The 72089-nt window shown below is 43.5% G+C and overlaps 1 protein-coding gene across 1 annotated transcript; it reads left to right on the top strand.

Moving 5' to 3' along the window:
- The first annotated feature begins 11868 nt into the window (after window positions 1-11868).
- On the top strand, window positions 11869-70013 carry HEPHL1 (hephaestin like 1). Its single transcript, XM_050940392.1, has 20 exons — window positions 11869-12094; window positions 23227-23471; window positions 26040-26252; window positions 26365-26544; window positions 28084-28338; window positions 30346-30514; window positions 36371-36510; window positions 36691-36822; window positions 39687-39898; window positions 40656-40806; window positions 41925-42137; window positions 45582-45780; window positions 50637-50776; window positions 52943-53083; window positions 58456-58562; window positions 60523-60745; window positions 62037-62176; window positions 62776-62935; window positions 67177-67257; window positions 67341-70013. Exons 1-20 carry the CDS (start codon window positions 11925-11927, stop codon window positions 67538-67540), a joined length of 3471 nt encoding a protein of 1156 aa, XP_050796349.1. The 5' UTR covers window positions 11869-11924; the 3' UTR covers window positions 67541-70013.
- Window positions 70014-72089: the final 2076 nt, after the last annotated feature.

The following is a 72089-nucleotide window of genomic DNA, read 5'->3' as shown; positions in this document are numbered from 1 at the left end:
TCCAGAAACTTACAGGAGTCCAGACCCTTCCTAAAATACATAAAATGAGCCAGAGTTCCTTTAGGGAACTGCCCCGGCTTAGACGTCTGGTTACCCATACAGGAGGACTTCACACACCAATCACACAAGAAGGAAATTAGGGTTCGTCAGAGCGATGCCCAGTGCAACACACAAAAGGAGCCCACAGGCTACTGCCTCAATCGCCCTTGCTTTCACACTAAGGGTTTTACCCAAGGTGCGGTGCGGCTGCGAGTGTGCAGATTTCACTCACTCAGACAGCGGGGACAGGAACCCCTTGGTCGGCCGATTCCCGGACGGAGACGGCACCCAGACTCAAACACTCCACAGGGAGGATGGATAGACACAGAGACAGGACAGTCCTCAGTCCGGACAAAACACAGAAATAATTACCTGACCAGATTCCTGATGTCAGATCCTGGGATCCATACCAGAACAGAGTGGGAACCAACAGGTTCGATGGCGTAGACTTCACTGTGGTCGTGCGCCTTTCTGTTCTAGTGGAGGACCGCTTGGGCCAAGTGCTCAGGTGACGGCTGCCACGGTCGTCCTACAAAAACGGTCAGGAATCACACAGCCCCAGTGAAGACGGTTGCCATCTTGGTGGAACCTCCAAATTGTCAAAGTTAGAATCAGGACTCACAATTTGTCAGACCACTCTGTTTATTAGCGCAGCGCTCCACCAATAACATTCAGAATATGTGAGTGGCCATGCAAGGCCCAAACAGTCTTATTTATACAGATAAAAGAGTGGGAATTAGACAAAGGGACAAAGAAATCAAAACAGTAAAATTCACCTGGGGCACAGCATGCATATCCTATTTCCTTACTGTTATCGATCTAAGGCTAATGCTTCACCAATTGCCCTTAAACTGTGCAATTGTTCTGTGTTAATGTCTGTATTCCTGACAGCTGGTTGCAACATTCCAACAATTTTGCTTAAAGGTATAGACAACATTTCTTTAATCCCTTCTATGTTTACAATATAATTCATTCTAGTTTCACAATTATTACCTACAGCAAACTGAGGTCAAACAGGCTAAGCATTATGGGTGAGATTTTCAAAAGAGCCTGAAATTTGCTGTGTTCAGGGGGGTGTTTTTTCACACCCCTGAGCGAGAAAGTTGCAGCACTGTAAAGTGCTAGTGTAGACAAGGCCTTAGGAACACAAGCCTAAGTCCCCACTGAAAGTCAATGGGGCTTGTGCTCCTAAGGCCAGACTTTTAAAGGTATTTAGGTGCTTGAAGATACAGATAGGCACCTAATGGGATTGAAATCAATTGTAGTTAAATGCCTGGGCACTTTTGAAAATCCAAGTAGATGCCTATTTGCATCTTTAGCTGTGTAAATACCTTTAAAAATCTGGCCCTAAATACTTTTGAAAAGCTCACTCTATAGCTCCAGAGACTTCCTCATCAACCTCTTCCAGGCATTCACCAAGCTGGTAAGTTCAGCAAGAGCTAGCTGAGCTGAGTTGGACACCGGGATTCAGTTCCTGGCTCTGACTAGATTTCCTCATGTCACTTAATTAATAATAATCTCTCTGTGCCTCAGTTCCTTCATCTGTAAAATGGACAAAATACTCCCCTCTCTCAAAGTTCTCTTGTGAGGACAACTGTATTAATGTTTGTGAGGCACTCGGATATCACAGTGATGGGGGCCATCTGTGTATCTAGATCACAAATTCTCAAAGTTGGAGGTGAGCCACCCTGGATGGGCACAGACAGTGGTGTATTACCGCATCGGCCCATGAGGCCCATGCCTGTGGGCTCCCACAAGGTGTAACTGTCTCCATCTTCTCTGGCTTCTCCTTTCCCTCCTCCTGGGGCCCTGCTGCCCTGCTCCTCCTCTTCCCCCTGGCCAGGCCAAATGCAGGAGCTGTAAAGTAAGCATATCCCCCCTCCCCTCTGTGCGGAGCTGCCCCCACCAAACCTCTCTCTTTCCCCCCCCAAGTCTATCTCCTTTCCCCTCTCCCCTGAGCCCCTCTCCTTCCCCCTTCCTTCCCGCATGGAGCTGCCCCCCCTCCCCAGCCTCTCTCCTTTCCTCCATGTTACACATGGGTATAGTGAAACGCACAGAGGTTAAGTGAATTGCCTACATTCAAGCACAAAGTGAATCAAGCACAAAGTGAATCAAGCTAGTTAGAGAACTCAAGAGTCCTGACTGCCTATCTCCAACACTTACCAATAGACACTACTGTTTTCATAAAAAACCTCATGACTCAACTATTACAATGTTTGGCACTTAGACAGAGTTCTCTGGCATAATGCTGCATTATGTGTACAGACAGCTGCAGCTGTCCACACTTACTCACCTGAAACTACGGGCTCCAAAACTACTGTCACGAGTATCTGCGGGGTTATTCATTCAAAACCAAACAGTGTATTGACAAGAGGACAACTTTAAGTGCATTGAACCATTTATTTTTATTCATATTTATTTCTATGCTGCCTATTTTATATTAGTGTTTGATTCTTTGACATGTAAAGAGACAAGGCTCCTGCCATGAGCAACTTACAATCTAATATTTTTCCAGTAAATATGTAGTTTATATTTAGTGTTTTAGAACTGCAAGTTGCTTTATAAAAGTTAAATAATTAATCCTCACTCCCTGCCTGGAGGTAAGTAAGTAAAAATCATTTTATGATGTGGAAACTCAGACAATGCAAAGTTATGCAATGAGCAAAGATCATCTAGCGAGGAAGAGAACTCATTTTTCTGGCTCCACAACCTGTGCTCAGACCCTCTGACTACATCAGCTTCTCAGACCACTTAAAAAGGAAAATTTACATTTCATATCTAAGTTACACAGGAATAATTGGAGTATTTTAAATCATTACATGTTTTCCTTTATTAAACCAGTTGCAAGAAGATAGGCAGTTCTAACCCATTTAAAACAATCAAGGCACTAAAATAAAATGCAGCAACTGTACATGGTTCCTTTGTTGTCTTCAATAAATAGTTTGTTCCACCCATAGCTGATTTTTTAAAAAACACTTTTCCAGCCAGCCCAGTAGATAATATGTAAGTTCGCTGGGCTTTTCTCTGCTCTCCTCCCACCCTCTCCCAGATTCTTTCCTTCTCTATTTGAATGGGTATTTTAGACAGCCAAAATTTCCCATCTCCTTTAAATATATATACACATTGCTCCTTTGCTCCCTGAATTTGTAAACAGACCTTCCCGTCTAAGAGTCCCCAAAACTCCTCTTTTGCTCCTCCCTCCCAAGGACACTGCCCCCCACCAAAGCCCAGTTTTGCTAAAAAGCTTGGGAAGTCTGGGGCGGAGCTTAAAAAGGGGCTTGGCCTGGCCAAAACAGGATGTGTGGTCACCCAAGACTGTAGTAAGAGCTGCCCAGGGAGTCCAGGTAGCTGTGGGGAGCCCCGGACCCTCCACCTGCCCTGGGCGAGGAGTCAGGGTATCCGAGAGCAGCCCCTGGCCCATGTCCCTGCCCCCAGGGCACGCCATCTATAACAGGTGGAAGATCCAGGGCTCCTCACAGCAGCCCAAGCTCCCTGGGCAGTTTTTACTCATGGCCTGACTTCCAGCCAGGCTAGGAGGCAGGGTCGTGGGGGGAAGGGGAAAAGCAGTGGGCAGAGCCCCATGGTGTGTGTGTGTGTGGTGGGGGCAATGTTATTTGTGCCCAGGGCCCCAATAAAGCTTAATCCACCTATGGGGAAGGAATGTATTCTGGGAGGGCATGAGACATTTTAGAAAAAAATATTGTGACATTGCATCCCATTTTTGTCATAGTAATATTATTATGATATGATTATGGCATAATTATGATGCATTTTGTACAAGTCATGCGAGGTGTCACTGAAAAAGTTATGATTTGCTGAATATGATTATCCTATTCGTATGCATTTGTCATTTTTGTATCTGAAGTTATGAATATTGACTAAGGATCTGTATTTTAAATGGGCTTACTCTGGAAAACACTCACAGCCAGTCTTTCAGGTACAACAATGAAGAAGCCAGACTGTGCTAATGGCCCATCAACAAAGACAATGGACACTGGAAGAAATTCACCTTCCTGTGAATGTTCCAGACAGCCTGTAAGTAATGGCTGCTATGACTCAGAGAATTCCTTCTTGGGTGCTGGCTGGTGAGTCTTGCCCACATGCTCAGGGTTTAGCTGATCGCCATATTTGGGGTCGGGAAGGAATTTTCCTCCAGGGCGGATTGGCAAGGGCCCTGGAGGTTTTTCGCCTTCCCCTGCAGCGTGGGGCATGGGTCGCTTGCTGGTGGATTCTTTGCAGCTTGAGGTCTTCAAACCAATTTTGAGGATTTCAATAACTCAGTCCTGGGTTAGGAGTTGTTATAAAAGTGGATGGGTAGGGTTCTGTGGCCTGCCTTGTGCAGGAGGTCAGACTAGATGATCATATTGGTCCCTTCTGACCTATGAGTCTATGAGACTCAGCAAGGTATGCAAAGGCCTGGGACCAGGCCACATGACTCTGGATTCCATCTTATAGACTCATAGACTCATAGACTCATAGGTCAGAAGGGACCAATCTGATCATCTAGTCTGACCTCCTGCACAAGGCAGGCCACAGAACCCCACCCATCCAATTTTATACAACCCCTATCCCAGGACCGAGTTATTGAAATCCTCAAAAATGGTTTGAAGACCTCAAGCTGCAGAGACACCACCAGCAAGCGACCCGTGCCCCACGCTGCAGGGGAAGGCGAAAAACCTCCAGGGCACCTGCCAATCCGCCCTGGAGGAAAATTCCTTCCCGACCCCAAATATGGCGATCAGCTAAACCCTGAGCATGTGGGCAAGAGTCACCAGCCAGCACCCAAGAAGGAGTTCTCCGCAGCAACTCAGTACCCATCGCATGCAACATCTCCCCGCAGACCATTGAGCAGACCTGTCTGGTGGTAATTCAAGATCAATTGCCCAAATTAACGATCCTATCATAACATCCCCTCCATATACTTATCAAGCTTTGTCTTAAAGCCAGGAAAGTCTTTTGCCCCTACTACTTCCCTCGGAAGGCTATTCCAGAACTTCACTCCCCTAATGGTCAGAAACCTTCGTCTAATTTCAAGTCTAAACTTCCTAATATCCAGTTTATACCCATTCGTCCTCGTGGCTACATTAGTACTAAACTTAAATAATTCCTCTCCCTCCCTAACGTTAACCCCCTTGATATATTTATATAGGGCGAGCATATCCCCCCTCAGCCTTCTTTTGGCCAGGCTAAACAAGCCAAGCTCTTTGAGTCTCCTTTCATAAGGCAGTTTTTCCATTCCTCGGATCATCCTCGTAGCCCGTCTCTGAACCTGTTCCAGTTTGAATTCATCCTTCTTGAACATGGGACACCAGAACTGCACACAGTATTCCAGATGGGGTCTCACCAACGCCGTATACAACGGTACTAACACCTCCTTATCCTTGCAGGAAATACCCCGCCTGATGCATCCCAAAATCGCATTTGCTTTTTTAACAGCCGTATCACATTGGCGACTCATAGTCATCCTGCTATCAACCAGTACCCCAAGGTCCTTCTCTTCCTCCGTCGCTTCCAACTGATGCGCCCCCAACGTATATCCAAAATTCTTATTATTAATTCCTAAATGCATGACCTTGCACTTTTCACTATTGTATTTCATCCTATTTCTATTACTCCAGTTAACAAGGTGGTTCAGATCTTCTTGAATAGTATCCCTGTCCTTCTCCGTGTTAGCAATACCCCCCAGCTTCGTGTCATCCGCAAACTTTATTAGCACATTCCCGCTCTTTGTGCCAAGGTCAGTAATAAAAAGGTTAAATAAGATCGGTCCCAAAACCGATCCTTGAGGGACTCCACTGGTGACCTCCTTCCAGTCCGACAGTTCACCTTTCAATACGACCCTCTGGAGTCTCCCCTTTAACCAGTTCCTTATCCACCTTACAACTTTCATATTCACTCCCAGCTTTTCCAATTTAACTAACAGCTCCCCGTGCGGAACCGTGTCGAACGCCTTACTGAAATCTAGGTAAATTATATCTACCGCATTTCCTTTATCTAAGTAATCCGTCACCTTCTCAAAGAAGGAGATCAGATTGGTTTGGCACGATCTACCTTTAGTAAATCCGTGTTGCAATTCGTCCCAATTACCATTGACCTCTATGTCCTTAACTACTTTCTCCCTTAAAATTTTTTCCAAGACCTTACATACTACAGACGTCAAGCTAACAGGCCTATAATTACCCGGATCACTCTTTTTCCCTTTCTTAAAAATAGGAACTACATTAGCAATCCTCCAGTCATACGGCACAACACCCGAGATTATCGATTGCTTAAAAATTCTCGCTAACGGGCTCGCAATTTCACGCGCCAGTTCCTTTAATATCCTCGGGTGGAGATTGTCCGGGCCCTCCGACTTCGACCCATCGAGCTGTTCAAGTACGGCCTCCACCTCAGTTGCAGTAATATCCACTTCCATATCCACATTCCCGTTTATCATCCCTCCATCATCGCAAGGTTCCTCACTAGTCTTATTAAAAACTGAGGCAAAGTACTTGTTTAGATGTTGGGCCATGCCTAGGTTATCCTTAACCTCCATTCCATCCTCAGTGTATAGCGGCCCCACTTCTTCTTTCTTTGTTTTCTTCTTATTTATGTGGCTGTAGAACCTTTTACTATTGGTTTTGATTCCCTTTGCAAGTTCCAGTTCAATGCGGCTTTTAGCCTTCCTCACTTTATCCCTACATGTTCTGGCCTCAGCAAGGTAGCTTTCTTTACTGATCCTGCCTTCCTTCCACTCCCTGTAAGCTTTCTGCTTTTGTCTAATCCCCTCTCTGAGTTGCTTGCTCATCCAGTTTGGCCTGCAACTCCTGCCCATGGTTCTTTTCCCCTTTCTCGGGATGCAGGCTTCCGACAGTCTCCGCAGCTGTGACTTAAAGTAATTCCAGGCCTCCTCCACATTTAAATCCACTAATTCCTCCGTCCAATCCACTTCCCTAACTAATTTCCTTAACTCTTTAAAATTAGCCCTCGAGAAGTCAAAAACCCTAATCGCAGATCTACATTTGTTTATCCTTCCATCTAGTTTGAACTGAATCAGCTCATGATCACTCGAACCAAGGTTGTCCCCTACCACCATTTCTTCTACGAGGTCCTCACTGCTCACCAACACCAAGTCTAAAATGGCATCCCCTCTCGTAGGTGCTTCAACTACTTGATGAAGAAATCCATCCGCTATCACATCCAGAAAAATCTGACCCCTATTATTTGTGCAAGTACTCGTCCTCCAGTCTATATCCGGGAAGTTGAAGTCCCCCATAATCACACATTTCCCCTTTGTGTTTACTTCATTAAAGACATTAAAGAGGTCTCTATCCATATCCCAATCCGATCCCGGCGGTCTGTAGCACACCCCAAGCACTATCTCAGGGGAAGCTCTAGTTGCTTTTTTACCCAGCGTGATTTTTGCCCAGACGGACTCCGTCTTATCCATTCCATCGCATCTTATTTCGCTACATTTAATTTCATCATTGATGTACAAGGCTACTCCCCCACCTTTGCCTTTCTTCCTGTCTTTTCTGAACAGCACATAGCCTTCAATACCCGTGCTCCAGTCATGAGTACTATTCCACCAGGTTTTGGTAATCCCTATAATATCCGGCTTCACTTCCTGCACGAGTAACTCCAGTTCCTCCATCTTGTTACCTAGGCTCCTCACGTTAGTGTACAAACCTTTTAATTTTCGGCGTTTGGCGTCAGTGACATTCTTTCCCCCGTCGTGCACAAACTGTCTGCCACCAGCATCACCCGTTACTCTGGTTTCTACTCCACTATTCCTCCTTGGATCAAATCTTGGGGCCGCAAGGGTATCCCCGCTCACTTTGTTTACTTCCCTCTCCAGGTTATGTTCTGGCGTGGAGATCTCCCGAACATTTCCCAGCCATCTCCCCCAACTTTCTAGTTTAAAGCCCTCTTGATGAGATCGGCGAGCCTCCATCTTGGGATATCAGTGTTTTTCCACAAGCCGAGGTTTGGGACAAAGAGTTCCCACCATATGCTAAAGCTATATAAGGCAGACAGTGACATCATCATTGGTTCTTCACTCCCCACACAAGAAGACTCCTGGAAACACCTGAGGAACAAAGACTGAACTGGGGGGCGTGCTGGACCCAGGCTACAGGGATTTCTAGCCTGTGTATGAAAACCTGAGGATTCCAAGCTGTAAAGCAAGTGTAACTTGTGCTTTAAGAATCTTCAACCTGCTTGTATCATCCGCCAGGGTGAGAATTTGCTAATTCGTATCCCATCTTTCTAGTATTTTAGCCTTAGTTTGCGTTTTTGTTTATTTGCTAGGTAATCTACTTTGATTTGTTTGCTATCACTTATCATTTAAAATCTATCTTTTGTAGTTAATAAACTTGTTTTTGCTTTATCTAAACCAGTGAGTTGGAGTGAAATGCATGGGAAATCGAAGGTCAAGGGGCAAAGGCTGTTGCATATTCCTCTCCACATTTGGGGGGGGGGGTGTTGAACTCTATGAGCTTACACTGTACAAATCCCTGTGCAGCTCGAGGCGGTATAATTTTGGGTTTATGCTCCAGAGTAGGTGCGTGCCTGGGGAGCTGAAAGTTACCTTGGCTGTAGCCTTTCTACTGTTGCTTCATGCAAAGGCTGGTCAGAGAGCCTTGCATGTAACTGCAGCTGGTGTGTGAATGCTGGTGGAAGTGTAGGACTGGGAGTGGGTCTGCAGCATGTCACAGCAGCACAATAAGAGAGGGAGCCCAGGCTGATGGGTCAGAGGGCTCAGTGGCACCCCTTTCCAGGCGGCACCCCAAGGGGAACCCATCACAAATACTGTGCACATTTTACACTTGGGGAACGGACAGGACTGGGACAGGGACAGATTGGAGGGGATGGGGCAGAAGAGGTCACATTTGGGAAGAACAGACAGAAGCGTCTGTGACCCATAGAGAACACTTCACTCCCCCTCTCTCTGCCAAGCATGGAATGGAATTCATGATTCCTGAACTGCACCATTCTTCTGCTGTCAGCAATATTCTGTGAAACCCACTGTCAAAGTGCATGGTTCAGTGCTCACTATGCCGGTCCATATGGAGGATTACAACCTACTATTGCTATCAGTTATGTCATTAGCTCAAATGGTAAAGATCTGTGAGGTGCATCTAAAATGGTCCAACTCTGCTGATGAACTATTTTGGTGTCAATATGATGCTACATGATGGAATTTCTGTTTTTTCAGTTTGCTTTTTTGAAAACCTTGGAAATTATATACATGCCCCACATTAAAAGAACTCTATTAAGACTGCAAAGTCTAGCACCCAGAAGTAAGGAAATGTAAGAATTCAAGCTGCTTGTGCAATCTCAGTTTGACCCCTTTGCATGCATGCATTGTGATACAGTCTTTAATTACATGTACGGTTGGCAACAGTCTCATATTACAAGGGACAACCCTTATTTAAATAGAAAAATTGCCTGTCTTGTACTAAGTCAGCTCAGATCACGTTTATCCAGTATTTCAACAACAGGGAGCTAGTACGTATGGGTGCATCTTTCCAGGAGAGCCCTGGGGTTACCAACAGTCCCTTATTAGAAGGGATGTCCCTTATTTCTTCATCTCTGTACAACAAGATTGGGAGTTGCTGAGTGCTGCAAAAAGCAGCAAGAAATATCCCTGGCGAATACATAAGTACTGCTTACTGTTATTGTATTATTCATTCATTCATTCATTTATTCATTCATTCATTTATTATCATCATCATATTGGGGAGAGAGTTGACGCAGGGGTTTAAGAAAACAGTCCCTTATTTTTGAAATACGCTGTTGGCCACCAGAACTACATGCTCCCGTACTATATGTTGGACAGGACCCTGTCCCATTCAGATAGACCTGCTCTAGGTATGACTCAGGGTTGTGCAGTGAAGGATACCATTGTCTGGAGGACCCATGTTTAGTTTGTTGCAGAAGCTAGAACATGTGTCATGACTGAGGAAGGTGATTGCTAGGAGAAAAAGGATGATTTCATGCATAGGCGCTGACTCTGTGGGTGCTCTGGGGCTGGAGCACCCACGAGAAAAAAGTGATGGGTGCTGAGCACCCACTGGCAGCCCCACTATCAACGCCTCTCCCTCCACCCAGCACCTCCTGCCTGCTGGTGGGCCCTACCAATCAGATCCTCCCCATCCCTCCCAGTGCCTACCTCCTGCCATGGATCAGCTGTTTCGCGGCATCTGGGGGTGCTGGGGGGAGGGGAGAGAGGCGAGGGAGCAGCGTGGTTGGGGGAGGGGGCAGAATGGGGCGGGGAAGACATTTCCTAACTTGAGAGCTTGTCATTGCAATCTTAATAATGTTCTTTTAACATTGCTTGTTTGTGCTTGTATTCAAATATATTTTGCATATATAATTGGGTGTATTCTCCGATTATAGACAATTAGGCCTGGATGTTCAAAAGTGACTAATAATATTGGATTAGGGTTGCCAGAAGTCCAGAACTGCTGACCAGGCCACTAAAAGTCCAGTTAGTGGCACTGCCAGGGCAGAGGGGATGGCAGGCTGCCAGCCTGGCTCTGCGCGGCTCCTGGAAGTATCCCTTCAGCTCCTAGGCGGAGGGAGGGCCAGGGGCTCTGCATGCTGCCCCCATCCTGAGCGCTGGCTCCATTGACCAATAGGAGCTGCAGAGCCTGAGCTCAGGGTGGGAGCAGTGTGCAGAGTCCCTGTGACCATCCCTCCACCTAGGAGCTGGAGGGACCTGCCAGATGCTTCTGGGAGTCGCCTGAGGTAAGTGCTGCCTGACGCCTGCGCCCCAACTTTCTCCTGGGCCCCAACACCCTGCCCCAGTCCTGAGCCCCTTCCCACACCTAAACTCCTTCCCGGAGCCCGCACCTCCTCCTGCACCCCAACCCTGTGCCCAAGTCTGGAGCCACCTCCCGCACCCTGAACCCCTCATTTCTGGCCTCAAGCCAGAGCCTGTACCCCCTCCCACATGCCAACTCCCTACCCCAGCCCGGAGCCCATGCCCCCAGCCAGAGCCCTCACCCCCTCCCACTCGCCAACCCCGTGCCCCAGCCGATGACAACAAGTGAGTGAGCAAGGGTGGAGGAGAGAGAGCGATGAAGGGAGGGGGGACAGAGTGAGTGGGGGCGGGGCCTCATGGAAGGGGCGGGGCAGGGTGCAGGGCAAGGGTGTTTTGTTTTCTGCAATTAGAAAGTTGGCAACCTTATGCTGGATGCCTCCATTTTTTAGGGGTCCAACTTGAAAAAAATTTAAAGCGTCCTGATGTTTAGAAAGTGCTGAGCATCCACCCTATGAAAATTAGGATTGTTCTCAGCTGTGCAGTGGCTAGTAGGGTGACCAGATGTCCTGATTTACAGGGGCAGTCCTGATATTTAGGGCTTTGTCTTATATAGGCGCCTATTACCCCCTCACCCTCTGTTCTGATTTTTCACACTTGCTACCTGGTCACCCTAATTTCTAGTGACTTAAAGTTACTAAGCAAAGTCCAAGAGTCTAGATTGAAAGGTCTAAAGAAATGATGAAAAGCAAATATTTAAAAAAAAAATATGTGGATGTGATGAGGACCAAAAAAACCTGGCCTAACATTACAAACCACACTTTCTGGTAAAAGTGGAAGAAGGACTAACAAGCATCCAAACTTCCCAAAACACTAATTTGTTGTAGCCTGAAAGGCAAACAAAAATAAGCCAGTTACACATTCATTGAAGGGCTGGCAAAAGTCCTGTCACCATAGCAACCCCCTCAATGGGCCTGTTTTGCTTGCACAAGCTTTCTTGTCTATCCCAGCCCCAAACTGCTGAATAGGAGGAGCTTTGCTTTGTCCATTCCTTATTTATAACTTGTTGAGAGCTTAGGGGAGGGAGGAGTGAGCCATCTCTGCTGCACGCTGTCTGCCTGAGTTGCAATTACACCTACAAATGCCTTCTGTGTTGTGTGGTGGCTGCATGCTGCCTCTTAAATTCCTTTGGCTGTTTGTGTTAGTAGAAGCAACTACCAGGACCTATTATGTTGGGATTGTGGAGGAGAACTGGGACTATGCACCAACTGGGAAGAATCTGATTACAGGACAAAGCCTCACAGAAGATGAGTAAGTCCCTCATGTTTCTGGTAAATCAGATCTCATGATGTCTCGAAAGAAAAATCCTTAGGTCACCAATGTTGTCTTAAAATGTCTTAAGTTTGTGCCGTCACTGAACTTTAGTTAAAAAAACAACAAACTTTTGCTCGTGTGGCTGCAATATACATTTAAGGCTGGATATGACTTCTATTCAAGTCAGTGGAGAGACTCCCACTGAATTGAATGGGAGTTGGATCAGGCGTCTGCTGTTGTCTAAAATGACTTATCTCTCTTATTGCTGATAAAATAGGGGTGGGGTGCAGGCCCTGAATGCGTGCTGTGATGTTTATTGAAGGGTGAATTTCAGGTGTTGACAGTTCTCAAAAAGGATTAAAAGGGTTTTCTTATTGCAGCTTTACTTTACAAGGATTGGTGTGGGAAATCAGGTCCTGGGGAGCCAAAAAATCTTACCGTGTTATAGGTGAAACCGTAATATATCGAATTTGCTTTGAACCACCAGAGTGCACAGCCCCACCTCCCCGGAGTGCTGCTTTACCACATTATATCCAAATTTGTGTTATATTGGGTCACGTTATATTGAGGTAGAGGTGTATTTCTGTGAGCGCTGGCCCAAGGTGACGTCACAGTTTGCCACCACTAAACACAGCTTTTCCACAATGAAAACTGAAGAGAATCTTTTGTAAATTGATGAAATTTGACAGACTGGAAAAACTGGTGTGAAATCAATAAGGACAAATGCAAAGTACTGCACTTAGGAAGGAAAAAACAGATGCACAATTACAAAATGGGGAATAATTGGTTAGGTGGTAGTATTGCTGCTGCAAGGGATCCAGGGGTTATAGCAGATCACTAACTGAATATGATTCAAGAATGTGATGCGGTTGCACAGAAAGCTAATATCCTGGAGTGTATTAACAGAGATATGATAAGAAAGACACAGGAGATATTTTTCTTGCTCTGCTTGGTACTGGTGAGGCCTGAGCTGAAATACTGTGTCCAGTTGTGGGCATCACACTTTAGGAAAGATGTGGACATATTGGAGAGAGTCCAAAGGAGAGCAAGAAAAAGTTTAGGAAACCTAACCTATGAGGCCCAGGTGTAGGAGTCCACACTAGTAAACTGTGATGCCAGTTCAGAACTTTGTACTGTTGTAGAAGTTAGAGATGGAAAAGACCTCTGGGAAAGCTATCTAGGCAATGCCAAGCCAATATAGGATTGTTCCCTACACCCCTAGTGATATATTCACGCTAGTTTGAAAAGTCTCAAGCAATACAAGAAAAGTATTTTTTTTAAATAACTTTAGGTGGAAGACATATGCAATTTTACAGTTAATTACCATTAAAGTACCAAAAATGCAGTATTAGCAAATGAAAAAAAATGGACTTATCACTTTTTGTTTTAGCATGGATGTGATGGTTACGGAGAAGGAGTGAAGAAATGGCATAACACTCTATAATCACTGTTTCTGGTAAAAGAGGAATGACTAACAAATGAAAGTCTTCAAACTTTTGAAGAAAATGTTGTGCAAATTCATTCACGCTCCCAGAAATCTCTCCATTTTGCAGAATTTTGTAAAACAGTAGTTTGACTGCAAAACTATAAAACTATGTTTTCAAACAGCAACTTCACAGAAAAGTGGACTCTTTTTCACTCACAAAATTATTGACATTTTAGTGAGAAAAAAATAATAGTGCTGGGGTGATAGAACTGAAAATGGTCCCATGTTCCTGTGAGCATTTTGGGAAAACAGGACCAGTTTTGAATTAGCAACAAAATGTTCAGTACTTGAGTACTTAGAACTGTATTGCAACCATTTCACCCCAATCTAATGGGCATCCAAATGTAAGAAACACAATGAGGTTGTTTTCTACTAGTTTCACAAGAGCTTCACAGGTGTACCCATTGTTGATTGTCTGTTACATTTCACCCTGCTGTGACTGATTCATAAATAGTATGAGTCTGCTACAGTACTGAGGCAAGAAAGGGCTTTGTGTTTTTACTCAAGCGGAGAGGTTGTGCAATTAGTTCAGGAGGCCCCAGGTTTTATTGCCTAGGGTTATCAAGAGAGTCATTAAACATACCTAGACTGCATGGTGGCTGCTTGTTCTCCACACGTGAATATATTTCAGAGTTTGTTATTTGGAAGGGAGTAGGGTGGCCAAATCTTTCACTGGGAAGGCTACTGCAGTTGTGTTACATATTGGAATTTCTCACTTCCCTGCTCAAGATAGCGGAGGATTGCTTCCCTGCTCTCATTCCTAAGATGGAAGAACTCTAATGAAAGGAATTTAACTTCAGATGGGGTGCAGATATTTATAAATCTCACACACACCAGGAAGAGTTTGTATCCACCTTGCAGAATGTAATGTTAATGATATTTGTGCTCTCTGCCCTTGGGACTATTTGAATACTAACCTGTACAGTTTGCTGTTTGGAGCAGGGTGCCCATTCATGCACAGGACTCTCTGAATTTGGTTGCATGTACTTTAAAGTCAGTGACATTAATTCACATACCTATTTCAAAGACAGAGAAACTTTTTGTTAAGGATTTTAAGTTAACTCTTGGCTTATTTTTGTAGTCTAATTTTTACAGGACATTACTTCCTAAGAGTAATTGTTAAATCTTTTAAATAAGAAATTGATTGCTAAAGGTATTAAGCCTTGCAGGATAATCCAGTCCCATAAAACCTTTGGATTCATGCCATTCCAGATGACATGGACAACAGGGCAGTACTCTTTGAAAAGGTAGCGTTCTGCAAATAATAATGCTTAGTACTTACTATACACAGTCATTTTCATTTTCAAACCTTGACTGATTAATGCTCACAACAACCCTCTGATGTAGACAGGTAAGTATTCTTACCCCAGTTTTACTGATGGGGAATCTAAGACATAGAGGATGCAACCTAAACTGGGTCTCTTTAAAGGAGCTAGTGCACACAAGTTAGGGAATGTTCCTTTTGAAGCTAGCTGGTCTTCAAAGCTGGCCTGAATTCTCATCCAGTGCAGTCCTAAGAGCATAAGAATTGTCATATTGGACCAGACCAATGGTCCATCTAGCCCAATATCCTGTCTTCCAACACTGGCCAATGTCAGCTGCTTCAAAGAACGGCAATTATCAAGTGATCCATCCCCTGTGATCCAGTCCCAGCATCTGGCAGTCAGCGGCTTAGAGACACTCAGAGCATGGGGTTCCATCCCTGACCATCTTGGCTAACAGCTACTGATGGACCTATCCTCCATAAACTTATCTAAATATTTTTTAACATAGTTCTAGTTTTGGCCTTCACAGCACTCCTGGCAACAAGTTCCACAGGTTGACTTTAGGTTGTATGAAGAAGTACTTCCCTTTGTTTGTTTTTAGACCTGTTGCCTATTAATTTCATTGGTGACCCCTGGTTCTTATGTTATGTGAAGGGGTAAATAAAACTTCCTTACTCACTTTCTCTATGCCATTTGTGATTGTGTAGACCTCTATCACGTCGCCCGTTAGTCATCTCTTTTCCCAGTTGAACAGTCTCAGTCTTTTTAATATCTCCTTATATGGAAGCTGTTCCATACCCTTGATCATTTTTGTTGCCCTTCTCTGTACCTTTTCCATTTCTAATATATCTTTTTTGAGATGGGGCAATCAGAAATATATGCAGTATTGAAGGTGTGGGTGTGCTATGGATTTATATAGTTATATTATGATGTTTACTGTCTTATTATCTGTACCTTTCCTAATGGTTCCTAACATTCTGTTCGCTTTTTTGACTGCTGCTGCACATTGAGTGGATGTTTTCAGAGAACTATCTGCAATGACTCCAACATCTCTTTCCTGAGTGGTAACAACTAATTTAGACCTCATCATTTTGTACGTATAGTTGAGATTATATTTTGCCATGTTCATTACTTTACATTTATCGATAGTGAATTTCATTTGCCATTTTGTTGCCCAGTCATCCAGTTTAGTGAGGTCCCTTTGTAACTCTTTGCAGTCTACTTTGGACGTAACTATCTTGAATAATTTTGTATCATCTGAAAATTATGCCCTTGCTGTTTACCCCATTTTCCCAGATGATTTATGAATATGTTGAACAGCACTGTTCCCAGTACAGACCCCTGGGGGACACCACTATTTACCTCTCTCCATTCTGAATCTGACTATTTACACCCACCCTTTGTTTCTATCTTTTAACCAGTTACTGATCCATGAAAGGACATTCCCTCTTATCCCATGACTGCTTACTTTGCTTAAGAGCCTTTCATGAGGGACCTTGTCAAAGGCTTTCTGATGGTCCAAGTACACTATATCTGCTGAATCACCCTTGTTCACGTTTGTTGACCCCCTTAGAGAATTCTAAGAGATTGGTGAAGCCTTTACGCAGGCCATGTGACTCTTCCCCAACAAATTGTGTTGACCTGTGTGTTTGATCATTCTGTTCTTTCCTACAGTTTCATGCAGCTTGCCTGGTACTGAAGTTAGGCTAATTTAAGTTACATACCACAGTTAGTAGCTTTGCAGTTTCATTATTATTTTTTAATTTAACAGTTCATCCAAAACTTCCTATTGACACCTCAATCTGAGACAGTTCCTCAGATTTGTTACCTAAAAAGAATGGCTCAGGTGTGAGAATCTACCTCACATCCTCTGCAGTGAAGACTGAGGCAAAGAATTAATTTAGATTTTCTGCAACGGCCTAGTCTTTCTTGAGTGCTCCTTTACTGCCTCGATTGTTCAGTGGCCCCACTGATTTTTTGGCAGGCTTCCTCTTCTAATGTACTTGAAAAACTTTTTGCTGTTAATTTGAGACTTTTGCTAGTTGCGCTTCTTTTCAGCCTGCCTAATTATACTTTTGCACCTGACTTACCAGAATTTATGCTCCTTTCTATTTTCCTTAGTAGGATTTCACGTCCAATTTTAATGCCTTTTTGCCTCTAACTGACTCTTTTACTCTGTTCTTTAGCTACTGTGGCATTTTTTGGGTCCACTTACTATTTTTTTTTAATTTGGGGTATACATTTAATTTGAGACTCCGTTATGATGTTTTAAAAAACTTTCCTTGCAGCTTTCAGGCATTTCACTCTTGTGACTGTTCCATTTAACAAGCTTCCTCACTTTTGTATAGTTCCCCTTTATGAAGGGAAGTGCTGCTATGGTGGGCTTCTTTTGTATTCCTCCCACCATAAAAATGTTAAATTTAATTATATTATGGTTGCTACTTTGAGCAGTTGACCTATATTAATCTCATGGACCAGATCCTGTGCTCCACTTGGGACTAAATCAAGATTGGGCTCTGAGGCCCCGTGAGGGTAGAGGGTCCCAGAGCTTGGGCTTTAGTCCGAATTCAAACATCTATATGGCCCAAGCAGGCCCTAGCCCTGCAAGCCTGAGTCAGCTGACCCAAGCCAGCTGTGGCCATATGGATGTGCTGGGGAAAGCTCAGGATACACTCAGTGGATTGCTCTCTTGCATTATGCCTCTGAAAGAAAAAATGCCTCCAGGCATGGGTTCTTCAGTGAAACTCCTCCCCAGCCTGACCAATATCTCCGGTCCCAGACACAACCCTAGGGAACCTCCATCTTGCTGTGTCCAGTTATGCCCACTGGATGCTGCAATCTTATATGGGTTTGTCAATTTAACAAAGAGATTGATATGTTCCAGGCTTGTTATCCCAAGGGGAGTCTCTGACATGCTTCATACCAAACATACTGCTTTAGGTAGAATGAACTAACAAATTTATTAACTACAAAAGATAGATTTTAAGTGATTATAAGTCAAAGCATAACAAGTCTGATTTGGTCAGATGAAATAAAAGCAAAATGCATTCTAAGCTGATCTTAACACTTTCAATGCCCTTACAAACTTAGATTCTTCACACCACAGGCTGGCTGGTTGCCCTCAACCAGGCTCTCCCCTTTGATCGCTTGATGGTGATGTCTGTTGATGGAGGTGGAAGAGAGAGGAAGAGCATGGAAAACGGCTCTCCCTTTTATCGTGTTCTTTCTTCCCTCTTGGCTTTGCCCCCACCCCCTTCAGAGTCAGGTGAGCATTACCTCATTGTAGTCCCACACTGACCAAAGGAAGAGAGATGACTCACTCGAGAGTCCAACAGATCCTTTGTTGCTGCTTAGGTCAGTGTACTTTGTTCCTTTAAGGCTGGGCTGGGTTTTTACCATACATGCCCTGATGAGGTGTGAACTGCCCCTCTGTTCCTGGAGAGTTTTTCCTGGACTTATTTTAAGCCATGAGGACACATTTTCAGCCTCATAACTGTATACATGAAATTACAACCTATAACATTACTATAACAATGCTCAGTGCATCATGAGCCTTCTGAAAACACCCGACATGACAAACTGCATTGGATACCATACAGTCATATTACAAGGATGAACATGGGGGTGCAGGGTGTTCCCCTGAGATACAGAGTGTCACGGGGAAATTTTAAGGAAACAAAGCCTAGCATATAAGTGAAAGATATATGGGAAGGTGGGGAAAGCATGGGAAACAGAAAATTAAAGCGTGGAAAGCCTGACATAGCCAGAGCTTTGAGGCGAAAACCTTGAAAATGGTGGTTGTTAAAAGAAGACTAATGCTCAACCTTCATGACGGTAGTAATATGGTGGCCATTAAAAATCCACATTTACCTACAGTTACCACTCAGTTGTATGTAGATGCTACAGTTAGTCTCTAGACTAAGTATAGGGGGAAACTCAAACGACCCCTGTCTGGTAACTGTTAGCAAATGTTATCATGATGCCAGGAAATCTTGACAATGGTTAGGTTGTTGTTGTACAGATTCCACTGCCTGTCATGCTGACCAGTATTGTCCCATTGTTTATCCTTATTTCCCCATCTGTTTGTATGCATCCATTGTCTCTTGTCTTGTACTTAAATCTTAAGGTTCTTGGGGCAGAGACTGTCTGTTTGTTCTTCGTTTGTACATCACCTAGCACAATGATGCTCTGGTCCATGACTGGGCCTCCTATGTGCTATGGTAATATAAATAATATATATAATGACAAATGCTGACATTTCAGTGGAGATCACTGTAACGTCAAGTGACAGCATAAACTCAAAGGGCCATTGGAATTGCACCAGAGAGGAATCTTGCTCCAAATCTCCAGAAGCTATTGTATCGATACTGGGCGAGTCTTGTTTTTTGTCATGGTCAAGGTCTCTCTCTCTTAGGGTTTTCTATAGTACTCTTCACTGTGATAGCTACAATGAACAGCATAACTTGAAATCCAGATAATTTTTGCTACAATCAAAGTTGACATTTATATAAGAAAAATGCTAACAAATTAAGGTCCTCATGCTGAACACTTGCATACTCAAAACTTCCGCCATGTAAATGCCTGTTTAATAGATATCTGTGCTGGTGCAGTAGTTTCACTATGAGTTAACAGATGGTTCCTATCCTGTGATTGTTAAACTTGCCAATCTTAAATCAAGTATTATGACTTTGAAGATCAAAGGCAACATAAATATCATTTAAGGTGACAATCCTTGGCAAAATACTCTTTGTGACTGATGGGTGAAATAGGTGTTGACATTACACTTAACTCCTAAACATTTACTGTATGACCTGAGTATCAGCATGGCTAGTTGTAGTGTCCTCTGGGTGAAATATTTATTGCTGTAGCGTTTTACTCTACAATTCCTTTTGGAATTAATATATCAATTATAGCACTTATGAGGGAATGGGAAGCTGAAATTAAATCAGTAATAACTCTAAAAGGCTGCAGTTTGTTCCCTTTTGATAACTCCTTGAAGTTACATTCTCCTCCTCCATCCATGTGTGTAAGCAGAAGTTGCCTGCTGGGGCTTAAGAATTGCTAGAAATGATAAATTGGGAAAATGAAATCAGAGATGGCCTAAGGATTTGCATAGACCCCAAGCTGCCAGAGTCTGAACAAGGCCTTCAGGGCCTGATTTAGCAAGGCACTTAAGCATGTGCATAACTTTAAATAAGTGACTGGTCTAACTGAAGTCAATCGGACTGCTAGTGGCAGTCAGTTTCCAACCAAATACCTGTGCAGGCGAACAAGAGAGGCTAATAAGAAAGTTCCTGAGCATGTTTGCAGGAGGAAATGTAGGATATTTATTCTACAGGGAGTATAGAGATTTTTGTCTACAGGGACAACTCTACATACCGAACAAGGGATTGCCAATGATGGAACGTTATCATGATTTGCAAGGGATGTGCCATGTTGTGGTCCTGCCTGAAGAAAGAGATGCTCTTTGCAAAAAGTGCAAGGTGATGTCTGTATTGGAGGAGAAGAGTCAAGATCTGGAAAGGCAGCTAGTGAGCCTGTTTAGCCTTAGAGAAGCAAAAGAGCTGTTGGAGGGCCAGATTGAGGCAGCACCACTGCAGATCTATCTGTAGAATGAACAGGTTTCCAGGAAACAGAAGAGAGTGGAAAACAGAGAGAAGAATTAGCTGTTTGTAACCAAGCAAAGACAGAGAAGCAGGATTTTACACAGCCAGAAGCAGATGGGCAATCTGTACCCACCAGAAGAAAGAGGACTAGGGTGAAATTGAATGCATGTAGAGGTATCTAATCACTTTCAGGCAGTTCATGCAGAAGCTACAAAGAATATATTGGAAGATTCAGCTGAAGGGAAAGAACAGGGATCTCCACTGGACACACCTGTGGATGGATGCTCAGCCCAGCTGTTGAGAATGTCAAGCATACCCAAATGAAGACCACAGACAAACCTCAATGAGGACTTGATATTAAGGAGAGTGGACAAGACATTCTGCAGGGGACAGAAGGACAGCAAGACCATACACATCACTGAAAAACTGGATGGGATTCTGAAGATTGTGGGCAAGAATCCATTGGTTATCATAGAATCATAGAAGATTACGGTTGGAAGAGACCTCAGGAGGTCATCTAGTCCAACCCACTGCTTAAAGCAGAACCAACACTGACTAAATCATCCCAGCCAGGGCTTTGTCAAGCCAGGTCTTAAAAACCTCTACGGTTGGAGATTCCACCACCTCCCTATGATGATGTATATTGGCATGAATGACACTGCTTCATGGAACATCGAAAGCATCCAGGATCTTAGAAAGAAGAGGAAAGGTCTGATGATCTTCTCAGGGATCCTTCCTTTCCTGTGAATGAGAGAAGACAGACAGCAAGAAGATGCTGGACATAAACTGTTGGCCAAGTACGTGGTATAAAATAGAGCAGTCTGGTTTTATGGAACATTGGTCCACCTAAGGGTAGAAGAGGGTATGTGACTTGAGCTATCTCCATCTGAATAGAATGGGAACCAATCTTCTGTGTAGCAGACCAACTAGAGTAGGTAGGAGAATTTTAAACTAGCATCTACAGGACAGGGTGCTAAGAAGGAAAACACAATAAGGTCAAGCATAAAACTCATATTCAAGATACCATGAATGTAAAAAATCAAGGCATCAAAGGATATAAAAAGAAGAAATTCTTCAGTTGTTTACACACCAATGATAGCACCCTGGATAATAAAAAAGAGGAATTAAAAATACTAATTTATTAAAAGACATTTGATAAGACTGGTCTTACTGAAACCTAGTGGGATCATTCATGTGACTGGTGTGTCAAAATCACTAGATACATTCTATTCAGAAGGGATAGAATGGATAGAAGAGAATAGAGGTGGTGGTACTTTACATTAAAGATACCATTACTGGCTTTAGAGTAACTGATAGTTCAGAAGGATGGGATCTGAAATGTTTATGCATCATGAACTAACTAATAAATCACAGGATGGGCACTACCAGAGGTCTGCTATAATCCTCAAATCAGATGAAGGAACAGACGAGCAGTTCTTTACACATCTATGTACAATGTGTCGAAAGAAAAATTATGTTATTGTGGGAGATTTCAGTCTGTGGGACATATGCTGGAGGTCTGATGCTACCCCTAGTTTCAATGAATGGTATAGGTTCGATCTAGACAAAGATGATAAAATTATCAATCATGATGTAAAAAAGGCAGAAATATTCAACGTATGCTTCTGTTCTATATTTAAAAAGAAGGATGATGTATTCATATTATACAGAAGAGTAGTAAAAGATTGGCCAAGGAGCACTCTAAAACGAATGATGGTTTTTAACAAATCGTGGAACACTGGGAAAGTTCCTGAGGACTAGAAAAAGCTAATGTTGCTCCAGTATTTTAAAAGCAGTGAATCAGATGACCTGCAAAACTAACAGGCCAGTGACCTTAGCATAGATTCTGGGCAAAATCATGGAAAGGCTTATATGGGATGCACTCAGTAAAAATTTAAAAGATAGCATAATTAATGCTAGTTAATATGGTTTTATGGAAAATAGTTCTTGTTAATTAGACATCATTTGTGGCTGCTAAAGGTAACTGGATTGACACAATATTCTTAGATTTCTGTAACCCACTTGGTCAAAAATTGTGTTCTTTTTTTTCCTTGCAAAATTTGGATTGTTTGACAGAAATTAAAATACTGAAAAATTTAAGCCAAACCCTCAAATATTTCAATTTGTAAATATTGCTGCAGTGCTTCATGGGAGTTGTAATTCAGGTCTCTCATCCTCCTATTCTCATCCACCGATCAAATGGAAGTTATGGGCTTGAAGGAGAAATTATTGCTGAGGTTGTTTAATTTGTGTTATGCAGGAGGTCAGACCAGATGATCATAATGGCCTCCTCAGGCCTTGAAATCTACGAAATCTATTAAACTGGTGCCTGAATTAATTCATCCTCTTTTCCCAGTGCTAGAGTGGGGACTATGCTTTGCTTGCTTGCTTTTATGGGCCTCCTGAGCAGCTGGGGATCAAGCTGTGGACTTTCTTCCTTCTGGTCTTTTTGTCGAAGTGGAAATTGAGTGATGAGCTTCTGGCACTACACAGAAACCCCTAAATGGCAAGACCTCAAGCAGTTGTTTGTCTTGCTTGTGCTTAAGGCCAGCCCTGATAGCATGACAACTACTGTTACATAGGAGGAAACTTTCATCAATGTAGTACAGTAGTGTAGGAGCTGACTCCTCAGCCTTTATTCGGGTTGAGTAGCTCTGAATGGTCTCCCTGAGTTCAGAGGAACCACTTGCATGAATAGCAAGCACCAACTTTTGCGTAACTTTAAAAAAAGAGTATTTCTGTCTTTAAACTATTTCCCCCTCCATTCTGTAGACATGCGAGTGAGTTTGTGAAGAGAGGAGCCAACAGAATAGGACGTATTTACAAGAAAGCTGTTTATAAAGAGTTCACAGATGGTACCTACACACAGGAGATCCCCAAGCCATCCTGGCTGGGGTTCCTTGGTCCAGTCATGAAGGCTCAAGAAGAGGATATCCTCGTTGTTCACTTAAAGAACTTTGCTTTCCGTCCATATTCTCTGCATCCACATGGTCTCTTCTACTACAAAGATTCTGAAGGTAAACACCAGTTCTCAGCTTCACTCCACACCTGCCCCTTCTGCCTTCTCCTCCCTTGCCCTGTCCTCCTTACTCTGCTGCCTCTCCTTTTCTTTCTGTTCCTAAGTAACTCCTACCACCACCCCACCCCAAAAAACCCTATGGTGCTAACTTTATGTTTGCCACCATCACATTATTCACTCTATTTATGTGTTATACCTCTTCCCCCCGCCGTTATCTGCCTTGTCTATTTCAGCAATATTGTCTCATTGTTTCCTTGTATTCCCCTGTCTTTGCTTATTTCTTTGCTTATTTCTTATATTTAGTCCCTGCCCCAAAGAGCTTGCAATTTATCATTTTGTTCTGTATTTGCACAGCACCTAGCACAATGGTCGATGACTGGGACTCCTAGGTGCCGCACTCATGCAAATAATAAATAATCATTTTTGTTCTGTCTCATTTCTCTTTTTCTACCCCCTTCCCTTTGTGCAGTGAATATACTGGATATGGGCCTGGTCCAAAGCTGATTGAAGTGAATGGGGAACTTTCCATTGACCTTAATGAACTTTGTATCAGTTCCTAATAAACTGGCCAGTATCATTAACCAGTAACTTAAAAAAGGAAAATTCTCATTTATTATGTTTTTTCATTTTTAGAAAAATAGCTTCTTCCTGCCTTGGTTGCTTTTCTTAGTAAAAATGTGAGACAGTCTAAATCCTCCTCTCTAGTCCATATGAGAGATCTTGGCTCCAGCAATGTGTTCTCTCTATATATACACAACTCCCAGGGGCAAATGACTAAGCTTCTATAGCTCTTTGTGGGGCTATAACATGTGATGTCATTTGCACAAGGAGGGATATTGGTTAGAATGCAAAATTACATGCTGTGTGCATTTTCTCCTCACCTCCGTCATCAACATTTTCAACAATTTTAAAGCCAGCTGGGATAATTACAATCACCTAGTTTGACCTCTTGCATAACACACGTCACAGAATATCACCCAGTAATTTCTGCACCAAGCTCAATCATTTGTGGCTGACCTTTGAAGTGAATTGAAAAATACTATTTCTTTTATCTTTTTTACAGTGCAAATATTTGTAATAAAAATAATATAAAGTGAGCACTGTACACTTTGTATTCTATGTAATTGAAATCAATATATTTGAAAATGTAGAAAAATATCCAAAAATATTTATAGTAAATTTATTTTGGTATTCTGCTACTGTGTGATTAAAATTGCAACTAATCAGAACCATTTTTTAATCTCACAATTAATTGCGACTATTTTTTTAATCATTTGACAGCTCTAGTTGCCACTTATTTATAACTGAAAGAAAATCATTCAGATTCAGCATCACAGAAGTGTGAGAGACCTGACCTGGCTTCTTTGGACAATTCCAGTGAGAAACTGCAAGATGCTGAGTTTAGCTAGAGGCTGTTTTTGTATCACAGTGGAACAACGTGTACAAAACTTTCATCATGAAACCTCAAAGTTGTGCCAGGGTCACCAAAAAGTTTTCTGAGTTTTGTGAACTTTTTAGCAACTGTGGGTACAAATGGGCCTGAATCAAAACTCCCCATCCAACACCCCAAATCTTGAAAGTATTTGAATTCAAAATCTAACTCTGCACTAAATTTTGAAAATGGCTCTTATGTATTGCGACAGAATATACCCTGTGCTCATACCCTACGTACTATTGTAATAATGTTTGGGTGAGGTATGCAGTGTGAGGCATCATTTAAAAAATCATAATTTGCTGATGAGTAATACCATGGCAAAATACACATAGCCGCATTGTATACGTGAAGTTATAAACTTAACTTGAGATGACTAAAAGTATATTTTCCAGTTAAGTCTGGGGAGTGACTAAACCAGTTTCTCAGAGACAAAGGGCAGGCTGACAGCTCAGCAAGGTGTAAACAAGGCTGATGGACTATTACTTCTAAAGGGCACCCTAGGTTACACAGCTACTTATTAGTCTGGATTTTGCCTCCGTAAATCACATCTGTGATAACAGGCTAGGCCAAAGCCCCAGATTTAAATATCTCAAATTAAATGGCTGGGAATAGGATGTTTCATGGGAGCATATGCATGCATCTGGGTGTGGGAGCCAGGTGCATGGGCCAGTCCTTCTGTCAGCTGAAGAGCTGCCATTGCAGATGTCTTAGGTAGCTTGTGCAGATTTTTATACGAGCAGCAGCAGGCACAGCTACTAGCACGGAACTAGCATGGAAGCAGACAGACAGTGTGTCTTTCTGCACTGTGTATGCTTCTACCTTTTATTCTTTGATCTGTAGAGGCAACCTCTCAAAACAGATCAGGTGTACATCAATGTTACCAGACATGATGTCCTTTGAAAATTATACTTACTAATATTGTGATGGCTTTTTATTCTGGAGGCTATGCTCAGAATTAAGTCTTGATTTGTAAATGATTCTGTGTTTGCAATTGCTGCTGTCATTGGTCTGTTTGTGAAATACTTTAAGTTATTTCCAAAAAATGTAACAAACAGAAGAAATTCCATCCTTATCTAGGGTAACCCATTTTCCCAATATGTTTGGCCTTAAACTCCCTTTTTCTTATATTAGGTGCCCTCTACCCAGATGGAACAAGTGGCAAAGACAAAGAGGATGATATTGTTGTTCCTGGTGGAAATTATACATATACATGGCCAGTGAAGAAAGAATATGCCCCCACTTTGGCAGACCCAACCTGCCTGACTTGGATTTACCATTCGCACATTGATACACCTCGAGATATCAGTTCTGGGTTAATCGGACCATTGCTGGTTTGTAAAAAAGGTACAGAGCTGAAAATACTGAGAATGCCCCTCTGCCTGTTTTGGCTTCTAAATAATAGTTTTTGTTTACAGGTGTTTATTTTTTAGTACTTTCCTGTTTGTTTGCTGTTTAGGAAGTTTAGATGACTCCTCGATACAAAGCACTGATGCTGCTAAAGGCTTTGCCCTGATGTATAGTATTGTAGATGAAAATCTCAGCTGGTACATTGATGCAAATATAAAAGCTTTCTGCTTGGACCCAACCACAGTTGACAAAGAGGATGAAGGTTTCAAGAACAGCAACAAAATGCATGGTGAGCAGCCACTATCAAGCACAACCTTGTCATGCAGTAGCGACTAGACTGTTTTCATGTCTGTAATATATTGCTGTTCCTTATAGATGCTTTTTAGATGTCTTTCCTTTCTCTGTTTATTGGAAAGGCTGAGGGTGGGCCAGACTATTAACCCATTGTACTTACAGAAAGCCTCCCCTCAAGTCTATAAGCAGCATGGTATGTAGGGCAGAGGATCTGAGGAAGGAAGCCTGGCTCCTGTGTCCATCTCTGCCACTGGCTTGCTGTTTGAACTTTGGCAAACGGCTTAACCCCTGGGTGCCTCAGTTTCCCCATCTGCAAAAGAGAAATGATGAGACTGACCTTTTGTAAAGCATTGTGAGATGTACTGCATAAAAACACTACTGGAAGTGGTGAGTGTCCAAAGCTCAAAAGTGCTTTACAAATAATGAGCCAGATCCTCAGCTGGTATAAACTGGCATTGCACTATTGCAGTCAGTGGAACTACAGCCCTTTGTATCAGCAGCAGATCTGGTCTAATGAAGTGAGCTGTGGCACTGTAGTCTCTTTACTTGTGGAGAAGGTGAGGTAGAGAGAGATTAACTTAACCGTTTCCAAATCTGAGTGCCTACAGTTAGGCCCTAAATCCATATTTACACACCTAAATAAATGGCCAGATTTTGAAGTTAATGGAAATGTGGAATCCCCATTAATGAGGGCTTTTAAGAACAGGTTAGACAATACGCTTGTCAAGGATGGACTAGGATACTGGGTCCTTTCTGAGCACAGGGGGATGGACTGAGGATGGACTACATGACCTCTCAAGGTCCTGTTCAGCTTTACATTTCTATTATTCTATGATTTTCAGAGGTGTTGCATACCCACAGTGTCCATTAACTTCAAAATCAGGCCATTTATTTGCAGATTTCAGTGAAAACGTAGCCTAAGTGACTTCCCAAGATCACCCAGGAAGTTTGTAACAAGTAGCGGTAGAAATCCAGGTCTCTTGATGCCCAGGCCTGTGATCTTAACTTCAAAGTGCTCCTTCTTCTTTCCCACCTGGAACTATTGCCTCTGTTGTTCAGTCGTACCAGCCGTTCATCCTTTCAGAACAGTTCTTCAGCTGCAACTAATACATGCTATTAATTATTTATATCTGTTTTATCGTAGTGACTAGTCATGGACCAAGACCCCACTGTGCTATCCCCAAAGAGTCCCCAAGACCCCACAGTCCCTATCCCCAAAGAGTTCACAATCTAAGTATAAGAAAGAATAGACTAGATGGATACAGACGAGAGGGCACAAAGAAATACTGAAACAATATTGGCCAGCATGAGGTCTCTGCACATTAGCGGCCTAACCGTTGTCAAGTTTTTTGTAGGCATAATGGAAAAGGAGACTTTTGAGGGGGGTTTTAACTGCCTACTTTGGATAGGTCTCAGCATGGACATTCTGCGGGTTTATTTTAAGGACCAGGCATTTATATTCTTTGAATAAGAGTCACTAGCAATCTGTGCTTCTCCTTTGTATCTCATGGGTTGTGTTTTGTTTTGCTTTTAGCTATTAATGGTTACATTTTTGGAAATCTCCCCAACTTGGAGATGTGTGCTGGTCAATCCGTGTCCTGGTATTTGATTGGAATAGGTAGCGAAATAGACATCCACTCTGCGTATTTCTATGGCCACACCATCATTAACAAAGGCCACAGGGCAGACGTCGTCAACCTATTTCCAGCAACCTTCATTACAGTGGAAATGATTGCAGGGAATGTTGGGAAGTGGCTGTTAACCTGTCAAGTAAATGAACATTTACAAGGTACAGTGATACAGGTCTGGCAAATCGTTCCAGAAAGATGCCAAGTTAGATAATTTATAGTACATGTTTCAGACTAAAAAAGAGATCTCAAGGAGGAGAAGTAGAATTGCGGGCCTACATTTTCCCAGGACAGTAACATCTTACACTTACTTGTTTCATCAAATAAATCTCATGAGTCTGATTTCAGTCATTGACAAAAAGCTATATGGTGCCAAATCATCAGCGAGTGAGGATGATTCACACAAGAAGGGCGTGCCAGATCCAGCCCTAGTTCAGAACTTTTGGTGCATATTGGGGCTTTTGGTGAGCAGTGAATGCAGGGTCAGGCCCTTTGTATGCACTGTCTTGTAGAATATAGACTGAGGTGAGCAAACTTTTTGGCCTGAGGACCACATCTGAGAGGGGGAAATTGAATGAAGGGCCATGAACATAGGGCTCGGGCAGGGGGTTGGGGTGTGGGAGGGGGTGTGTGCAGGAAGGGGCTCAGGGCAAGGGGTTAGGGTGCAGGAGAGGTGCAGGGGGCTCAGGGCAGGTGATTGGGGTGCAGAAGGGGTACGGGGTATGGTAGGTAGCTCAGGGGGTCGAGGCTCAAGGCAGGGGTGCAGAAGGGGTGTGGGGTGCAGCAGGTGGCTCAGGGCAGGCGGTTGGGGGCTCAAGGCAGGGGGTTGGGGTGAAGAAGGGGTACAGGATGCAGCAGGGGGCTCAGGGCAGGGGGCTGTGGTGCAGGAAGGGTATGGGGTGTGGCAGGGGGCTCAGGGCAGGGGGTTGGGGGCTCAGGGCAGGGGGTTGGGGTGAGGGGTGCAGGAGGGGCTTGGGGTGCGGACTCCAGCCTAGCGCTGCTTATCTTGAGCGGCTTCAGGGGGACTCCCTGCCTGCCCTGGCCCCGCACCGCCCCCGGGAGTGGCCAGCACCACGTCCCTGTGGCTCCAGGGGGGAGGCAGAGGGCTCCACGCACTGCCCTCACCTGCAGGTACCTCCCCTAAAGCTCCCATTGGCCATGGTTCCCATTTCTCGGCCAATAGGAGCTGCAGGGGGCGGTTCCTGCAAGCAAGGGCTGCACGCGGAGCCCTCTGTCCCCCCTCCCCCAGGGGCCGCAGGGACATGGTGCCAGCCACTTCTGGGAGTGGCACGGTTCTCACAGCACCACGGGGGTGGCAATCCTGTGGGCTGGATCCAAAGCCCTGACGGGCCAGATCCAGCCCATGGGCTGTAGTTTGCCCACCCCTGATATAGACTCTTTTACACTTAAAAGTTGTCACATCAGGTAAAACATTTCATACTTTTTCTGTTTAAAGAAATCCGATACAAATGGTCTGTGTTTCTAGGAGGCCAGTGAGAGGCCTTTGCGTGAAAGAACTTACTGTTATTATTAAGTATTGTTTGTATTACACAAGAGTCCATAAGTACCCAATTGGCTCTGCGTCTCATTGTCTCAGCACTGTACAAACCTAATATAAGATAAAGTCCCTGTTCCAAAGAAGTTACAATCTCAGAGTCTGATCCAGAGACTCCCACTGGCTTCTATGAACTTTGGATCAGGCAATCAAGGCTTGATTCTGTAAGTTGCTGAGTGCCTCCCACAAGATGCTGCCCACCCTCTCCATTCCTACTGAAGTCAGTGAGAGGTGAGGATACTTCATACCTTTCAGGAGGTGCTCAGTGCCTCAAAGGACCAGACCCTAAGGGCCAGATTCTGCCATCCTTACTGAAATCAATGGGAGTTAAGCGCATAAATACTTTTGAGGATCTAGGCCTCTGACTAGTCCCTTTGATTTCAATGGTATTACTGTGAAATACAAGTAACAGTGGTAGAATTCAACCCCATATAAACTGGGGAACTCTTTAAAAATATAATTTTATCCGAATAATCTGTCATTTCTCACAGTCCATGTAGTTCACCTTCCTCTACTGAAGCTAATGTACATTAACTTTGTGCAAAGAGATGCCTGAAATGGTGAAACTTGCACTGTCTTAAGAACTGTTTGTGGATTTTTTTCTACACTTTAGCTGGTATGAAGGGGCTGTATAATGTTCAGATCTGCCATAAAAATGTTTCTCAGCCTTCATTGACTGGTCAGGAAAGAAGATATTTTATTGCTGCGGAAAGTGTGCTGTGGAATTACGGCCCTGAAGGCTATGATAAATTCACGGGGCAGGCCTTGAATACCACTGGCAGGTATGTATCCCAGCCTTTCATTCAGACTTTTAATGTAAAGAGTATGGGTGGATTTTCACACCTCTGTAGCAGATTTGTACACTGGATTACCATTCATTAAAATGGGTGTTCAGCTCCCGTAAATCCTTTGATAATCTCAGCCATTCTGTCACAGGTTGCCATAATGTGAAATTTTTTTTTAATTTCTGTTGATGATGATGCAGATGAGATTTCGTGCTAGGATATTGCCCAGAGACCCTAATCAGGATCAAGGGCCTATTGTGCTAGGTGCTGTACAGACACGTAGGATGACACAGGTCCTGCCCTCTAATGTTTACACTCTCTTATGTCTTGCCTTGAGTTAGAATGTAACACAGAGTGAGCATGGATTTGTTAACTTGGTTTTCTAGATATATTAATACAAGTAACTGGCCCTTTCATGCCAAATAGCATGTATCTCACTCCTTTGTGTTATAACCCCAATTTATATACAAACTTTGCTCACCCATGAAATGTAACCAGATGAAGCCCTGATGAGCCACACCTGGGTTGAATCAGTTGATCCCAGGGTAAAAGGTAGCGAGAAGCTGCAGGAGTGTCAGGTTGAGAAAGTAAGCGTAAGACAGCAGTGCCAGAGCTCCAGCTAGATAGGTGGGGCTTACGATTTTGAACTCTGTGCAGGGGACTCATTGAGGACCTTTTGGATTAGTTTGTGATTAAGGACTTTTGAGGTTTGTGTCAACTTTATTTGACATTAAATCAGTCCCAGAAAGGGCTGCTGTGAGCCACAGCAGAGACTGTCTGGAGCATGTAAGGGTATATCTGCACTGCAATTAGACACCTGCAGCTGACCTGTGCCAAGTGACTTGGGCTCATGGGGCTCTGGCTAAGAGGTAGTTTTACTGCAGTGTTAATATTTAGCTCTGGGACCCTCCTATGTCTCAGTGTCCTACAACCTGGGCCCAGAAGTCTACACTGCAGTGAAATAGCCCTGCAGCCTGAGCCCCGTGAGCCTGAGTAAGCTGCATGGGACAGCCGTGGAGTTTTGATTGCAGTGTGGACATGCTCTAAGGCTAGGGTGACCAGACAGCAAATGTGAAAAATCAGAATAGGGTGGGGGGGTAATAGGAATGTCTATAAGAAAAAGACCCAAAAATTGGGACTGTCCCTAGAAAATTGGGACATCTGGTCACCCTACCTAAGGCAGCGGTGGGCAACCTGCACCCTACGGGCTGTATGCAGCCCATCAGGGTAATCTGCTGGCTGGCTGCCAGACAGTATGTTTACACTTACCATGCGCAGGCACGGCCGCTCACAGCTCCCAGTGCCTGCGGTTCGCCGTTCCTGGCCAATGGGAGCGGCCAGAAGCAGCAGCCAGCACGTCCCTGTGGCTTGCACTGCTTCCCGCAGTTCCCATGGGCCGGGAACGGTGAACCGCGGCCACTGGAAGCTGCGGGTGGCTGTGCCTGCGCATGGTCAATGTAAACAAACTGTCTCACAGCCTGCCAGTGGTTACCCTGACGGGCTGCATATGGCCCATGGGCTGCAGGTTGCCCACCACTGCCCTAAGGTAAGGGGCCTAAGAGGGGCTAGTAAGGGCAGGGTACCTGTAATGGGACCCCTGGCCACGAGGGAGTGCTCTGTAAGCAACCACATCACTACACCTCTCATCTAAAAAGTGACTCCTCCAGTTGCTCTACACCTCAACACAACACTGGAGCACTGGTTCAGTACACACACCTTGTTGAAGGAAAAGGCCTGGGCAGAGACTATCGAATAGTGGAAGTAAATGTGTGGCTACTCAGGTTGTGTTGGTGAGAGGGTTTTGGCTTCTTTGACAATGAGCTGATGTTCCAGGAAAGAGGATTACTGTGATGAGACAGGCTCCATCTATCAAACACTGGGGAGAGCATCTTTGGACATTGTCTGGAAACCTGATTATTTTATTTGGTATATGCAGTCTGGTCAAGCCAAGCCACAGCATTCTTATCAACCATGTTCAACACAAAGACCTCCAGGAAGTGGAGTCATTTTGCAGTCCTCACCAATGCATGTCATGGTTTGTGGCTGCCCAGATTGACATGGTGGACTGTCTCCAAAATGCCACTGAAATTCTGCTGCAGCACAAATTCCATATCCGGTACAAAACCGGTTGAGAAGGCTCCATTGCCTTTATGGTAAATCAAATGTGGGTTAACACTGAGTGGGGTCTGAGACAAGATAATTATTTGTCACTTTCTCTGCGCACCATGAAGCTTGCCACATGTCCTCTACCGTAAATCACTTACCTGGTAAATTTATCCACAACAGGTGCTGTGAAGGCGGACAACCATATGCTGGATTAAACAAGGCTTAAGTTAACATTAGATGTGGCATATTACACAATTTTGTAATGAGCTTTGCTATACTTTCCTCCCTGCAAACACTGGATGGAATAATATTGCAGAGAACCCATAACCATGGTAGACGAGTAGATTTAAGTGTGCCTGAAATAATATGAACGGTGCAATTAAGTTATACATCAATCATCCTTGTGTGAGATGAGCCAGCCCATACTGAAGTGCACTCTGCCACTGAGTAGCAGAGTGCCACGGCTGAAGTGCATAGCGTTTGGGTGTTGGCACCTCATGTCCTTCTGGCCAGTTTTCCGAGCAGGTTGTTGTGCCTTTTGACCTTTGTCACTGTCTTTTTAAGATGGTCACAACTAAGGTCAAAACGCTCAACAACCTTCTTGGAAAACTGGCCAGAGCAACATGGGGTATCAATGTCCAAATGTTACACACTTCAGCCTTGGTACTCTGTTACTCAGTGTAGGTGAATGTGATGTGGAGAGCTTTAAACTAGGTCCTACATGGAATGGTGCCAAAAATCCATCCAGTGTGCATCCAGGCTTAAATAATGAATGATAGGTGAAAGGGGCTAATTTCTGGAGAAGAGACTAGAAATCACAACTGCATTGAAAAGACGAGAGGAAAAGCAAGAGGGCACTCATCAAAATATCTTTGATGCCTGTATGCAAATGCAAGTAGTATGGGAAACAAGCCGGATGAACTGGAAGTCATGCTATATGAATAAAATTATGACATAATTGGCATTACAGTGACTTGATGGGACAATTCCCATGATTGGAGTACCAGCATTGAGGGCTATAGCTTGTTCTGAAAGGATAGGTATGGGAAAAAAGGAGGTGTTGCGCTGCACATCAAGAATGTATACACTTGCTCCGAGGTCCAAGAGGAAGTGAGCGACAGACCTATCGAGAGTCTCTGAGTGAGGATAAAAAGGGAAAGAACAACAGTGATGCTATGGGTGGGGGTCTGTTATAGACCACCACATCAGGGAGAGACAGTGGATGAGTCATTCTACAAGCAGGCAACAAGACTAACACACATGAGCTAGTATTAATGGGAGATTTTAACTTTCCTGATAGCTGTTGGAAGACTATTACAACAAAACATAACATAGCATATGTCAGGGACAACTTTCTCATTCAGAGAGTTGAGGAAACAACTAGGAGGTCATCCGTTTTGGATCTGATTTTGACCAACAGAGAAGAATTCGTTGCGAACATGAAGGTGGTCAGGAACTTGGGAGGAAGTGATCATGATCTGTTAGAATTCAAGATCCTATGGAAAGGAGGACATGAGAACAGCAAAACAAGGACACTGGAATTCAAAAAGGTGGATTTCAACCAACTCAGAGAAATAGTAGGCAAGAAGTTCTATGAAAACACCAATTAGGAAAAAAAGGAGTCAAAGGGGGCTAGCTGCCAAGGTTGGCAGTTCCTAAAAGATGTAATACTGGAGGCTCAACATCAAGCTGGTCTGATGCAGAGAAAAGATAAGAAGCACCATAGGAGGCCAATGTGGCTGCACAAGGAGCTTTTTAGTTATCCAAAAACCAAAAGGGATACATACAGGAAATAAAAGGAGGGGCATGTCTCCAAGGAAGTATACATGGGAATAGCATGAATGTGTAAGGAAAAAATCAGGAAAGCCAAGGCAAAGAATGAGTTATAGCTGGCAAAAAATGTTAGAGACAACTAGAAGGGGTTCTTCAAACATGTCAGACAAAAAAGAAAAATCAAGGATAGTGTGGGTCAGCTGCTCAATAGAGAAGGTGGGCAGACAGCATGGATTTACTAAGGACAAATCATGCCAAACCAGCTTGATTTCCATCTTTGACAGGGTAACTATTTTGGTGGATGGGGGAATGTGGTGGACATAATATACCTGGATTTCTACAAGGCTTTTGTCACAGTCCCACATGACATTCTGATAAGTTGGAGAAATGCGGGCTTGACAGAACTACCATTAAATTGATACATAATTGGTTAAACAACCACAAATAAAGAGTAACTACTAATGGAATTATGTCAGATTGGAGGTAGGTCCCAAGTGAGATCCCCAGAGATCTGTTCTGGGTCCAGTGTTGTTTAATATCTTTATTAATGACATGGATGTAAGAATAGAGAGCATGCTGACCAAATCTGCAGATGACACAAAGGGAGCCCTGCCAACACTTTTGAGGATAGAGCTAAAATTCAGAGGGATCTTGATAAACTGGAGAACTAAGCTATAGACAACAAAATGAAATTCAACAAAGACAAATGTAAGTTGCTACACTTAGGGAAGAAAAACCAAATGCACAAATACAAAATGGAGGATAACTGGCTTGGCAGCAGCACTGCTGGAAAGGAGTTGTGGTGGATCACAACCTCAACAGGAGTCAGAAATGCGATGCTGTTGCAAAAAAAGCAAATATGATTTTAGGTTGCATTAACAGAGGCATAGCATGCAAGTCACAGGAGGTGATAGTACCACTCTACTCAGCGTTGATTAGGTCTCAACTGGAGTACCGTGTCCAGTTTTGGTCACCAGTGTATAGAAGGGATGTAGAAAAACTGGAAGGATCCAGAGGCCAGCAGCAAAGATGATCAAAGGGATGGAATGCAAGCTATATGAGCAAAGACTGGGGGGAACTGGATATGTTGAGTCTGCAAAACAGGTGATTAAGATGGGACATGATAGCAGGCTTCAAATACTTGAAAGGCTACTTTTAAAGAAGATAGAGAAAAGTTGTTCTCTCTTGCTGCAGAGGACAGGACAAGAGGCAATGGGTTCAAACTACAGCACAACAGATTTAAGAAGATTTTCCTGAGATTTAATCCTAACTGTAAGAATAGTATGACAATGGAACAGACTGCCTAGGGAGGTTGTGGAAGCTCCTTCACAGGAGATTTTCAAAAGGAGGCTGGATAGCATCTGTCTTGGATGGTTTAGACCCAACAAATCCTGCATTTTGGTAGGGGGTCAGACTAGATGACCCTTACAGTCTCATCTAACCCTATAGTTCTATGATCTTGTTCCTCACACTCCCTTCCTGTCATTCCTAACAACAGCCACACTCCACCTTTCCAGAATTCGAAATCAGATGACGACACTGTCATTTAATTCTGGAATGTATAACCTGCCAAGGCAAGAAGTTTCAGAGAAACGATTAGACCGATCTCTAGGGCTGGTTCTGGATCTGCAGTGCCATTCTGTTCTCTATAATGCACATTTTTTTGTTGGTTAATCTTCACACAGAGCTCCCATTCATAACCACGGGACTTCCAGTTGTGATACAGGCTCAGCATATGATGGTACCTGAATTCTGGGACATAACACCATAACAACATGATGACAACAACAATAATATGCCTAGCTTTTATATAGTGTTCTATATCAGTAGATCATAAGAATGGCCATACTGGATAGATCCATTGTCCATCTAGTCCTGTGTCCTGTCTCATCTGAGAGAAGAACTTTTGCCCTTACTGTAGTGTTATAAATGTATATGCTACTATGTAATCAGTCTGATTTGTTTATTTCTCAGTGAGTCTGCACCATTCTTTACACAAGGGACTGACAGAATAGGAGGACAATATTGGAAAGTTCAGTATGTGGAATACACTGATGACAAGTTTATCAGAAAGAAGAACCGAACTGAGGCTACAATGCACCTTGGAATACTTGGTACCGTAAATATTTTCAGGTCCTATCACTGCCTCATTTGTAAGCATACAATTCCAATCCATCTCAGTGGGAATTTTGTGCATGTAGCTATTAGAAAAATCAACCCTGTTCTGTAGAAGGGGCAATATTTTTATGCTTGACACTTTTTCTAAGTGACTCATTTCCTGCTGTGTTTTCAAGGCCCAGTTATCAAGGCTGAAGTGGGAGATACTTTGTTAGTTACTTTTGCCAACAAAGCTGAGAAGAACTATAGCATTATGCCCCATGGTGTGAGCTATAGCAAGCAATCAGAAGGAACCTCATATTTAGATGGTAAGTTTCAGTTGTGTGTGTGATGAAGGTAGGATTGTTGCCATCTGATTTACCTGAAGCTAACTTTCCTCATCTGTAGCATTATAGCTTTGCCTGCTTCATATAGTCATAGACTTCAAGCCCAGAAGGGATCCTTAGATCATCTAGTCCAGTGGTGGGCAACCTGCAGCCCGCAGGCCACACATGGCCCATCAGGGTAATCTGCTGATGGGCTGGACCATTTCTTTGTATTTGCACGGCCACCCGCAGCTCCCAGTGGCCACAGTTCACCGTTCCCGGCCAATGGGAGCTGCAGGAAGTGGCGCCCCCCACCACTGATCTAGTCTGACCTTCTGTATAACACAGGCCATAGAAATACATTCAGTTACTCTGTGTTGGATCCTCCACTTGGATTTGCACCAGACAATGTATTGGAGACAGGGCCGGCTCCAGGCCCCAGCACAGGAAGCAGATGCTAGGGGCAGCCAATGGGAAGGGGCAGCATGTCCGGGTCTTCGGCGGCAATTCGATGGCAGCTCCCTCAGTCCCTCTCGAAAGGAAGGACCTGCCGCCGAATTGCTAACGAAGAATGAAACGGTGCGGTAGAGCAGCCGCCAAAGTGCTGCCGATCGCGGCTTTTTTTTTTTTTTCTGTTTGCTGCCTGGGGTGGCAAAAAAGCTGGAGCTGGCCCTGATTGGAGACTAATAGATATTTTCCCATCTTGTAATGTCAAATGAAAATCATGGGCCAGATTATATCTCAGTTATACTAGCGGAAATCTAGAATAAGTCAACTGAAGTCAATGAAGCTACACTGTATTTGCATCGGAGTAACTGATATTAGAATCTGGTACCATATCCCATGCATCCAACAAAGTGGGTATTCACTCATGAAAGCTCATGCTCCAAAACATCTGTTAGTCTATAAGGTGCCACAGGATTCTTTGCTGCTTTTACATATCTCTTTGTTTGTCTTGTTTTTTTAAATATTGCAGTTCTTTAGGATATTGCTGTTAATAATTCAGGATCTGATCTAAGCTACTTGTTTTTTCTGCCCTCTTCCACCTCTCCTCACCCGCCCTCCCCCCAGCTGTAACGGTAGCATTGTTTTGTTGTTCTGATGTTCTAATCACAGTGGCATATTGTGATAAACCTGGAACATTGAGCAGCACTGGAGGTACCTTTTGCCCTATGTAACTGGAAAGCAGCAAAGCAGTTAATCCTTGTAAATATATAAATGTTTATGTGAAAACTCCCACATTATAAATTAGGCCTAAACATTCTAGTTCCCTAATCTGAGAATATCTCTGCATTGTCTCTGTAACACTTTTGGTCTAATTTAAAGCATTCAACAGAAGGGCGAGTCACTTGTTGGCTCACCTGCTTTGTTTCGACTGCCCTGGCAGTGCTCAGAACTAACGCACAGGACATTCCCAGCAGAGACTTGTACAGAGCGAGTAAAGGGGAAATGTAAACAAACTAATGAAATCAATACAAACAGCAGCAGCACACTCTGTTATGCTTTCGATCACTGATCTCCCGGCATGTAATGTGAGCATCCAGGCAGCCCACAGTGTTGTTCTCCTGAAACAAGCCTTCATGTCATCAGTAAAGACCCTGCTGCCGCCCACATCAACAACCGTCCCCTGATTGACATGTGCTTCTGCTCTGTCTGCTCACATTCACGTTCTGACCTCAGTGGGAGTTCTCTAGTAATAGGGCCCTAGGCGACGCATGTGGCCATGCTTGGCATGGATTGGCCTAAGTAGCTAATTGTACCTTGGGTGCATTATATTGCTTTTTTTGTTATGACATCTAGACATATTCTCCTGTCATGAAGCTCACTCCTGTTCTGTGGCAGAGCAATGCTATTTTGTTTACATTCTTCAGTATAACTTTCTGCTTCTGCATTCTTTATAGTGTGGCTTGTAGCACATGTTATAGCCTCAAGTAATAATATTAATATACTCGTTCATAGTCCATCTAAACCTTCAAATGTATCCTCTGTGGTCCTATGAAATATTTCAGGAGCACAGTTGAAGTAAACTGACACAGAGAGAATAAAATGCACACAGCCTGCCAGTGGCAGACACATTTAACTGCAGTGAGACAACCAGCCCAATCAATTTCTTCAATCTTAAAGCACATTTTGGGCCTGCTTTTGCTCACATTGAAGCCAGTGGATGTTTTGCCATTGTGTTTGAAGAGTGCAGAATTGACTCATTTTTCTAACCATCCTAGAAAGTCCCTTTTGTAAGTCTTCACTCAGTGGTACTGGCAATCTCCATGGCAGGTGTGTTACTAGTTTAACATTGTCCCTGAGTTTGCTGTGAATGGAAATATACCAAACCTTTGCATGACAGTACCCCCTTCCAAGTAAGTCACAACATATAAACAGCAAGCAACACTCCTGAGACCACAGCAAAGTTTCTGGTGTGCTGTTGCAGAGCCAGAAAGAAACAGATAACAAAGTCTGAATTCAGTGGTAGTCGTGTTAGTCTGTATCAGCAAAAAAAACGAGGAGTCCTTGTGGCACCTTAGAGACTAATAAATTTATTTGGGCATAAGCTTTCGTAGGCTAGAACCCACTTCATCAGATAAATGTGTTAGACTCTTAGGTGCCACAAGGACCCCTCATTTTTTTTAGAGTCTGAATTGTTAAGTAGCCACAGCTGCACCTGCTGTCAATGGGAGTTGGGCATGCCCAGCCCTGTGGAAAAGGGCAGTGAATATTTGGACAGTATTTGAGTTGTTTTTTTGCTTAGAATGGAGAATGTGTCTTCAGGAACTGACTGTGACCAACCTTCAACTATTACTTACTTTCTGGGAAATGGAAGAGAAGTGTAATTTTTTGGGGGGCTGCTTTTATTTGTTTTGTATTTTAAGGACATTGGAAGCTAGGAGCACATGTTAAACCCTGTGAGACATTCACATACAAATGGAGAGTCCCTGAAAACGTTGGCCCAGCCGCCAGCGATCCACCATGCCTGACCTACCTGTACTACTCAGCATCTGATCCAGTCATGGACACCAACTCTGGCCTCGTGGGACCTTTGATAGTTTGTCGAAAGAACACTTTGAATCATGATGGAACACAGGTACTAACTGTGTTTACCTATCCTGAATGGCATGATTTGGTGATCTGTGGAGAAGGTCACATCCAGGTCTGAACTGCACAACACGGGCTCAGCTGAATTAATAAAATATTGAAAAGGGTAAACAAATATCATTATTCAGGGTGGAAGCTCATCAGTGGAAGCTAAGTGTGTTATAGTTGTACCTTTGTTTTTTCCACTTTCCCTGAAGCACGACATTTGTTTATTCCTATCATTTGTCATACAGACTAGAGCTGGACCCAAGCTATGAAGTTCTGATCTGGCTCTGAAGTTCCCCATAGTTGGAGGTGTTTGGATCTGGACACAACATTGACATTGGGGCCAGATGCAAAGTTTGGATCCAGATCCGCATCTGAACATCATCATAGTTCCTAGGTGTTCAGATCAGGGGCTTTGGTGTGTGCCTGTCTCTGTGGGTCTCTGTGTGTGAGTTAATATGTAACTCAGATAGCATGGTGACAAGTGCAGTATAAGAAGCTATACACACTAAAGTAGAACCTGAGTCGTCAATCTTGGGGTCATGAACAGGTCTCATGGAATCATGAACAACCTACCTTTCTTTATGGCTGAATGGAAAAGGTCCTGGTGTGACATGGGGTGCTGGTATGGAGAAGGTCGAGAGCAACTGAAGCAGAGTATTTATTTTGCTATCACAAAGTTCATAAGAAAAAAAGTCTTTACATGTGTAAATCTACAGGCACCTTTCTTTTTAATGCATTTGCTTCCTCCCTGACTGCAGAAAGGAATAGACAAGGAATTTTATCTGCTCTTCACAGTCTTTGATGAGAATCTCAGCTGGTATCTTGACAAAAATATTAAGGTGTTTACTGGGGACCCCTCAAAGGTAAACAAAGAAGATGAGGATTTCCAGGAATCCAACAAGATGCACGGTATGGAATCTGTAAATAAGACTTTCCAGAAATATTTAAGAAGATGAATAGTGAAGGTGTAAGACTTAACAAATTTTGTCATCATTCATTGTAGGGCCAGATTCTGATTCCTTAACTCACACTGAATAGTACTTTGATCCCATTGCAGTAGATAAGACTACATCTCATTCTGCATCTCAGCATGTGTAAGGGGACCAGAATCTGGCTCTTAGGCACTATCCTGATGGGCCCAAGACACTCTGACTGACTAGCTGTATGACCTGGATCAACTCACTTAACCTCTCTGTGCCTCAGTTTCCCCGTCTATAAAATGAAAATAATCTATTACACTTATGCAGTTAACTGCTCATATTACATCAATTAATTATAAAGGAAATATTGTGAAATAGTATGCATGTGGTGTCTATCAGCATCACATACTTTAGATTAACTATGCAGGTCTTAATTAATTTTCTATAAACTCAGAATTGGGTTTGTTCAGCTGATTATATTTAATTCTTTCAGTATGAGGCAATATCTCTTAATAGTTCCTTATGCTGATATGGCACTTTTCATCCAAGTATTGCAGAGTGCTTTACAAACCTTACTGATCTTAGCTCCAATAAAGAGGGATTACTAGCCTCACTATATAAAAATGTACATTGAGGCAAAGTATAGTTAAGTGACTTGGTCTATGTAACACGGGAAGGCTGAGTCACAGCTGAGACTATAACCTAGGTCTCCTTTCGCCCACTCTTTGCCTTAACCATCAGTGTATTGGTGTTTTCTAATTTACAGGACTGCTGTGAGGCTTGCTTAATGTTAGGAAAGCACTTTGAAATGCTTGGATGAAAGCTGCCATCTCAGTGTAAAGAATTATTAAGAGATCCCACTTCACAGACTAAGAATGAAATCTAACAGTAGCTCAGATACCCAGACAGGAGTTTATAGGAACAGCATTAAGGCAGTTAATCTTCTGTACTTGACGTTGATAGGTACCACCTGTGCAGTGCTTCGCAGAAGACCCTTCCTAATTAATTAACATGACATACTCTGTCAGAGTTCCCTGGCTAGACATGCTAGCAGAGCATTTGCAGAATTATGACACATCTTACTAACTAGACTGTCTTCTCCTTCAGCTGTAAATGGCTACTTGTTCGGTAATCTGCCAGGATTGGTGATGTGCAAGGATGACAAAGTTTCTTGGCATATGATTGGCCTAGGCACTTTCACGGACATGCATGGAGTTCATTTCCAAGGAAACACCATCCATTTGAGCGGGAGGACAAGGGATACACTGCCCTTGTTTCCGCACTCATCAGGGACGGCACTCATGCAGCCAGACCATGTGGGTATGTTTTTTAATTTCTCTGAGTATTGCTCTGTTCACAGGAATCAAAGGGCTTGATTATCATGTATGTTAAGGCCCATATACAGTGCTCTGGAAATGTGAAGGGGCCACAAAGTATGTGTGAATATAGGAGCCTTAATTCGGGCCAAAGTTCTTTATTGCCAAGATGCTAGAAATCAGGTAAGTATTTACACCAAGGAACGAAAGACAGCACACCCACATTGATGGGCATGGGATAGACTGACAAACAGGCAGAAAGAATCATCATAAAATGTTCTATAACTCTAAATAACAAAATAAAGGTAAAATTCACTCCCATGAACAAGGTCAGCAACCACTTAAGATCTATAGTGAGGTCTTAAGTAGGACTGAAGTAAGCCATAGCCTTGTGCCTCTGTACTGGACTCCGTTTCACCTACAGAGTGTGCATAAAAGGTGTTCCCATTTCTCCATTAATCATCCAGTGATGTGATGTTTTCAAAATTAATATCGGACATATTCTGCACTCAGAGAAGCTTTGCAAACATTAAGGTCCAATGTTGTTTTCCTTTACACTGGTGTAACTCCAGTGGAGTTGTTACAGTTTTTCAACAGTGTAGTTGAGAGAAGAATTTGGCCAGAGCATTTAACAAACACCTGCATTGTGAGCTAGAGGTGTTATTCCCCTGCTCATGTACACACAGTTGTGCCAGCTGTCCTACCCACCAGTTTCAGGAGGGTCTGTATTCTTCATGGCTCAGTTGTGCCTGCTCTAGCGTGGCTACACTGCTATTTAGATGAGAGCTCTCATGAGTATGTGTATATGAGCACTGGAATCACACCCCTAGTTCATAGAATCATAGGGCTGGAAGATACCTCGAGAGGTTTTCTAATTGAGACCCCTGCACTCAAGGCAGGACTGAGTATTATCTAGACCATCCCTGACAGGTGATTGTCCAACCTGCTACTAAAAATCCCCAATGATGAAGATTCCACAACCTTCTTAGGCAGTTTATTCCACTGCTTAACTAAAACACAGCTCTTGCTGTGAGCAGGATTCAAAGCTGAGCAGGGAAACCCCACTGGATTTCAGCTCCAATCCCTTAACCACTCAGCCATCACAGCTGTGTGTAGCTATAGTGTAGACATAGCCAATGTGACATCAATGGGAGTTATGAATGTTTATTAGCTAGCAGGATTTGGTCTATTATGTGCTGAGTGTAAGTATGGACTAGAAAGAAAATTCTGTTCCAGCGTGCATCCTATGCAATGCCATCATCTACAATGGAATTACAGAGTATAAATCTTGGCCAGAATTTGGGCATCTGAACAAACAATAATCTACCTTTCTCATGATCCTGCACTAGCAAGAAGCTGGAGTGAATAGCTTAATGGATTTTTTTCAGTCTCTAACATCTGTGATTCATCTTAATTAAAGGATATCTTACTTCTCTATAACCTTGACTTTATAAGCAGTAGGGTGAGATTGGAATCTAGTATGTAGAGCAAGATTCTGAGAGTTAGGAAGCATGGGTTCTACTTCTGGCTTGACCATTAAGCCACTGAGTTGGGCTTGAATACATCACTTAACTTCTCTGTGCCTCAGCCTGCCCAGCTACAAATAGATCTGAAAACATTTACCTACCTCACCGGGGTATTGCAAGATGTAACTATTCAGAGCCAGATTGTGGCCAGCCTCTGCTTGGGTGCACAAGAAGGAGGATACAAGAAGCCTTGCCCATCTTTCGCACATTTATGGGAAGCCACCTCTGTCCTTTTAAGCCCTGAGAGCAAGAGCTATTCAGAGCTAGGCCCCTGTGGGTGGGAACCTCTCTAGAAGGACAGAGAGGAGTCATGGCTTCACCTAACTATCTTTGCACTTGCCAGAGGGGATGGTCAAATGCTGCACCCTCCTATTTAGTATAGGCCCAAGCATTCATCCCTTATTCATGCTGGTGAATATGTGGGTGGCACACATGGCCCTTATGTATTGCAGTAATTCCAAGTCAGGTCAGAGCCTGTTATGCCAGGTACTGTACAAACATCTAGTGAGAGTCGTCCCTTCCCTGAAGAGTTTACACTCTAAGGGCTAGTCTACACTAGAAGCACTACAGTGGTGCATTTGCATCGAAGACATTCCCTGCTGACAGGAGAGAGCTCTTCCATCAGAATAATAAAACCACCTCCTCAAGAGGTGGTAGCTCTCCTGCTGATTTAGCGCTGTCCACACCAGCGCTTAGGTCAGTGTCACTTTCGTCGTTCAGGGGTTGGCTTATTCACACTGCTGAGCGACATAAGTTATACTGACATAACCTGTAGTGTAGACAAGCCCAGAGGAATGGCACAACAGCTGTGCTCTCAGGAGCTCTGGGAGTCACTGTGGCACAGTGCCTTCCAGAACGTTCCCTGGGACAAGACTGCTCTGCACTAGTCACTCTCCTGGGCTGGGCTTTCACAGTGCAATCTATCTACTAATACAAGTATTGATGTTTGCAAAGCACTTTGAGACTATTAGATAAAAGGTGCTAAGTTCTTGTTCCTCACTTTACTATTTGATCAATGACTTCACATCTACACAGTCGTTCAGGTATTAACATTAAAGCTCTGGCACTGAATACGTGCCTAAAACACAAGCCAATGTTAGCAGAAGCTGAATGCCAACTAAAATGGAGCTGAAACTTCTAAGCAAGAGTGTTGTTCAGCAGCCTGCAGTTGGATTTGCTGCCTGATCCCACCTAACAAAGTGGGTAGGATGCCGTAGTGTCCCCGTTATATTCTCTGAAAGAATATCTGCAGAAAAAGAAATGGCATTGTAGTATTAGATAAATGGTGTTACTCCTGGGATAGCTGCCTTCAAAATTCTGCAGCTGGAAGTGTTATATCCATAGAAAATGCGGCTAACTGGATGGTACTTAATGGTAGTGAGGGTTTGCTGGCCAGCTCATTTCTAAAAGCCAGCCATCTTATTGACAGTACTCCCGCAGCTAAAAGGGCTTATTCAGGTTTAAATAATGAGAAATAATTAAGGATGATGTTTAGGGATTTCTAGAGAAGATTATGTCAGTTCTCATGAGGGTAGCAAAGTTTCTTCCTTTCTCAAGGATACAGTGGTCATGTTTTGGTCATTACATATCAGAATCAGTGAGGGAATATTCCCATTGATCCTGAAAAGACTTACACTGCAGGATCAAAACCATAGTTTGTAAATAGCAAAAGGAGATAAGTGGTGTATTTCCATTTCACTGAATGCATGGAAAACCACATGTGTGTGCATCTGCACCTGTGAGGATCTCCACTTATCTTAGCAGGACTCTCTGTGAGAACAAGTGTCTGGCTGCATGGCTCTCAGTGCAATAGCAGGTCTAGTTTGCTTTGGGGACAGGTTACTAAAGTATGAGGAATGGGGTTTTATCTTTAATCCTGTCATTTTATCCTTTATATAAATCCCCAGTGCATTCCCTTGCAGGCATTTTTAAAGTGGTTTGCAGAACATTTGATCACTTTGTGGCTGGAATGAAACAGATGTATGAAGTGAATAGCTGTAGCAGTACAGCTCGCCCTGGGCAGCCCTATGGAACCATGAGAACATATTACATTGCTGCAGAAGAAGTGGAATGGGATTATGCACCTAATAAAACCTGGGCTCTGAGTGACAAAGATGCAAGGTACTGAAGTCAAATTAATGCCAAACTGTATTCATGGGTATTCATACATGCTCTGATGGGGAAACCTAAACATGTTTTTGGTTTCAGAAAAGCTAGCTAGTGCTTTTGGAGTGTGTTAGATGTTTGCTGAAACAGATATTTTCTGCAAAGAAGTTATAATACAATGTTTATTTCTTACTGAGTAATGTGGTTTCTGGGTAAAAATTTAGAAAGTGCTTAAGTGACTTAGAAACCTAGTCTCATTGAAAGTCAGTGGCATGGAGGCTCCTAAGACCCAGATCATCAAAGGGATTTAAGTGCCTAGCTTCTCTTCTCAAAGGTATGAGGCACCTAGCTCAGGCACCTGTGTTACTTTTGAAAATGGGACTCGGTCTCCTAACTCAGGCACTTTTGAAAATGTTATTCTATATTTTTAGATATTAAATTACAGCTCGGTTCTCTGGCTAACATTCCCTTGTGAGCTGATGCTGCTGAGGTTTTAGATTCCCTGGCAATGTTTTGGCCTTGGATTTCTCTTTTCAGTGCCCTTACCCCTGCTTCCTGAGCCCTTTCTGTTGGTCTAGAGATAGATAAACACAGACCAGAGAGTGTAACAGTGGCATCTGGTGGCTAAATATATCATCACTTTGAGTTTAATATTGTAGTGCCTTATAACCTCGGGATGGGACACAGCATTCAGATCCTTATCTGAACTTTTCCAAAATGTGGGGTGGAGATAGCAAAGGGGTGGATCCAGGGTGTTGTTTCATCCCATTATAGGAACAGGACCAATGTGAACTCTAGTCATTTAGTAGCTATTTAAAAGAGAGGCTTTAGCTCAGCCAGAAGTTATGGGCTTGATGCAGGAGTTACTGGGTGATTTTCCAAGACCTGTGTTTTGAGAAAGGTCAGACTAGATGATCTTCTGGCCTTAAAATCTATAAATCAAGTTTTTAAAATGTAAAGTATCTTTACATTATTATTAATTGTAGTGGCTCACTAGTGGCTGGAGACCCCAACCAAGACTGAAGCCCCTCTGTGCCCTGAACAGAGCAAACACATGAGACAGTCCCTGCCTTGAAGAGCTTACAGTCTAAGGCCCTGATCCTGCAACTGGCAATGTGCAGGCTGATCTCCATCTGGTGCTTCAGTGAAGTAATGTGATGTAATGCAATAGAGTATTGCGCCTACAGCATTGGTACCACATTTAGCCACAGAGGGTCAGATTCTCAAAAGAATTCTGCTCTCATTTTGGCACATACATTTTCAAAGTGCTCAGCACCCAGCAGCTCCCATTAGCAGTAGGTGCTGATCACTTTAGAAAGTGTGGTCACTTCATTTATGCCTTAAGAAGAGCTGCTAAGTGCCAGGCTCTTTGAAAATCTGGCCCAAGATGACAGAGTTACATGCTCTGTTCTATATATACCCAAACAGATGGGACACAAAGAAATCCAACAACCCCAGGATAAATAAATGGGATTGAAGCGCACACACACTTTGCTGAGTCGATGCCTAAGAGGCTTGCCCAAGATCACATAAGCAGTATAACTACACTTGTCTCTAGAGCCTCTTGCCAATTTGAGGGTTTTCTTTTACAGTCATATATTCCTATTTGTTCAAATGTTTTTTATCTCTCCTGTTTCTGGGTGAAAGACCCACTCGAAACGGGGAAAACAGCTAAACTGACTGACAGTATGGGGAAAGAAACAGTGAAACTGACTCAGTCAACAAACTGAAAATTTAGAAAAGGTCATTCTTTCATTTCTTTCTGTTTTAGTAACCTTAGGAGTTACAGTTCTTGTAACAATGGCAAGTCAGCAGGTTGATTGTTAAATGGATGGTGTCCCTTTATAGCTGTTTAGGGGGTGGGTTCTGGGCCTCTGTCACCAATGCTATTTTATAGGCAAGTGTTTCCTGGGTGCTCCACTTTGATGTGAATAAATAATTTACCTTTGGCTGGAGGAGTTTAAAGGTCTTATCCTGCAGAAGCTTAAACACATGGGTAGCTTTACTTACCAGAAGCACTGCCTCTGAGGATACGTGTACACTACAGCATAAAATCGAAATTACTAAAACTGGTTTTATAAAACCAATATTATAAAATCGATTTTATGCATCCGCGCTAGGGCACATTAATTCGGTGGTGTGTGTCCATGGTCCTAGGCTACCATCGATTTCCGGAGCGGTGCACTCTGGGTAGCTACAGTGAAAGAATGAGACCAATAACTTCGATTTCCGTCCACACTAACCCTAAATTGATATAGTAATATCAATTTTAGGGTTACTCCTCTCGTTGGGGAGGAGTACAGAAATCGATTTTAAGAGCCCTTAAAATCGATTTAAAGTGCCTTGTAGTGTGGACGGGTACAGCGTTAAATCGATATAACGCTGTTTAAATCGATTTAACTGTGTAGTGTGGACCAGGCCTGAGTTCAGTGGGACTGCTCAGATGAATAAAGTTGCATACCCTCAATGTATGCAGGATCAGACACGACATTAAGAATCACACATAGTCAAGATGAAGTCAGAATAGTGTTTACTTGTATAGAAAGTAATTTACCTAAATAGAAATCAGGTCCAGTGAAAGTAAACTTTTTTGTTCACAGGGTTGTTGTAGCTGTATTGGTCCCATGATATGAGAGAGTCAAGGTGGGTCAGATAATCTCTTTTACTGGTTCACCCACCTTGTCTTTCCTTTTTTTCTTATATTTAGGGTTAAGAAAAGTATTTACCTTTTCCACACACTTTTTTTTTAAATTCTTTTAAAGCTAGTTTTGCCAGCAATAAGTACTTTGCTTTACCCAGTTCTTTATACTCTTGGGCAGATAAGTTAGTTTCCCACAGGACTAGAACTACCAAGTACGAGAATTCAGGCATATCTGATTATTGTACTGGCTCATTTTAGGCCTGATTCAGTTACCATTATAGTTAATGGAAGGACTCCTGTTGACATCAGGTGGCTTTGGATCAGGTCCTTAGCTCAATCCTGCAAGATTCTGAGCACTCTCAACTCCCAGTTAAGTCAGAGTCATTCAGCCACTGCTAGGAACAAGACCTTATTGAAGATGAAGTAGCTCAGGTCTGTCTATTGGAAAATCCACCCCTGGTTGCAGCACAGTAGCTCTGCACCTAGTTAAAACACAGTATGGGCTTCCAGTATAGCCACAGCCAAATCATGTTTTTTTAACTGTTCTCCTGAATTCTGCTGCTATAGGGAAACTTGAACTCTGCAAAGAATTTCAGAGGCATCTATGTGCAATGCCCATTTACTGCCAAGCCTCCAAAGAACATAAAAGGGAGTTTGAACCTGACAACTTCAAAAAGACAAACAACTTCAGAAATATGTGCTAGTCTGGCAAAATGTACCCAGTTAAAAAAAATGAGGAGTACAAAGGAGCCAAGAAAGATAGATTTATTGAGGACCATTGGCAGTATGTTATGTAACAGTGTGGAAGAATCCCAGAAAGAGTCACTTTCTCCTAACAAGGAACGTGATTAAAACATTGTCAGCTCCACCCTTGGCAAAGGATTGCTCTTTTATGTCCATGCAAAGTACAAAAGTTGGCATATGTTCTGCTTTCATTTTGCAAAAGCATGCTGTGAGCCAACCTAGAGACTCCCCTCCCAGAGCGCATCTTGAAGGTAACACTGCAATGAAAGGCCACTGCTCCCGGAAGAGAGTGGAAACAATCTCCTCTTTGTTTGTTTTTTGAGTGCCCCCTACTGACCAATCCACCTTTTTTTTCTAGTATTTGGTCCAAGATGCTGGGGTTGGGGATGGGGGGCGGGGGGAATTATGTAAACCTGGGGCAGGAGGACTGGATAATTGGAGAACCTTGTGTATACTAGCATTATGGTCAGAGCCAGAAATGTGTAACATATAGTAAAAGCATCAGTGGCTAGTGCAGGGATGGGCAGACTACAGCCTGCAGGCCGAGCCATTTTAAACTGACCCATAAGTTCCTGCTGGGGAGCCAGGTCGGTGCCACACCATGCTACTTGGCCCCGCTGTGGCTCTCCAGGCAGGACACCAGATGGGCCACTGCACCACAGGGCTCCCAGAAGCCATGGCATGGCTCCGCTCTGAGGGTCGGAGGCCTCTCCATGCCTAGGAGCCGGAGAAGGGACATGCCACTGCTTCAGGGAGCCGCTTGAGGTAAGTGCCACTCAGAGCCGACACCTCTGAGCCTCTCCCCATGCCTCAACCCTCTGCCCCAGCCCTGATCCCCCTCCTACCCTCCAACCCCCTCGATTCCAGCATGGAGCATCTTCCTGCACCCCAAACCTCTCAGCCCCACACCAGAGCCTGCATCCCCAGCCAGAACCTTAACCTCTTCTCACACCCCTGCCTAAGCCCTGGTCTCCCTCCAAACCCCTCGGTTGCAGCCCAGAGCACCCTTCTATACCCTAAACTCCTCATCCCCAGCCCCACCCCAGAGCCCACACTCCCAACCAGAGCCCTCACTCCCTCCCACCCCAATCCCAATTTTGTGAGCATTTATGGCCCACCATCCAATTTCTATTCTCTTATGTGGCCCTTAGACCAAAACGTTTGCCCACGCCTGGGCTGGTGTGTATCACTGCCCTCTTCTGGATGGAGTCAGAAATGCTCATTCTGTGTGTCAGGCTCTAACATTGGTTTAGGTAAAACTATTGCTGTAAAAGGCTGTGAGTTATCACCTTGCTGGTGCTATTAAGCCCAAATGGTCACAGTGATTAATATGAAGGTATTCACTGATTTGTCACATGTAAGATGTAAAAGCCTTAAACTGAATGCTAAAGAGGTGTTCTCCAGCAAGTAATAAAGCAAATCTTTCATTAGCACTTTAGATAGTTAAATAGTTTGCACTTTTAACTTTTGTCTTTTTAATTTGCAGTTATGGGAAAATTTTTGTAAGCCCAGGTGAAGGTCGGATTGGTTCAAAATACAAGAAGGTGGTTTACAGAGAGTATACAAACGGAGAATTTACAGAGCACAAACTGAGATCAGCACAGGAGGAACACTTGGCAATCCTAGGCGAGTAGCTCTTATAACTCGCAGAATATATCAAATGTAAGAGAGCATCTCTTTCCAAAACCAAACAGGTTGTGTGGTAAAGTACCTTCTTCTCCTCAGCAGGCTCAGTCCTTTTTAGCCTTGGAGACACAGGCTTGGGCAAAGCAAACCCTTCTAGGGGTATGGCTACACTTGAAATTTCAAAGCGCTGCCGCGGCAGTGCTTTGAAGTGTGAGTGTAGTCAGAGTGCCAGCGCTGGGAGAGAGCTCTCCCAGCGCTGCACGTAAACCACATCCCTTACAGGTGTAGCTTGCAGCGCTGGGAGCCGCGCTCCCAGCGCTGCAGAACTGATTACACTGAGGCTTTACAGCGCTATATCTTGCAGCACTCAGGGGGGTGTTTTTTCACACCCTTGAGCACGAAAGTTGCAGCGCTGTAAAGTGCCAGTGTAGCCCTGGCCTAGGTAGCATAGGGTCTGGCTAATCCTTCCCTCAATCAGACCCTTGTGCTTTTCTCCCCTTCTGGGGACAGGGCACAGCCTTCCTTGCTGGAAGGGTTCAGAGCCTTGCTACACCTAACTTGCTGGCAACTTCCCTGCTTCTCTAACTCTCCCTCCTGGTTCCGCCCCCAGGGAGGGTTTAAAAAGGTCTTCAGCAGTTGGAGTCAGCTGAACCTAATTAGTTCCCTGGCAACCCCTTTTCCCGCTGAAGCTTATTTCCCCCTGGTTATCTCTCCTCAGTGGATTGGAAGAGGCCTTTTAACCCCCTGGGACTAATTACTGCCCCTCCCTTGGTAGCCATTTAGTTGTGTCAGTTTTGTTGTAGAAGGAAACAATGAACACTTGGATTGGTCCCAGCTTTTTCAGTGGTTTTACACACATTTTAATTAGTGATTGTAAAGACAGGTATTTCCAAACAGGAAGCAGTTTGCTGGAAGTATGTAGCACATATAAGAGAGCCAAGTTTAAGATTTACCTATACCTTTAAAGATCTGCTGAACAGGTCAATGGGAACAGCTCTGGGGAGCAGGGTGTGGTTGCAGCAACAGAGTATGGTATGCTCCAAATTTGGACTCAGCCACAATTTGGGAATGTGCAAATTGTGTGTTTGTTTTTTGGGTGCTAAGTTTAATAAAACTACCCCAGGGCCTGTCCCTGGTAACAAGTACATCCAGCTAGGATGGACAAACACAGACATTTCCAGCATCTGCCTTAGTTTCGTATGCACAGTGGTTTTTTTTGCTATGTTCTGGTGGGCAGGCAGGTTGGACTGGTTGTTAGATGTTTGGGTTGAGATTAGGAGTTGGAGAATTGGAAATGTTACCTGTGTCCTATGGAATGATCATCACCTCCTGTGATTTAGGGATGGGGCTACAGCTGGTCATAAAATGCTATGGATTTTCTGGGAACATTTTTGAAAGTAATTAAAACATTCCTTTTTTTCCCAATGAAAAACTGAAAACCAAAAAAAGGTTTGAATTATTATACCATGAGACATAATCAGATGTTTTCAGTTTCTGAAAAAATTGCCGTTAACATTTTCATTTGTTAAAAAAATCCAGCTCCCTCCCCCCGCCCCCAAAAACCATTTTTCACTGGAAAAAATTTGACTTTTGACTGGCCATATTTGGGACACCCTCATCTGCTGGGGTTAGGGACCTGTTTTGATGGCCTGTCCCTGAAGGCTGATGGAATCTGACCATTTCTGATGGGCTCTGAGGGAGAATATTGTTTCTCTAAGGTCATGTGTACACTACCATTTATGTTGGCAAAACTTACGTTGCTCAGGGGTATGGTTTAATTATGTTGAGGGGAGAGTTCTCTCCTGTTGGCGTAGAGCGGCTACACGAGAGATCTTACAGCTGCATCGGTACAGCTATGCTGCTGTAAGGTCTCTAGCCTATGAAATGATTGTTCTTCCTTAACTCTCAGTGAAGTGGCTGTTAGCCTCTTTACAGTTTTGATCTCACAGCATTTCACATGTGGATTTACACTGATTTCTCTTTACTTTCATTATGAGCAACAGTGACATGTCACAAAAGTAAACTTCCAAGTTAAACACTAGCAAATTCTACAGCTTGTAAAAATAATATTAAATATCCGTTTCTGAGCTGACTTCTGGACAAACTCCAGTTTTCTTTACTTTAAAAGAGCAACGTTAGTCACCATAGCTTGTTGTTTTCATTTAGGGCCCTTAATCCATGCAGAGGTTGGTGACTCCATACTCCTTATATTTAAGAATAAAGCTGTCAGGCCCTATTCAATAAGTGCACATGGCATAGAAGAAGTGGGTAGTGGAGAAAGACCTGGAACACTAATCACCATGCCTGGTAAGTATGATCATTTATTCTTGAGCAACAGAAGAGCTCCTTAAATCTTATATGAAGAAGTCATTTTAAAAATCAAATGACATTCCTTTTTTCAAACTTTCTGACACCCTCACATCTTTTTGGGCACAGTAAATTCTACTTTTATTTATCTATATGTCTGTCTAGCTAGGTTCTTATTATTAGTAGGCTCCAGATTGTATAAGCTTGTTAGGACAGGGACTATGTCTTCACTTATTTCTGGGGCACATGTGGACACTCAGAAACAATAATTAATACTACCAATGGCTCAAACTTTAAAATTAGGTGCCTAAATATAGATTTAGCAACTTTACTTTAGGCACACAGGAACTGAAAATTCTGCCCAATAAAAACAAGAGAGATCAGGCTCGAGTAGAAGAGATCTCTTGAACAAATAGGAATCGGTATACAATATATTTCTGTTTTCTCTCGATCCCATGCTCAGGCAAACTCCCACTGAAATCAATAAGGGCCTGATCCAACTCCCACTGAAATCAATAGGAGTCTTTCCATTTACTCAAACAGGAATCTGATCAGGGCCTATGGGCCTAATCCAAAATCCAGTGAAGTCAATAGAAAGACTTCCCATTGACTTTAGTGAGTTTTGGATTAGGCCTAAAGACACCAGGAGTTTTGCCTGGGTAAAGGCTGCAGGATCAGGATCAGTAATACTACTCAAACATGATGTTTACCTGAAAGAAGGTGTTACAATTGGCATTTTATGTTATACATGGAAACAGTGATGTCATTTAGTGGGCCAAACTCTGAATAGGCAGAAGCAGGCCCAAATCAACTGGAGTCAGTAGAGTTTATACCTGTGCTGCATTTGGCCAAAGGCTGAGATTTTAATAACTTAAAAAAAACCCAAGGAATTCAGAGTTAAGGTTTCCAACAACATAAACTCTGCTTCTTTGTGCATCAACATTACAAATGGAACCTTCATTTAGAGTTGGCCAAAAAAGCTTACGCAGAACCATTTTCCATCGGAAAATTAGGTTCCGTCAAAATTGAAATCAGGTTGATTTTGCTAAAATGTTGTTTCAGAAAAAAAAATGGAGGGGGAAAAAAGTTCCAACTATGTTGAAACATCCTGTTTCAACATTTTCATAATGAAATGTTTCAATTTTTTGTTTTGAAACCATTTGCTATTTCAATCATTTAAATGTATTATATATTATAATATAATAATAAAAGTTGAAAGTGAAACTAAACTACACATTTTGATCAATCTGAATATTTTCCCCTGAATTTTCTTTCATGGAGAATTGTGAAATTTTGGTGTTTTGTTCCAAACCAAAACAAAAACAAATCCTGAAATCTCAAAATCCTTCACAGAATGGAATTTGCATCTTTCACACAGTTCACAAAAATGCATAAAATACAGTAGTTCCAAATGCTGCATGTTTGATTATTATATAATACAGTGCAGCTCGTTTGTATGATTCCTTTATGTTCTGTTATTTTTTAGCTAATATACACGCTGTCCAGCATTGCAGTGTTATGATAGACCTTGTTGTAATGTGCACACTGGGGCCAGGTTACAGTAAAGTTGTAGGAAAGGTAGCCCTGATGTGCATGACTGTTAGATGATTAAAATTTCAACCTGAATTTTGCATTCAGATTAAGGTGACGAGATAGCAAGTGTGAAATATTGGGATGGGGATGGGAAGTAATAGATGTCTACATAAGAAAAAGCCCTGGATATTGGGACTGTCCCTATAAAATCAGGACATCTGATCAACCTAATTCAGCTCACCAGACTCTGATTTTTCAAAAACAAAGAAAATTAATGTATGGCCCATGCCTCGACACTGTCTAAAAAGCCCATCACATTAATCTATGGAGCAGGGGACCATGCCTCTTGAAGTGTATGGATGCAGGGTCCTCCCTTCACCTCTTTCCTTGACTCTTTTCAGAGAAAGGATATTTTTTGCAGGGGCTGGGAAATTACGCAGAGAGAGGCAATATCCTTTATAGCCACTTTTCCCCTGGTCTCTGGCTTTCCATCGGTTTGGTTCCCAATGACAGTGGGGGAGCATAGGGGCCTGCAGTCATTCCTAATGACCTATCTTCCTCATTAAACTATTCCCCTGTGATTCTTAACCCTTTTGCAGTGTAACTCTTCTGCCAGATGGATTTGGGAGCAACAAGGGCCAGGTTTAATATCTAGAGGTTCCTCTTAACAATACAAAGCAGAATCTGCCCAAGCCTCTATGCCGTTATCTGGGAAAACTTACCACCCGTGGGTGCTTCTAAGAGGCAATACTTTCCCTCTCACAAGCACCGAGTCTGTGTATAATAAAAGGGAAAGGGAACCAAGCATTAGTCTGGGAAAACAACCACATTGAAAAGCATGCAGCTGTAAGGACAAACCTGACCCCACAGTGTGCTGGGCACTGTCCTTTGCCTCAGTTTTCCACCTTCCGGTAGGAAATTCACACATCACTCTCCTCCACCCCACTCATAGTTGTTTGGCTTTGGTTAGCGAAGACCCACTGGAGAGGGAGAAGGTTAAATGGTGACTAGAACTCTTTTGGCAGAGTCCATACCACCAGGTACAAGCACCTGTCCCCACCCCCTCTCTCGTGCCCTCTGCTTAGTGCATGAGGTTCAGTTTAGGATGACCCCCTCAATCAGGGTAGGTTAAGCACAGTTCAGCTGCCCTTTACTCATACACTAAGGGTAACAACATTTCACTACCCCTGTACTCAACGCTGAAGTGATTTGTAACCCAACACCAGACAAAAGTGATCATTTTGGCAAAGTTGTGCCATCTTGCTGAGGACTTAGGCAGAGTCAGCATAGAACCTGTGCAAACACAGTCTGTTCCTGAAGTCTTTTCCCCCAGCTCATCGTTAGACGTCAGGAGAGTGCTCACTCAGAACCTGCTTGCTGCAGTAAAGACTGGCTCACATCATTTCTACCCCTTGCATTGTACTGACATGCATACGGCTGGATTGTTCCAAACAGCCACAAAGAGTCCTGTGGCACCTTATAGACTAACAGATGTATTGGAGCCAATACGTCTGTTAGTCTATAAGGTGCCACAGGACTCTTTGTTGCTTTTTACAGATCCAGAGTAACACGGCTACCCCTCTGATCATTGTTCCAAACAATATCCATTAAAACTTGTTTCCTTTTAATTTGGTCTCGCTGTGGATCTTACCTTTTTTCCACACAGGGATGATTTCAATAGGACTTACCCACAGGCCATGTGAACTGAAGGGTTACTGAACAACATTCTTGCACATGAGAAATAAATGTGGACTAGACTGTGCCCTTGCAGGGTCGTGCAGGTCAGGGGAGGGAAGGTCTTGCATGGTCTGCACAAGTGCCAGGCACAATCATTCCTGAGCTCAGTGTAGCACAGAAACTCCTCACTCCATAAGTCCCACAGCATCCAAAGTGGGAAGGTAAGAAAAAAGAGGAGGATGAGGCAGGGCAATGGCCATGCCCTCCCTCAATAACAGCCCACACAGCAGGGTCAACCCATGGAGAGGAATATGCTGTGCCCAACAGAAGATTGGGTCACCAAATGAAATTAATAGTTAGCAGGTTTAAAACAAATAAAAGGAAGTTCTTCTTCACACAGTGCACAGTCAACTTGTGGAACTCCTTACCTGAGGAGGTTGTGAAGGCTGGGACTATAACAATGTTTAAAAGGGAACTGGATAAATTCATGGTGGCTAAGTCCATAAATGGCTATTAGCCAGGAAGGGTAAAGAATGGTGTCCCTAGCCTCTGTTCATCAGAGGATGGAGATGGATGGCAGGAGAGAGATCACTTGCTCATTGCCTGTTAGCTTCACTCCCTCTGGGGCACCTGGCATTGGCCACTGTCGGTAGACAGATACTGGGCTAGATGGACCTTTGGTCTGACCCGGTACTGCCGTTCTTATATAGTAGTGGCTGCACTTTGCCTGCACATGTCTTGGGGGGCAGAATGCTTCCCAGTGCACCTGTAGTTCCACGTCCCCTCCCAAATCCAGGGTTGTGCCTTTAAAAGCCTCCCTGGGCCCTGCAATTCACAGTTGCCAACTTTCACGTGGTAAATAAGCGCCCCGACTTTCACAGTCAGCCAAAACTCAAGCTAATCCCAGAACCCCAACACTCTGTGTGACTAGATCTACCCTCAGCATACAGTCTGGGACTGCGGTAGGCCCGCTGTGCACCCCTGACTCTCTCCCCCGATTGCCCCTACCCCCCCTTGCCCCTACTTGCCAGGAGCTGATTAAAAAAAAAGAAGCAACAAGCTACAAACCAAACAAGCAACAAGCGAAAAACTAACCAACAAGCAACTCACAAGCCAATTAAACCAAAACCAAGCCCAATTTCTGCAGGTTTTTTTGTTTTGTTTGTTTTTGGAGGTTTTTTTTGTGTGTTTGGCATGTTTGCCCTGCATAAGTACATAAATCAATACAGTAATGAACAGCAAGGTTTTGTCCCATAAATTTAGAATAATAGTGGTAATGCAGTATTTGTGTGACATTCACAAAGGTCAGAGCCATATTTGAGGTTCACCATTTTTTAGTATACATTTATTATTATAAAACAATATATACAACTAAACATAGTAGTAAATGGGGTTTCTGTTCACCCGTACCCTAAACACAGACATTACAAATAAATCTTGCCAATTTTAAACTTTAAAACTGTCCTTTGCTATGATGCCTACTAATAAACTTGACATTGTGGTATGCTGAGACCACAGCCTAACATGCTGACCAGTACTGTCTCATTGTTTCCTTGTACTCCCCTGTCTCTCTACTGTATATGTTGTCTCATGTCTTATACATAGATTGTAAGCTCTCTGGGCCAGGGACCATCTTTTCATTCGGTATTGTATGGCATTTAGCACAGTCAGGTCCTGGTCTATGACTGGAGCTCCTAGGCGCTATGAAAACACAAATAGGAAATAATATTAATAAAAGCAGTAGTACAGGAGGAAAATAATCTGCTGTATTATTTTTTAAAATATAGAGAATTTAATGTGGCCACAGCAGACAGTTTCTTCAGTCAAATTATTTTGTTTTGTAAAATCAGGGATCAACACACAACTGGAGACACTAATCTCATACTAATACAGTTCTCGATCATTTCATGCTACATAATCATTATAAGAATCTTCCAGTTTGCCTCTAACCTCTAATAAAGAACAGAAATGTTTTCAGCATCATTATCAGAGTTTGCTTTCAAGGGCATCAGCCCATTATAACACAGCTTCTCCTCAATGCATATGACGCACATTTGGCTCTTTACATTTCTGATTATGAGACTGTCAGATCTGAATTATATTTTAAAAACTCATAACATCCAACTGCTGTTGGTAAAACTGTTTTCTCGCTACTGTTTCAGGGGAAATAAATACATACAGATGGAATGTTCCAGAAAGGTCAGGTCCAGGTACTTCTGATCCAAACTGCATCAGTTGGGTTTATTATTCAACAGTGAATTTTGTCAAGGTAACCGGGAAATAGTAACTAAAGGTTGTTATTTTATGTATGGCTTCCTAAACTGGGGCTGGATCCTGTGAACCTTTCTTCACTACTTGTCTGAGGACTATTGGCATGAGGACAGGTTTACAGGACTGGGTAATTCATGCTTTTGAAGATGACAGCTGATGATTAAGGCTACGTTTTAGTCACAAGTATTTTTAGTAAAAGTCATGGACAGGTCATGACTTTTATTAAAAATACCTGTGACTAAAACTTGGGTGGGGGGCTGCGGGTGTTGGGGGGGACAGTCTGGAGATACTGTGGTTACTGGGGGGAGGACTCCGCTGGTCTGGGGGTGGGGGAGGGTTGGCAGGCCTGGCAGGGGCTCCCTACCCGGCTCTGTGTCTCAGCAGCTTCTAGGCAGTGGAGGGGCACAAGCACTGGCTGCCACACCTCCCATTGGCCAGGAACTGCAGCCAATGGGAAATGTGAACTTGGGCAGTACAAGGTGCAGAGCCCCGCCCCCAGCCTCTCCTCCGCCTAGGAGCTGTGAGGCCATGCCAGTGGGAACCCCCCACCCCGAAGTAAGTGCCCCTCCAGCACCCCTCAGTCCCCTGCCTGTAGCCCCCTTCCACACACCCAAACTGCTGCTGCTGCAGAAGTCACGGAGATCATGGAATCCGTGACTTCTGTGACCTTCGTAAAAGATTCGCAGCCTTACTGATGGTGCATGAATAAGGCCAAATTTGTCCCCATGTATAGTCCATTGAAATCAGGGGAGTTACACCAGGACTAAATTTGGTCCTTAATGTTTTATTTTCAAGGAAAACTTCAGGGCGGTTTGGGTGGAGGTGGGACTTTGCTTTATTTCATGAAAATCTAAAAGGTAGAAAGACATTGTTACCATGTTAGACTTTTGTGTCAACTAAATGCACCAACAGACAGGCATAAATAGCAGACAGAATACATGAAGCTAAGAGGAAGAATGGCTTCTGGTTTATTGATTAGTAATCAGATGGAAATGTTTTTGGATTCCCAATGCGGACAATCCCCATTCTCCTTTCAGCACTTGAACAGAAGTCTCTTGCATGGCAGGGGTCAGATTTTCAGAAGACCTCAGGCACCTTGATGAAGTAGCCATATTTGATGAAGTGGCTTATGAGTCTGCACCTCACAATGCTCTTGTGAAATTCTGTCTCTCAGGGTGTGTCTGCAATCAGAAGTGTGACTGCAGCACATGTAGACATCCCCAAGCTAACTTTAACCTAACTGGCTTAAAGAACAAAAGCAGTGAAGCCACAGCAGCACAGGCTAGCGTCTTGAGTACATACCCAAAGTCCCAGGTGGGCTTGTACAGCCCGTGCTGCCACAGTTTCACTACTATTGTTATTTGAGCTCACTAGCTCAGGTATATCTAGTGGTGCTGCAGTCACACCTCTGATTGCAGTGTAGATAAACCTTTGATCCTTTTGAACTGATGTGTGCTCCGCATGCCCATATCTCCATGCATTCTTGCTTGGCTCTCCCATGTGCACATGGAATTGAAACAAAATTGGATAGCAAAAATCTGGGTAGTAGAAAATGTTTTCATCCATTTTGGGCATGAGGAATGGAAACTAAATTTTTCATTTACTTCTTACAAGATGGTGGCAGTTACAATTCCTGGAGTTGGAATAATTATTTTTATGTCTATTATTTAAAAGGTTTTATAAAACAGAGATAAATTGGAAGTTTGAGTTTGTAGTAGAAAACTATGTTGTAGTCCTGACTGTCTCAACTCCAGGAAGCATAGCCACGGTCAGTCATTCCTTTATTGCATGGGAAAATATAAGGCTCAGCTCTAACTGATATATATCATATCTGTATTTATTTATTAGTTATGTTATGTGAACTATCAACAATTATTAATTTAACCACAGCTCAATGTTATGGTTAATAGCAATGTTATGTACTGTGTATAATGTCTTTTTTAAAAATCTAATTGCAGGACACTTACAGTGGTTTGGTTGGGCCACTAGTAATTTGCAGAAAAGGAATACTAAATGAAAAGGGTTTAAGGAGAGATATTGACCGTGAATTTGCTCTTCTGTTCATGGTCTTTGATGAAAATAAGTCCTGGTATTTGAATGAAAATATTGAAAAGTATCTGCATAAGTGTTCTGATGACTTTAATTACTCCAAGGACTTTCTGGAGAGTAACCTCAAGCATGGTACGTAGGTTTCATTGGTTGCAGCAGCAGTTTATCCAAGAGACTAATGAATTCTTTTTTTAATATAATCCTTTCAGAAGACTGTCAGATTGTCTTGCAATTGTATAATCTTGCTGTACAGTCCTCACAAACAAAGTAGACTAAGTCATTATTGGGCCAGATTGCTACTAAGGAACGAGGGTGCATTCTGGGCATCAATACCAAACCTGGAATCAGCCAGCAGACTTTGGGGGACCTTGAAAAAAGTTTTCTTAAGAGTTAGTTTATATTTCTTTATGTGCTGAATAGCTCAAGACCCTGATAGCTGGAGCATTCAGGATATATTCTTGGTCTTGGATCACTCATTGACTTTGCTTTATAGTTCTTATTTAAGGGCCAAATCCTCCTCCGCCACCGTAGTGTAAGTGCACAGGGCAGAAAAATCAGCCAAACTACCAGTGTATGCGGAGAGGCCATTCCATGACCTTCTGTCACTGCAGAGTTGTGCTCCATGTTGGCACACTTTGTAACAGCATCATCATGAAGTTTGGGAACTGGGGGCCAAGTGGCAAGAACCTACTGGCCAAACCTCTGGGTAGGGGAGAGAACAGATTGGATGCTATAGTAGCAGCCAGAGAAAAGCCAAGTTTGTGTTTCTGCACATTTCTCCCAGTTGGAATGGGATTCCATCCCCACATCCCCCACGTGGGTCCCCTGTACAAAGCCTGCTCACTCAGCACTTTATATTAAGATAGGTTAAAACTTGCCTTATGCATTGCAAAAAACTGCTTATGGTGCTGGGTTGAAACTGAAATGCAAACTGTACTGTCTCTTTGCCTGTAACCTTTGAGATGTGAACAACAACTTTACATTTGAAGGCCTGGGTCTGATTCTCCACCTTCTTGTTTCTTGTGCAGCCATTTGCACTGTTGCCAAGTGACCCTGATTCACCACTTTGTTACTTGTTTTATGCTGGAATAACTCCATTGGATTTCAATAGACTTACATTGGTGTAAAACTGGAGTAATGCAGTTATGAATCAAGCCCAGTGAGTGCAAAGTGGGTGTAAAATGCTACCAGTGACCTAAGTGAGGGTAGAAGTCTGATTCGGTAACGTTTTACTTCCCATTTTCACCCACTTTGCACAGATGTAAGTAATGACACAAGACAATGGAAAACCCTGCCCTTGGTCTCTGCAAAGAGAAAGCAAGAACAAGGATATGGTACTGGTGTTTCTCTTCAGCACCCTCTCTCTTTACTGGACACATTTAGTCCACTAGTGAGAATCACTCTCACTTTATAATCCTTTCAGCAATTAACGGGAGGCTGTATGACAATCTCCGTGGGCTAACAATGAAAGAAGGTGAAAACACAAACTGGTACTTGATAGGAATGGGAAATGAAATCGATATCCATACAGTCCATTTCCATGCAGAGACCTTTATCTTCAAGGTTGGTAAAAACAAAGTAAAATCTTTACATTTTGATGGGAAATTTTTGCAAGATCTTCTAGCTTCTAGCCTGATCCCACAGCCTTTGCGCACACACATGATTTGTCATCAATGGGAGATTTGCATGTGAATACTGCAGAATTAGTTAGAATTTTGTAAAGCTCATGGTTCATATGCCTTTGTGTGGTAAAATATAAATGAATATCAATAGTTAAGGTGTGCATGTACTACAGGACAATAGAGGATGGCTCACACAAATTGAAGTCAGTGGGAATTTCACCTGCATATTTTAGGGTTCAGTGAAGCCCCGTGTTCTGTATTTATGTGTTGAAAGAACTATTTAAAGAGCTTGCTTTAAAACAAATACCAACCATGGTATGGTATTTAAGGCATCATTGATGTTGCTGATGTAGCACCTGAAATCATTTGTATTAATCTGTATTGCCCCGTGGCCCCATCCCCACTGGGCTAGGCGCTGTACAAACGCATAACAAGGAGGGCAGCCCTGCTCCAAAAAGCTTCCAGTGTAGTCAGAACATGAATGCGTTGTTTCAGGTGTAGTAATGAAAGTCTTCATGATGCTGTTTTGTCTTGCCCCAGACGGATAATGATCACAGAGCAGATGTGTATGACCTTTTCCCGGGGACATTTCAAACAATCGAACTCATAGCGGATAACCCTGGAACATGGCTTCTGCACTGTCATGTTGCTGACCACATTCATGCTGGCATGGAAACAACTTTTACCATCAGCAAATCAGGTATAGTATTTGAAAATGCCATTTCATGACTGTGCACTGGTATTACAGCTGTTCAGATAAATGGCAGATGGTGAAAAAACATAAGGCTTGGGTCAGCACTGCCAGTATGCTTCCATGCCCCACCAATGGCTGGTTCCAGGGAGTGGACCTACACTGCAGTGTGAACAGGCAATGTTATCACTGCTGCCTTCTGCAAATTTTAAACCTCTTGGAGACCCAAAAGAGCTCCTCGAATGAGTACTGCTTGAAGGGAACCACTCTTGGGATTGTGCTGGTTTTATCCCTCCTCTAGGTGGAACTGAAGTTGCTTTGTGTTACCATAACCTGCTCCTTCAACAAGTCTTGCCACCAGGGATCATCACAAGAGTTTCTGCTAGCCTAAACCAGACAAGCAACTAGTGCAGGGGTCAGCAACTTCCAGAAGTGGTGTGCCAAGTTTTCATTTATTCACTCTAATTTAAGGTTTCACGTGCCAGTAATACATTTTAACATTTTTAGAAGGTCTCTTTCTATAAGTCTATAATATATAACTAAACTATTGTTGTATGTAAAGTAAATAAGGTTTTTAAAATGTTTAAGAAGCTTCATTTAAAATTAAATTAAAATGCAGAGCCCACCGAACCGGTGGCCAGGACCCGGGAAGCGTGAGTGCCACTGAAAATCAGCTTGTGTGCCGCCTTTTGCACTCGTTCCATAGGTTGCCTACCCCTGAACTAGTGAATATGGTGCGTAGAAATTAGAGATGAACAAGATCTATTAGATCATGCAAAAGTGAGGTCTAAAACTGACCCAGTTAGCTTCCTCAGCTTCCATTGAAGTCAGTTGCAGATGCAGGAGCTTGGCACTTAAAATCAGGCACAGGGGCCCAGATATACAAAGGTCTTTAGATGCCTAGCTTCCATTGAAATCAGCGTAAGCTAGGAGCTTAAGTACTTTTGTGGATCTGGGTCCAGGTGTCTCAAGTTGGGCTCCCAGAAACAGAGGCACCAAAAATTAATGGACGCATGACCATTTTAAGCACTGCAGCAGCCGTTAAAACTAGAGAGAATTTTACACTGGATTGAGTGTGGCTCTTTAATTAGAGCAGAGGATTGTAAATTACTGTTCTATGTGAATTAGGCTGGCAGAATCTGGTCCTCAGTAACTGAAGTCTTTTGAGCCTCTCAGATGAAAGTCCCTGTATCTTTACGTCAAATGGGAGGAGACGCAGCTTCAGAACATTGTACTTCTGCTCTAAACTCATTTTCTTTTAAACGCCTGGTTACGCACATTAATAGCCTATTTTTATAAATCGTTGTCACAGCTTATGATGCAAAGTGATTGTTTTGGAATGTTGACTTCATACCTGGCACATGTAGTCTGATCAAGTGTTCATTAGGTGTGGTACAAGTTCATCCTGTGTTGGCCTGGGCCATTAGCACAGAGAAGAGCTGTCATTTGACTGTGTACGTCAGCTTTGAGTTTTGGAATCATCCTTAAGTAGATGCTGAGATCCTTGAGTTGTGGCTAGACTGAGAGCTTCCTGTTTAAACACTAATAGAACAGTACATTTAGCTACTAAATGGGAGCGGTTGCATATTGACTAGGGCTGATTGAAAATTTATTGTCAAAATGTTTTTTTTGATGGAAAATTTTGACTAAATTAATTTTTTTCGAAGTGTCTGTTTTACATAGAAAAGTTCTGTTGACAAACTGAACACCTGTTTTCAGTCAAACATAAAAATATTTTTATTCTGAAATGCTGCCGCACTGCCTCATGGGAACTGTAGTCAAGGTGCTTCATGCTCCCATTGTCTGTGAGCCTGGTTTCCCTGCCAGGCATCATCTACTATGTTATACCATGGCAAAGTGACTTTCATGAGGCACTGCCTCCCCTCACCTAGAAGGGAGACCGAGGTGCATCATGGAAGATGTAGTCCAGCCAGGTAGCCCAGCATATAGAGGAGAATGAGAGCATGGGGCACATGTGAGCATGGGGCACAATTTTAGAATTGAAATATTTTGGTGCAGGGACAAATTACTGTCAAGTTACTTGCCCAAAACTTAAAACTTTCCACAGGAGGAAAAAGCAATTATTTTTCAGCCATCTCTAGTGTTGAGCTTCTCTGAAAATATAGCCCTAAAGAAAAGCTGTCAGCTCTTTAAAGACTTTCTTAATACAAAAGAAAATTAGAAAAAATGAAGTAAAAACCTATAGCAAGTGAGCTGGAATTATTCAGGAGGGTGATGAAGAAGACTAGATACAGACATTGGACCCAGTCCTGCCAGTGAATAATGCCCATTGGTTCCAGTGGGAATTGTGAGTACACAGCTAATGCAAAAGCAAGCCAATCTAATTCATGTTGTGCTTGAGAGCTTTTCCCATCAAGTCATTTAGAAATCTTACACGTGGAAAACATTTTTATTTCATTTCTGGTAAAAAGACAATTTATAAATTCTTCTCAGGGGCACATTCTTACATGGAATATGTTTATCGGGCAAACCCTGCCCACAGCTGGGGTAATGATACTGTGGTCTGGGAATGTCCACAGGGGCTGGGGAAAGAAAGCCTCCCCTGACCAGGTGCTCCACAGGTGCTACAGCACATTCAGTGACTGCTGTAACCCCCTCTGCCCGCTCCCAGTAAGAGATGGAGGAATACACAATGGATTTTGCTCACAGTAATGTAAGGATTAAGCTGAAATTCCCCTTCACTGTCCAATGTGAATCAGTTCTGTAATTTTCACTTATGCTGGGTGTGAAACTTCTATTGATATGAGTGAAAGCATGCAGAACTAATGCAACTGAGATCTCTGCTGTTTATAGGTGTAACCCTTCTGCCAGTCAGAGTTGGCAGTAACAAGGGCTGGGTTCAGTATCTAGGGATTCCTTTTCAACAGTACAACACAAAACCAGCTCGAGCCCTCACCCAGTGACCTGGGACAATTACACACCACTCCCTGGATGCCTCTAAGAGGCAATACTTCCCCTCTCACAAGCACAGAGTCTGAATGTAGCAAAAAAATATTAATAAAAGGAAGGAAGTAACTCAGCATTAATTCGGGAAAACATCACAAACAGGATTCATAAACTTAGACCATGAGCAAAAGACCCAACCCCAAGTAAGTTGGGCAGTGTCCTTTTCCGCTGTGGTTCTTAAGTCCAGCAACCCAAAAGTCCCTTTAACATGCTCATCCCTTCTCTGCACCCCACTCACAGTTGCTGTCCTTGGTCAGTGCAGACCCAGAGTTCACCTCCTGCCCTGATTGGAGGGAGAAGGCAAGGAGGTACTTTACACGCTTCATTGGTCAGGCACTCACTCACCACCTCTCTCTGCCAGCTGCCCAATCACCACACCTCTCTGCAGGGCTCTGCTCTGGCCCTCTCCCCCAGCCACTCTGTCAATCACTGCACCTCTCCACCAGCAATGCTGCTGGCCACTCACTGCGCCTCTCCACCAGCCATGCTGCTGGCCACTCACCAAGATGTTTTCAGAGCCCACTACTTAACACAGCTCTCAATTATTGCAGTTCTTAGTTGGGGAGCCTCACAACTGGTGTACACTGGGTAGTCGCTTGGATCAGACACACTATCCCAAAGCAGATCTAATACTTAAACTTAAGTATCAGTGATTTCAGCTCTGTAGCATGTAACAAGACTTTCAAATGACTCTAAATTAGCTCTTTTATTACACAAGGGAGAGGAGAAAGCTCAAACAGTACCTATAGCCATTAAGCAGGGCCCACCTCAATACAGCTCCCAGTCCCTACCCTTGCTCATCTCACTGGGATGTGGAACCCATGTCCCCTACCTAGCGAGTGCCCTCCATAGGGCTATGCCAAGTACAGTTCTGCTGCCCTTGATTCACACAAGGATAACAACCCTTTATTACTCCTGCCCCAATAACAAGGGGACTGGGGATCCAACACCAGCCCAAAGTGATCATTTGGACAAGTTGAGCACCTAGGCAGGGTGGGTGTGCCCTTACAGAGATCAGCTCCTGAAGTCCTCTTCCACAGCCCATCACTAGATGTCAGCAGAGAGCTCATTCAGACTCTGCTTGCATAAGAAAGGGAAATTTTGCCCTTAAAACTACCCCTGAGCTAGTGGCAATCTCTGCCTGAAACTTTGTTGGCCTAATCAGAGTTTCTATTTGCATTACCTAGGTAGAATAAACGATGCATTCACTGTTTTCTCAAACCACTAAAATCTGCTTCTTTATACTGTTTTCAGCCTAAGTAAACTTTAATTTTTTTACACAGATAACAAAGTTCCTTTAGAAGGGGAAGTAACAACCACAGCATATGACTCAATTCGTGTCAAAAACCGGGCTCCTGTAAAGGGTATGGATTCATTTTATTTAAATAATATAAACTTAAGCCGATGGATGTACAGATTTCTCATATGCCACTTTTCATTTTGACAGATGACAGAGAAGGAATCAAATTCTTAGGCAAAGCTCTGCGTGCAGGAGAAGCTAACTCAATGCTCATAGCTCTTTTTTCTGTTGGACTTGTTCTTCTGGCAACAATATTAATCCTCATCATCCTCATCACTTGTCAGAGAAAAAGGACATATTACAGGTCTGTGCAACCCAAGTGTGCGCTCCCAACTGATTCCCTGTAAATCTGTATTTTGGAGACCATTTATAGAGCTCTGTTGGATTTCATTGTATATTGTTGGAATATTGAGGCAAGATATATGTTTGTGAAGTTTACAAAGTGAGAGCCCAATCCTGCAGCCATAAGTCATGTGTGACATAGGCTGCAAGCTTAGGCCCTGATGACCATATCCTGCTTGTCTTTGCAGCCTGATTCTGCTCTGTTGAAGTCAGTGTGAGTTGTGCCATTGAATTCAATGGGAGCAGACTCAGACTTAGGGCTAGTGTACATTAGAAGCTCCCATTAGAAGATCAATGCAGCTGTGCTGCTGTAGCACATCTGGTGACGACGCTCCTCACCAACGGGAGAGAGCTCTCCCGTTTGCATAAATACTCCCATCTCTGTGAGAGGTCATAGCTATGTTGGTAGGAGAGCATCTCCCACCAACATAGTGTTACCAGCTTAATTTCAGGATGCACCGGGCTTAGATTGGTGTAACTTGCATCACTCAGGGGGGTGACTTTTTCACACCCCTGAACAACATAAGTTATATCAACATAAGCAATAGCGTAGACCTGCCCTTATACTTGAGAGGTCCCACTGATATCAATGAGATTGCTCACTTGAGTTAGGCAAACAGGATTTGTCTCTGAGACCTGATAAAATGCTTCAGGCTTCTGATTCTTTTAATGCTGTAAAATGTAGTCAAACAACTTTATTTTTAGAATTTGAATTGAGTTGTGACTGGAGCAATGAGAAACTCAACAGGGTAAAGGGTTCCTGCAAACCTCTTCTCCTGTTTCAGTTCATGTTCATTGTGCTTGGAGATTCTGGTTCAAATAAACAGTAAAAAACACACTGAGAAATGTAGTCAAACCCACAATAAAGCCCAGACATTTCTTTTTATGAAAACCTATTATTGGCCCTAGATTCCCTCAAAAGATTGTTAAGCCTCAGTGAACATGTTGACCCACATGGGTTAACTTTCTAGGGCTTACTGGGCTTCCCTTATAGTTAATGTGAGCAGGCAGAGCCTGCTCCAAAGCCCACTGAAGTCAGTGTAAAGACTCTTACTGACTTCAGTAGCTTTGGATCAGGCCACAGACACTAGATCCTAATGAACCCAAAGCAGTTGAGTTTTGCATGGCTTTGGTTTTATAATGAAAATTTTACACAGCTCTAATTGCGAATCACTCTCAAATGTGTGTGCAAACATATTGACTTGAAAGAGCTTTTAACAGAATCTTGTGCTTAAAAAGTAATACACAGGACCAAATTATGCCTTCAAGTTCAGTCCATCATCTTTGCATTTCCACTGAGTGCAATGGGTTTGCATGGGTGTACGTGAGGGCAGAATTTGGTCCATAGCTTCTGTGATAAAACAGTTGCATAATGGGATCTCTATTGAGTAATGCTATGTTGAGCTATTTTCAGTGTGCCAGCTTTTGCATGTGCTAGTGTAAATCTGGAACAAATCCATTGATTCACTGGCAATACTCTGGATTGATACAGTTTGAGAACAGAATCTGGCCCACTGAATCTACCAAAAGTTTAAGAGTTCACTTCCTTTATCCTATTAAATGAGATTGCTATGTTTTGGGGGCCAAAATTTTAAAGGTATTTAGGCGCCCAATGATGCAGATAGGCATTCTGGGGTTTTTTAAAAGCACTTAGAGGCCTAACTACCATTAAATTAGGTAGCACGGTGCCTATCTACAGCTGGCCCCCAAAACACAGCAAAAAATCTGGCTTTGGGTTACTAAAGAGAAAGTCGTCTGGTTCTATAACTACTGCTTATTGTGGGCCTGACTCTGTGACCCATACTTACACTGAGTAGTAGTTTACTCCCTGATTTCAATGAGATTACTCAGGAAGTCAAGTATTTACTCAGTGTTAGTAAGGGTGGTAGAATCAGACCTTATATATAGTGATACTTGAATGTTTACAGCTTATTTGTTTATTTCTGCCACAAGAATGTTCATATCACCTACAACCCTGGTGGATGAACTCCAGAACTAAAGCAACGTATTATCTGTGAAATAATTTAACTGAGTTTGATTTTCAGTGTAAATTCGAGTTGGTGTATAAGATCATTTTTTCTCTTCTGTATTTAAAAACATGCTTGTAGGGAACTTAACTGACAGTTACTTTGAATGTAGGTTAATGGTGTTCTGGATTAATGCCTAGATCACCAACAGATAAAAGGTGTTTAAAAAAAATCCTTGAGGTGCGGGGTGTTTCTCAGTGTTTCCTTGATTCTTTTGTTTTCTTCTGGTTCTTTAAAAAGCAAAACAAAAAACTTTCTAGAGAAGAGACCTGATCTTCCAACTATTATTCATTCAAGAAGTCTTTCAAGAACAGTGACTTGTGTGAGTTAGTTACAGAATTAGGCTAGTACAGAATTAGGGCTCAGAATTAGGATAGTAATTACAGTACAAGCTGTTTTATTCGGCATGTTGGGGAAATGGAAGTGCTGGTAAATGAAAAACAAGGGTTAAATAAGACAGAGGGAGTTTGGGTGTGGGAAGGGGAGCAGAGTACAAGCTCTGGGAGGGAGTTTGGGTGCGGGAGGGGGTTTGGGGCAGGGGCTTGGGGCATGGGAGATGGCTCGGGGAAGGGGGTTGGGGCACGGGAGATGACTCAGGGCAGTGGGTTGGGACACAGGATTGGGTTTGGGGTGCTGGATCTAGGGGGCGCTCACCTCAGGCGGCTCCCCACAAGCAGCGACCTGTCCTGGCTGCTCGTAGGAGGAAGCATGGCAGGCAGCTCCATGAGCTGCCTCCACCCTGCCCCAAGCGCTAGCTCCACACGTCCCCAGGCTGGGAACTGTGGCCAATGGGAGCTGCAGGTGTGGTGCCTGCGAGTAGAGGCAGTGCACAGAGCTGCCTACTGCGCCTCTACCTAGGAGCAGCTGGGACAGGTCACCACTTGTGGGGAGCCACCCGAGGTGACCGCCTCCTGGATCCAGGACCCCACACCAGGGCCGCCTGGGGGGGCAAGTGAGGCAATTTGCCCCAGGCTCTGCAGGGGCTCCCACAAGAATTCTCTGGCCCCAGCCCCACCTCCACCTCTGCATTCCCCCATCCCCTGGCGCCTCAGCGTGCTGCGTCCAAGAGCGGTCTTGGACAGAGCTAAAGCAGTGTAGCTCCAGCAGGGCCTGAGCTCCTCCTGCTCAGAGCCACATGGCAAGGGGGTGGGGCTGCGAGCTCCGGAGCCATGCCGCTGCAGCACTGTACAGGGGCCAGCTCCTGGATGTGGCGCATTGAGGCTCCGAGAGAGGGGAGTGGTGGGGTAACCCAAGAGCGGCCCTGGACAGAGCTAAAGTGGCATGGCTCCAGCGGGGCCTGAGCTCCTCCCCGCAGAACCGCGTGGTAAGGGGGCCGGGCTGCAAGCTCCAGGCCGACTGGCGGGAGCTCAGGCCCCGCTGGAGCCACACTGCTGCAGCTCCTGGATGTGGCACACTGAGGCTCTGGGAGAGGGAGGAGGTGGGGTAAGCAGCATGGCAAGGGGCTGGGGCCGGGGGGAGGGGTGGATAAGGGGCAGGGAGTCCAGGGGACAGGGAGGGGGCAGAGGTTCTGAGGGGGCCATCAGGGGATGGGGAACGGAGGGTTGGATTGTAGGCATTCCAGAGGTCTGTCAGGATTCGGAGGAAGTGTGTGGATAGGGGTCGGGGCAGTCAAGGGACAGGGCACAGGGGGGGGTTGTTGGAGTCCTGGTTGGGGAGGGGGTCTTGTGGGGGCAGCGAGGGGACAAGGAGCAGGATGGGTAAGGGATTCTGAGGGGGTAGTTGGGGGGCAGGAAGTGGATGGGGGTCGGATAGGGGGCAAGGCCAGGCTATTTGGGACGGCACAGCCTTCCCTACTCTAAAGCTCATTCAGTAGTTTGAGGCTTGCAGGCAGATATTTAACACAAAGAGCCAAGCTGTTATGTTTTCCATGGGGGAGGATCACGTGAGAAGAGCAATATCCTACACCATCTACCTCCTTTTCAATCCTACCAAAGGAGACACCCCCCCACATTCCCCGAGGCTCCAGAGGGGTTAATTCAGTGGTTCTCAAACTTTTGTACCAGTGACCCCTTTCAACATAGCAAACCCCTGAGTGCGACCCCCCCCTTATAAATTAAAAACACTTTTTTAATATATTTAACACTATTATAAATGCTGGAGGCAAAGTGTGGTTTGAGGTGGAGGCTGACAGCTTGTAACCCCCAGTAATAACCTTCTGACCCCCTGAGGGGTCCTGACCCCCTGGGTTAATTTAATTTTAGCACCTTGTGTCCATTCACATGCATGTGCTATTTTGAGCATTTCAGTTTTCACAACATAGGCTCATCCCAGATTCTGGAACAAGCTCAAATGCTCAGTTCGTGGAGTATGTACATAAGCTATACTAAAGACAAACCCACAGCAACCGTCTCCAGTTTGTGAGGGACCCCGTGGAGCCAGTCTTTAGGAAACTGATACATTCATGGAGGTTAAGTCCATTAATGGCTATTAACCAGGATGGGAAAGGAATGGTGTCCCTAGCCTCTGTTTGTCAGAGGGTGGAGATGCATGGCAAGGGAGAGATCAC

The sequence above is a fragment of the Gopherus flavomarginatus genome, chromosome 1 (genome assembly GCF_025201925.1).
Source record: "Gopherus flavomarginatus isolate rGopFla2 chromosome 1, rGopFla2.mat.asm, whole genome shotgun sequence".
NCBI lineage: Eukaryota > Metazoa > Chordata > Testudines > Testudinidae > Gopherus > Gopherus flavomarginatus.
The sequence above is the reverse complement of the archived record's forward strand: the minus strand, read 5'-3'. Positions and strand labels throughout refer to the sequence as shown.

Bases quoted from the DNA above. Each gene is read 5' to 3' on its own strand.
- HEPHL1 (XM_050940392.1), top strand. From the start codon at position 11,925: ATGCCTTCTGTGTTGTGTGGTGGCTGCATGCTGCCTCTTAAATTCCTT. The intron at 12,095-23,226 runs GTAAGTCCCTCA...TCCATTCTGTAG, and splicing joins CAAAGCCTCACAGAAGATGA to ACATGCGAGTGAGTTTGTGA. The intron at 67,258-67,340 runs GTATGGATTCAT...TCATTTTGACAG, and splicing joins AAACCGGGCTCCTGTAAAGG to ATGACAGAGAAGGAATCAAA.